The 72,089-nt window shown below is 45.7% G+C and overlaps 1 protein-coding gene across 1 annotated transcript; it reads right to left on the reverse strand.

The window, feature by feature from the left end:
- Positions 1 to 14,636: 14,636 nt before the first annotated feature.
- LOC146059101 (uncharacterized) lies at positions 14,637 to 59,221 on the reverse strand. Its single transcript, XM_083171223.1, has 4 exons — positions 59,167 to 59,221; positions 22,588 to 22,774; positions 15,907 to 16,120; positions 14,637 to 15,082 (listed from the first exon to the last, which is right to left on the reverse strand). Exons 1-4 carry the CDS (start codon positions 59,176 to 59,178, stop codon positions 15,013 to 15,015), a joined length of 483 nt encoding a protein of 160 aa, XP_083027349.1. The 5' UTR covers positions 59,179 to 59,221; the 3' UTR covers positions 14,637 to 15,012.
- Positions 59,222 to 72,089: the final 12,868 nt, after the last annotated feature.

Genomic DNA, 72,089 nt, shown 5'->3' on the forward strand with positions numbered 1-72,089 from the left:
ATGCCCACGCATATATGCCGCTGCCCTGTGTATAATGCCCATGCATATATGCCGCTGCCAGTGTGTATAGTGCCCGGGGGTAACCTATAGCAATTTAGGGGGCGCCAAAATGAGATTATATCTTGCCCCCCCCAACCTAAAAACGTTCCAGCGCCTCTGCCATCACCTTAACCTTATTTAAATGTGTCTCCCTCAAACATACCACTTGTGCTCCATATTTCTTAACTTGATTCATTACCGTAGTTCGCTTTATTTTATCATTAAGCCCGCGAACATTCCAGTATAAACATTTCACCATAATATATGCTCTATTCTTAATTTGTGACTTCCCCCATCTTGATTTAATTTTAACACATGTACCCCTATAACTACACCTAACTCCAAGCACACTTTTGTTACTGATGTTCAGAGAAGACAAGGTGATTCTCCACATTTCAGGTAGGTTCCTTTTGTTTTCCACATATAACTCCTTTTTTTATACTTGTGATTCTTAAGGCCCCCATACACTATGCGATTTTCGACTTCGGAATCCCGACTGCACAGCGCGTGGAGCGCAATGAAGCCCCTTGCGGGCACGGTGGCGAGCTGTGCTCGCCACCTATTTTATTCTCCCTCTATGGGGGTCGTGGACCCCCACAAGGGAGCAGTCGGGATTCCGACGTCGGAGTACTGACTGTCGGAATACCGACTGTCGGGGAGCCGTCCGGCACCCGGAGGAAGGCAGATACTGGGCAGGGAGGGTGTGGGAAAGATGATGGGCAGCGAGAGAGATGGTGAACAAGAGGGACAGGTGCTGGGCAGGGAGAGGGGGCAGATACAGGGCAGGATGAGGGGGAGAGGTGGTGGGCATGGAGATGGGGCAGATACAGGGCAGGTAGAGGGGGACTGATGATGGACAGGGAGAGGAAGGCAGATCCTGAGAATAGAGGGGGTGGGGCAGATGATGGACAGGGAGAGGAAGGCAGATCCTGAGAATAGAGGGGGTGGGACAGATGATGGACAGGGAGAGGAAGGCAGATCCTGAGAATAGAGGTGGTGGGACAGATGATGGACAGGGAGAGGAAGGCAGATCCTGATAATAGAGGGGGTGGGACAGATGATGGGCAGAGATAGAAAGAAAGGAAGAGGGAGAATCTGCAGGGAGAGGCAGGAGCTACAGAGAAGGCAGAGTGTATACTTACAGATGAAGCCAGTGGCAAACGCAGGATTTTCAGAAGGGGGTTTCCAGAGGGGCGGAGCAAAGCACGGAGATGGACACTTAGGTGACTCAGTATATGCCGGGTCAGTTAAAGTATTATAGATAGACCAAATGTATATAAATAATAATAAATATATATATATATATATATATATATATATATATACATACATACATACATACATACATACATACACATACATACACATACATACATACAGGGGCGTCAACAGCAGTGTAGACCCCTGGGCATAGCAATGTATTAGGGCCCCTACCGATCCTCCAGCAGTAGGGGTGGGGGAAGCTTTGATGTCCCGCGGGTGGTAGGGGGTATTATATCAACTGCTCAGCATGCCAGGATCAGTAATTTCCACTTATTACCAGTTTACTGCACAGATGGTGGGAGAAGGGGGCATTGGGCTGAATGAAGGGGCCCTGATACATAACTTCCAGGGTGGTAGAGGATGTTTAATACGCAGAGGAGGGGTGTACAGTATAGTGGAGTGGGCTTATTATTCATAATTTTCTGGTGAGAGGACAGCTTGCTTGACTGCAGATATCTCCAGTTCCCGGAAATAGATTTCTTAGATTTTAATGGAATTATAAACTAGAGAATCCCACCTACCAAATGGTATTGGGGACTAGGGGATCAGAGTTCAGGGGGCAGAGCAATCTGCCAACGAGTATATAATACTACATACAGTACCAGGTGTGTGGAGCTGGAGCAGTAACCAGCTGCTGGAAGACTGATATCTCTGGTTTTGGGAACAGTAGAGACAAGCTACTAGTGTCCATCAAAGGGGGAGAGTCCCAGCTTTTGGAATATATCCTCAGAAAAACTCTGGGTGAGATTCTATGCTTTGCGCAAAATGCACATGTTTTATTTGCGCACCACATCGCCGCAAATCGCCTATTTTAAATTCGCATTTTTCAGTCAAAATGCGCATATTTAATGTGATGCGCATTGGAGGCTGAAAAGTGCGAAGAGGGGCGATTTTCAGCGAAGTGGTGCGCTGTATTTAGTCCTGAAAATGTGCAATTTTCATGTCTGAAAATCGCACATTTGCAGGACAGCGCAAAGTTGTAAAAAAAAAAAAAACGAGCGCGGGGTCCCCCGCCCGAGTATAACCAGCCCCGGGCTCACTGAGCCGGTGCTGGTGACATAAAATCAGGGTCCCCGACAAATAGGGGTCCCCTTGATTTTATGAAACCAGCACCAGGCTCAAGGTCCGGCGCTGGTTCCCAAAATACGGGGGACAAAGTGACTAGGGGTCCCCCGTATTTTAAGAACCAGCACCGGACACAACCAGCCAGCAGGGTAATGCCACAGCCGGGGGACACTTATTATATAAGCTCCCGCGGCCAAAGCATTAACCCCCTGGCTGGTCAGCATGGGCAGGGGTCCTGGGGAAGTGGGGACCCCCCTAATGAAGGGGTCCCCCCCCCCTCCAGGACTTACCAGCCCATGCTGATAGTCCGGGGCTGTCCCCGATGCCCCTGGGCGGTGGGCATCGGGCTGATGATTTGTGTAAAAAAAAGAATTAAAACTATTGTTTTACACTGGCGAACTATGAGTCCCAGCAAGCCTACCCCGCATGCTGGGACTTGGGGAACCACAAGTCCCAGCATGCGGGGCATTAAAGGGCCCGCTGGCAGTTGTAGTTCTGCAGTGAAAAAAATAGTGCACAAAATCACACTGACACCCTGTAAAATAAAACTTTAATACACACAAAACACACACACACTGATACTTACCTACCTTGAGCCCGTAGGTTGGTCCCTGGATCCTGGGTCCGTCCTCCAGGGCAGAAGAGTCCGGTTCCGGGGCCTTGGTCCTGGTTCCGGGGCTGGTCCTGGGGTTCCGGGGCTCCTGGCCTGCAGAATCCGGGGTCCGGGATCCGAGGTAGTCCAGAGGGGTACCTAAGGAAGCAAATCCAACTTACCTGGTTCCCGGCGGCGACCTCTAGGGATGCCAATCCCGGGGCATTTTTTCAATCCCGGGATTCGGGATTGAAAAATGCTCAATCCCGGGATTCCCGGGATCCCGGGATTGGCTTCCCTAATAATAAAAAACACCCTGGCCGCCCAAGCGCTGGGCGGGTGGGTGGCAGGGACCGCTGGGTGGGAGGGCGGGTGGGTGGCAGGGACCGCTGGGTGGGAGGGCGGGTGTGTGGCAGGGACCGCTAGGTGGGCGGGTGGGTGGCAGGTACCTTTGGCAGGTACCGCTGGGTGGGTGGACAATTGGTGGATGGTTTGTGAATAAGATGGATAGCGCTCAAGATAACTATATTGAAGGTTAATCAGACCTCAGGTATATTACCAAAACCACATACACCTTGTATTATTGGATGGTCATATGGCTGGTACACACAGGTCCCTCTTTTCTCCCCTATTAAACAAGCAGGGGAGACACAATAGAACAGGACATAGTGCAGATCAGTAATGTAAAAAGAATTTAATACATCAGTTGCACTTACAATAAAACGAATGATAAAAGCATGAGACAAGCAATCCTTGTGGCAAAGCAGCATACAGATGTAAGGGGTAGAAGTCCTCTCAAGCTGGGCTCACCGGTCCGGAATCGGATAACCACAGTTCAAGGTCCAACTTCTATCAGGATGTGCCGCTTGCAGGGGGATGCCAGTCCACAGATGTAAACAATAGCACGCTTAACGCGTTTCGGAATTGGTATTCCTTCTTCAGAAGCATGCTAAACAGTCTTAGGGCTCAGGTATATATACCTGTAGATACGTTTACACAGCTGAACAATTAGCGCCGCTACTCGGCGTACAACTTCCGGGTTCCCCCTGAAAAACATGGCGGTGCGTTCCAAATAACGGAAGCGCGTCACCGCATCAATCTTGTATGAACGGAAGTGCGTTATCCGATACTTCCGTATTGGCTAGCGTCTCCTAACGTTGTCATGACGCCCGCTTGCGCTCCATTAGGAGTAGCGGTGCGTTCCAGGCTGGGACATTTTAAAGTTTATCTCAAAATCGCCGGCCAATTAAGGCTAAGGAAGATAAAGAGTATTTTTTCATTATGTCTCATGGGGAATGCGGAAGTAGTTTACAATAAAATTCAAATCATCCACGGTCTAAAAAATAGAAAACAGAGTTAGAAACTGCACATAATAAGATACAATAAAATTTGTTTTAAAAAAGAAAGCACCCATATTCAACCAGCACCCTTTTTTTTTTTTTTTTTTAAAACACCTTAGTGATATGGAGTGGACAAGATTAAAAGGAATAAGAATTTTTAAGAAAGAAAAGGTTTTAATTCGAACTCGCTATTCAGACCTCTTGGTACTAGTGTTCCCAAGCGATATATCCAGCGCATCTCCGTTTTTGAGAGTCGCTTGGCTAGATCGTTGGTCCGACTTTTTGGTATAACTTGTTCGATGGCACAGAAGTTTTTTAGATGACATTCATTTCCATTATGAGCCACACGGAAATGTTCAGAAACTGTATGGGTCTTTAATTGTTTCCTGACATTATAGATATGTTCTGCAGTGCGGGCCTTCAATTGTCTTGAAGTTTTTCCGACATAAGCAAGTCCGCAACTGCATTCTAAAACATATATTACATTACGCGAATGGCAGGTTAAAAACTGTTTGATAGAGTATATCTGTCCATTAACCATAAATTTATCAAATTTTCTTTCCTTTACTTTTACAGTTCTACATGCGAGACAGGAGCCACATCGGTGAAAGCCAATGGTTCTGATCGCCTGACGTGGCTCACTATCCGTAGAGCTGTGAACCAAGTGGTCCCTTAATGAAGGGGCCTTCCTATATATAAATTGAGGTCTCTCCGGGAGCTCTTTTCCAATTACAGGGTCATTTAAAAGGAGATGCCAATTATTTTTAAAAGTCCTCTCGATATCCTTATGAATTGAGCTATATTTACTAATAAAGGCCCATTTGTATTTATCTGGATTGTCAGAGTTTTTTGTTGTAGTTCTTTTCTCCAACAAAGCAGGGCGTTCAATATTGTTAGTTCTTTCTTTTGCCCTATTAAGAAGGTCCGCAGGGTATCCTTTGACACTTAGTCTCTCAGAAAGCTCTTCCAATTGTTCTTGGTATACAGACTCGTCGGTACAGTTACGCTTTATACGTGAAAACTGGCCGAACGGTATAGCGTCCAACCAGTTTTTATGATGTTGACTTGTGGTTTGTATGTAACTGTTCGAGTCCGTGTCCTTCCTGAATGTTTTTGTCTTGAGGATGTTATTTTCAATATATATTCTCAAATCAAGGAAGGAAACATGGTTTTGGCTACAGTCAAACGTCAATTTTATATTACGTTCGTTTGCATTTAGTTGGTGACAGAATATTTCCAAATCTGCTTTTTCCCCTGACCAAACAAACAAGATGTCGTCTATAAAACGACTCCAGGACACCAGGCCTACCCCTAGCACGCCACCCTGCCACACTACTTGATTTTACCAGTGGGCCATAAATAGGTTAGCGTAGCTAGGGGCAAACCTGGTGCCCATAGCCGTGCCAGTACACTGGAGGTAATATGCACCCTCATGCAAGAAATAATTATTCGTTAGAATAAATTTAATGCTGGACAGTAAAAATGTTTTCATACAATCTGACAAAGTGCTTTGGTCCAGAAAATAGGTGACTGCCTCCAGTCCTTTCTCAATATCAATGATGGTACCGCTGGGTGGGTGGGTGGGTGGCAGGTACCTTTGGCAGGTACCGCTGGGTGGGCGGGTGGGTGGCAGGGACCGCTGCCGCTGGGTCCCCGTGAGCGCTGGGTGGGTGAGCGGGCGGGTGGCCGGCCGTGAGTGCTGCCGTCCGTCAGCGCTGGGTGGGTGGGCGGGCAGGTGGCCGGGAGCGCTGGGCGGGCGGGCAGCCGTGGACGTGCGGCTGTGCCCTGCGCAGCGTGACCTCGCAGCGTGACCTCGTCACGCTGCGCACTGCGGGGATTGGGAGAAGCCGGGCAGCGTCTGAGTGCTCAGACGCTGCCCGGCATTAAACTGCGCATGCGCAGTTTAATCCCGAAATCCCGGGATTGGAAATTCCAATCCCGGGATTGAAATCCCGGCGTTTTGGGGGCCAAATCCCGGGATCCCGCCGATCCCGATCCCGGGATTGGCCACCCTAGCGACCTCGGACTCCCATCTGGTACCCGGCTTGCAGGACTTTGACCGGCGCTGAGATGTTTCCTCCTCAGCGTCTCTGGACAGAATGATTTCTGTCCAGAGACGGCCCTTTAATGCCCGCATGCTGGGACTTGTGGTTCCCCAAGTCCCAGCATGCGGGGTAGGCTTGCTGGGACTCATAGTTCGCCAGTGTAAAACAATAGTTTTAATTCTTTTTTTTACACAAATCATCAGCCCGATGCCCACCGCCCAGGGGCATCGGGGACAGCCCCGGACTATCAGCATGGGCTGGTAAGTCCTGGAGGGGGGGGGGACCCCTTCATTGGGGGGGTCCCCACTTCCCCAGGACCCCTGCCCATGCTGACCAGCCAGGGGGTTAATGCTTTGGCCGCGGGAGCTTATATAATAAGTGTCCCCCGGCTGTGGCATTACCCTGCTGGCTGGTTGTGTCCGGTGCTGGTTCTTAAAATACGGGGGACCCCTAGTCACTTTGTCCCCCGTATTTTGGGAACCAGCGCCGGACCTTGAGCCTGGCGCTGGTTTCATAAAATCAAGGGGACCCCTATTTGTCGGGGACCCTGATTTTATGTCACCAGCACCGGCTCAGTGAGCCCGGGGCTGGTTATACTCGGGCGGGGGACCCCGCGCTCGTTATTTTTTTTTTTAACCCTTTCTTTTATTTTTTTACAGCAGAACCCTGCACAGAACATTGCGATCTGTGCAGGGTTCTGGCTAATTCGCCTAACAGACCCTGGTCTGAAATAAGTGCGATAATTAGTCACCTAAATAATGCGATGTGCAAATGCGCATTGCATTAAATAAGCGACTTGTATAGTTTTCTATACGAAAACATCTGGATGCGATAAAAATGCGAATTAATCTCGCATTTTTATTCAGCATACCTTAACGCACATAATATGCGATTTCAGTCCCTGAGCGCATCACATTAAATTTGCAATTTCTATGAAAAATGCGATATCGCCATTTTGTGGTCTAATTACCGCAAAATAAGCAAAATCGCATCCCATAGAATGTCACCCTCTATGTCAGACAGAACCTGAAATATCTGACTGGGAATTAATTAACAGGCTTGGATGGGGACCACTGCTTTAAAGTCAGATATCTCCGGTTCCCAAGGGCCGATTTTTACAATTCTTATATGCATGGAAAGAGGGGACCCTCAGCTTTCAGATGAGGGTCCTTAGACTCCTGGGGGGGTTTCTGGGTACTCAGAAACCCCCCCTGCGTGCGCTATTGGAAGCCATGGCATGCTGTGAGATCCATTACTTGGTGTTTCAGGGATCAAAGGAGCATGTGATATGCTCCTCCAATCAGGGGCTCCTTTAATCAGCATGTGCCAAGCTCCTCCAATCAGAGCTCGGCACATGCTGTCCTGACTCCTGACCCATGATGCTGATGAGGGGTGGGTCTCTGCACCACAGTGAGGGAGGTGCAGGTTAGGGACTTCCCCTGCTGCTACTTTCTACATCAGCTGAGAATTCAATGTAAGTCCTGCAGCTGCACACAGTGGTAGAGTCGCAGAGCAGGCAGAGCACAGCGCCTACATAGTCTGGCGCCTCCCTGCTTTGCAGGCTCTGCAGAGTGGGCAGCGCCGGCCCTGCTCCATGACCTCTATCCTCTCACAGAATCTATTCACATTAAACATCCCGCCCTGCCCCCTATGGGCAGAGTCCTCCGCTAACTTGGTACTCAACCTGCACTATACATATCACCCACACATCCTTAGGGCCGGATGTATCAAGCTTCAAAAGTGATAAAATGGAGAGTGATAAACAATCAGCCAATCAGCTCCTACCTGTCATTTTTCAAACCCAGCCTGTGACATGGCAGGTAGGAGCTGATTGGCTGGTTGTTTATCACTCTCCATTTTATCACTTTTGAAGCTTGATACATCTGGCCCTTACTCACTCAACAGCCCTGACCCTGCCTCTCAGGCTGCTCAGGGAATTGGACCACTGTTTGCTATTGCTGTGATCGGTCTCTCAGGTGTATACTAGAGATATATACCATATTTTTAGTATTAGTTTTAGAGGATGAAAACAGGAAAAAAAATATTTTGAACCGAATAGTGTAATAAAATATTGAATACTGTATGACCGCTCCCCCCCTCCCCTTGTACTTGTATGCCCGCTCCCCCCCTCCCCTGGTACTTGTATGCCCGCTGCCCGTTCCCCCCCATCCCCTGGTACTTGAATGCCCACTGCTCGCTACCCCCCGGTACTTGTCAGCTCACAGAGGCCCAGGCAGCAGGGATCATGCAGTGTGCTGTGGGGTCCGTTCGGCGAATGGGAAATCTTCTGCGGGGTCCCTGCATCAGATGGGAACTAGTAGCGCTACTCGTTCCCATCTGCCGCAGGGACCCCGCCGATGATTTCCCATTCGCCGAGCAGACCCCACAGAACACTGCATGATCCCCGCTGCCTGGACCTTTGTGAGCTGACATGTACCAGGGGAAGGGGGGAGCGGGCAGCGGGTACACAAGTACCAGGGGAGGGGGGGGGAGCGGGTTCATCTGCGGCTCCTGAGATGCTGGTGCGGAAGCAGCATCCAGGACCTGGAGCTTTTTGCAGTATTCGCTCCATAAGACGCACATACTTTTCCCCCCACTTTTTTTGAGTAAAAAAGTGCGTCCCATGGTGCGAAAAATACGGTAACTGATTTTTTTTTTCCTTCCTGTGTACTGTCTGTTTGATATCATTGGACTATTTGTGTGATTATTGTGTGCTCCCTGGACGGCGCTACTGACAGATCTTTGCACCGCATATTAATAACCTTTCTGTATTTTGTAATTTTGGATTTCTGGAAATTGAAGACAATGACTCAGATATAGAAGAGGTTTCCTTCTCTGCCGCACCATCCAATGTGAACCGCAGGTAGGCCATAGACAATTGATTGATTGACTGTTTCTTGTATAGCACCAGCATATTACATTGTGCTTTACAACTGAAAAACAGTATTAAACCAACACTAGGTAATAACAGATAGACCAAGTAGGATTATTTACTATGAGTACTATACTGTACAAAGCTCAGATTTATATATTGTCCAACCTTTGGCCAAGAATAAATAAATGCTATAATAACGTATTGGGAACACTGGGAACACACAGTGCTTTATGCATGGAATGTCTATGACAATGCTTTCATGTGTGTGGGTTTCCTTTCCAGACCTATTAAACACCATGTCCGAGACCCGCCACATAGTCCTGGCTTCCTAGCGTGATGTGATGGTTACATAACATACTTTCCATTTCTCCATAAACCCCCTGGTGGTGCCTGTGTCTGTGTATGGGATCAGTATGAAATCCTGGCGGTCGAAATACCAATGCCGGAATCCCGACCGCCGCAATGCCGACAAAGGGGGGCCGTGGATCGCCCCCCCCCCCTTGTGGGCTCGCTGTGCTCGCCACACCCATAGAGGGACAAAGTGCCGGCATTGCGGCGGTCGGGTTTCCGGAGTCGGTATTTCCACCATTGGGATTCCGATTGCCGGGATTTTGACCACATCTCCTGTGTACTACCAGCCTCCCAACCACTATTATATACCGTCATATGAACAGGCTGTGTCCTAAGGCATCTCACGAGTTATTTACTAAGATGGAAGATCTGTTCCCATGGGATGTTGCCAACCAATTAGAATCTTATTCTTATTTATTTAGCACCCTCTAGAACAGGGAAGGGCAACAAGCGGCCCTACACATCCCAAAAATAAGGCAAGGCATGCTGGGATGTATAGTTCATCAACATCTGGAGGGCCGCTTGTTGCCCACCCCTACTCTAGAAGATAATAGATTAGAATGTGATTTGTTGCCCATAGCAACATCCCATCTGGAATAGAACTCTCATCTTAGTAAATAAACCCCCTCATGTCTGATAAATGGCCTGTTACAGATGTAGCCCGTGTCATTTTTGCAGGGGCTGCCAATTCTATTGCCAGCCCCCGCCAGCTCCCACCAGGAGAGACCCCGCCACTGCCGACAGTCCCCCTCGCTGCCCCGATCCCCCTCCCCAACCCTGCCCATCTCCCTGAAGCGGAGATGGGCAGGGTCCTGCTTCCCAGCCACCGAGAGACTGGGACGAGCTTGAGACGCACGCGCGTCCCAGTCTGATGTAGTCCCTCTCCGCCAGCTCTCGCCAGCGGGGACGGTCTGGAGAGAGCCAGACAATAATGAGAGGGGCTCCATCTGTATGTAGCTACTTTGGAAGATGTTCTAGAATAATGTCCACACAGGACGGCGTCTGTCTGCAGGGATCTGTGTGTTGTCTCTAGAGATGTGCCGATTCGATTTACTTGATTCTCAAATCTGAATCTTATTGGCTGTTACATATTTTGGCTAGCCAATAAATCCGAGTTAAACCGAACCCGCAAATTCTAGTTGTCTCATATGAAAATTGGGTACTCTTTACCTAGAAGGGCGCCCGCTATTGGAATCGTGGGCGTCGGGGGTAAAAAATCGCGGCCATCGCAGGTAAATCGCGGGTACATTAAAATCGGGTGCCCGCGATGACCGCGATTTTCCCATAGGGATCAATGTTAAAAACGGTGATTGACCGCGATTTTAATGTTAAATGCCTCAATGCCCGCGATTTGGCCATAGGAATCAATGTTAAATGGGCCACAGAGCCCTAATAGTCACCGTGAACTCTGAAATGGCCCCCACAATTGTTAACGCCACCCCAGGATCAACGTGAACCCGAAGCGTGGCGAGCGCAGCGAGCCCGCGAGGGGCGGCGGTACGCGTCCTCCGACCTTTTCATGCCCTACTATCCACGTCTGCGTGGAGTTGAGAATAGAATAGTGTGGCGAGCGCAGCGAGCCACCGAGCCCGAAGTGTGGCGAGCGCAGCGAGCCCCGCGAGGGGACGCGGATACCTTCACAGGTAAACGCGTCCCCTCGCGGGCTTCACAGGTGTCCGCTTTTCGCCACGGACACCTGTGAAGCCCGCGAGGGGACGCGTATAACTGTGAAGGTATCAGCGTCCCCTCGCGGGGCTCGCTGCGCTCGCCACGCTTCGGGCTCGGTGGCTCGCTGCGCTCGCCACACTATTCTATTCTCAACTCCACGCCGACGTGGATAGTAGGGCATGAAAAGGTCAGAGGACGCGTACCGCCGCCCCTCGCGGGCTCGCTGCGCTCGCCACGCTTCGGGTTGGCGTGGATCGTGGGGTGGCGTTAACAATTGTGGGGGCCATTTCAGAGTTCACGGTGACTATTAGGGCTCTGTGGCCCATTTAACATTGTTTCCTATGTAAAAATCGCGGGCATTGAGGCATTGAACACTAAAATCGGGTCCAATCTCATTTTTAACATTGGTCCCTATGGGAAATCGCGGGCATCGCGTCGCACCCGATTTTTAGTGCATTTGATGGTCGCGATGGTCGCGATGGGCGCCCTTCTAGGTAAAGAGTACCGAAAATTGCCCCGAAAGACAGCAATCCCTCTATAAGAGATTAGTCTCATTCCCCCACAACATTGTTCCATCCTGACAGGTTACCCACATTTTGACATCTCAGTACACTGTTCCTCCGATGACTATACAGTTGCTTCCAATTTCAATGCAATTATAATCCCACGAGGGAGATTGTGTGGAACATTGGAGACTATACACCTGAGGTATCCAATAGGTGCAGATCTATCCTCCTGAAATATAAAGTGCGGACCTTTATGCTTAAACACCAGAGTTCCAATTTTAATGTATATGTGTTTTTATAGAGATACACCTCTTTATTATTATTATTATTATTTTTAAATATAATTATGTATATGTAATTTTCTTCATTATATGTTGTGTCTAATATTTTTTAATGGTTAAATATGTTTTTTTAATAAATTGGCTTTAGATTTTGTAGCGCTCTCTTCTTAGTAAATATTTATATACCCCTGCAATGCTGACTGTCTTCCGCACCCACCCTTTCTGGCGGGTCTGTGGGGACCAAATTATGCATATTGTAATACTGGCATGGCCCAGCAGGGAACCAAGAAGACGTGTTTGCGCAGGCCACTCCCCCAGTGTGGGACATTACCATATGCCCCACCTCCATCACACCCCTTTTACATCCCACTGGTGCTCCACCCCCCCCCCCCCCCCCCTGTTTTCCAAAAAATAGTATGGTGTAGCTGCACAGATCCTTATAGCCCACAGTACTGCACCAACCTACCATATACTTTATCACAGCTATTTAATAATTTGAGTGCCAACATCTCTGAGAGAGATGTGCAAAATATCCTTTAAAAATACCAGTGTCACTCACATTTGTTATATAGATTAAAATAAAAATGTTGAGTAAAAAAAGATTGGGCGAAATGTAATAGGGTGCGATTTTTAGACTTTTGCGATTTTTGGTCATAATCGGCCAAAAACGCATTTTTTCTAAAAATCGCACATGTAATAGGGTGCGAGTCGCGGGAAAAATCAAATTTTTTCCCACGAATGCGCACATTTTAAAGATGCGATTTTCAGTCACACTGAAAATCGCATCCAGATGTTTTCCCATTGTAAACTATAGAACTTGCATATGTAATAGGATGCGAGTTCTAAAGTCGCATATGGGACCTTACCAAAACCCACAAAAAAAATAGACCAGCTTCTTGTTGGCGATTTTTACAGAACAATGCACAAATCTTTGTGATCTGTGCATGGTTCTGTCCAAAAAAAGGTTAAAAGTTAAAGTAAAAAAAAAAAAACGGCGTGCGGTCCCCCCTCCTAAGCATAACCAGCCCCGGGCTCAAAAAGCCGGTGCTGGTATCATAAAATCAGAGGGACAAACAAATAGGGGTTCCCTTGATTTAATGAAACCAGCACCAGGCTCAAGGTCCAGCGCTGGTTCCCAAAATACGGGGGACAAAATGACTAGGGGTCCCCCGTATTTTAAGAACCAGCATCAGACCCAACCAGCCAGCAGGGTAATGCCACAGCCGGGGGACAATTATTATATAAGGTCCCGCGGCCAAAGCATTATCCCCGTGGCTGGTCAGCATGGGCAGGGATCCTGGGGAAGTGGGGACCCCCCCCAATGAAGGGGTCACCCCCCTCCAGGACTTACCAGCCCATGCTGAAAGTCCGGGGCTGTCCCCGATGCCCCTGGGCGGTGGGCATCGGGCTGATGCAAAGTGTAAAAAAAAGAATAAAAACTATTGTTTTCTACTGTAGAAGCCTACCCCGCATGCTGGGACTTGGAGAGTCCCAGGGACCGACCTACGGGCTCAAGGTAGGTAAGTATCAGTATGTGTGTGTTATGTATGTATTAAACTTTTATTTTTCAGGGTGTCAGTGTGTTTTATTTAACTATTTTTTGTACTGTAGAACTACAAGTGCCAGCGGGCCCTTTAATGCCCCGCATGCTGGGACTTGTGGTTCTCCAAGTCCCAACATGCGGGGTAGGCTTGCTGGGACTCATAGTTCTACAGTAGAAAACAATAGTTTTTATTCTTTTTTTTACACTTTGCATCAGCCCGATGCCCACCGCCCAGGGGCATCGGGGACAGCCCCGGACTTTCAGCATGGGCTGGTAAGTCCTGGAGGCGGGGACCCCTTCATTGGGGGGGTCCCCACTTCCCCAGGACCCCTGCCCATGCTGACCAGCCACGGGGATAATGCTTTGGCCGCGGGACCTTATATAATAAGTGTCCCCCGGCTGTGGCTTTACCCTGCTGGCTGGTTGGGTCTGGTGCTGGTTCTTAAAATACGGGGGACCCCTAGTCATTTTGTCCCCCGTATTTTGGGAACCAGCGCTGGACCTTGAGCCTGGTGCTGGTTTCATTAAATCAAGGGAACCCCTATTTGTTTGTCCCTCTGATTTTATGATACCAGCATCGGCTTTTTGAGCCCGGGGCTGGTTATGCTTAGGAGGGGGACCGCACGCCAATTTTTTTCTTTTATTTTTTCAACACAGCGCACTGTACTGAAAATGTGCCGATTTTCATGACTGAAAATTGCACATTTTCAGTACTTAAAACTGCCCGAAATCGCACCATATCGCACTTTTTTGCCGCAAATTCGCATCTCATTACATATGCGAATTCGCGGCAAAAACCGCGATTTTTAAAGGTGCGATTTGGTGCGATTTTTTTCTTACGAATAAAATCGCACCCTATTACATTTCGCCCCTTGTTTCCTATACAAGGCAAACATTACAGGTCATTATGATGGAGAGAAATGTTTGTTTGGCAATTTTACACCTATTTTGACAAATTCACTTGGCACTCAAAGGGTTAACACATGAATATGGGTCAGACCAGTACAGTAGTACAATGGGAAACATTGACATTAGTGGGAAATAACACATCAGACACTGATTGGCTTGTCTTGCTTTTTATTGTTCACAACAGATTCATATAGAGGCCGCTCAGCGACCAAATTACTCCATAGAAAGTGAGAGCAAAATGATGTTTCAAACTTGCTGGATATGGAGAGAGGGAGTTGTGAAGACAGAGATTGGGGGTAGGGGTATTACCTGTCAACAGGACAGGCTTGGGTAGGGGGAATAGCCGTCAACGGGACTGGCTTGGGGGAATAGCCATCAACGGGACTGGCTTGGGGGAATAGCCATCAACGGGACTGGCTTGGGGGAATAGCCGTCAACGGGACTGGCTTTAACAGTTGCACAAACTCATAATGATCAAGTTTGATGCAATAAACTGACACAAGTCAAATCAATTAAACTTTTCAACCCTCGGCATTCATTCCTCCTCCTCCTGCCACTCCTGCCATAGGAAGCCAACATCAATACGTTTCTTGTAGATGACCGTCCTATAAAAACAAACTTTGATCAGTGACTGTTATTGTAAAGACACAAACGTTTGCCATGTACAAGTCCTCTCATTATTCCCTGGCCTGCTGCTATCTAGCACCTGCACATGTTAGTGGCCCTTACTGACTACATTTCTCTGTGTGATTCCTCTTTGTACCAATAAGAGCGCTGATACTGTGGGTGTGACATGACAAGGACGGCCCCATACAGTAAGCCCAGTGTACAGTGATGTGAGATCCCTCTAATGGGGCTACACACCCAGAGATTTTGGTCTATTTTCTAAGTGATCTGACTAGATTGCCTAGAAATGAAGCACACATCGCTGTATGTAGGACCCATAGTGATAGTGATGTGTGACCCCATGCGTCGCTCTCGCTGGGAGATATAGATACTACATGCAGTAATAATCTAGTCCTCACCTGTGTTCTCTCTTTTGAGAACGTGGACAGTGACAGATCGTTCAACGCAGAGCGCTGGTGCAGTCCTGAGCGCTGTGTGCTGAGCGCTGTGCGCTGAGCGATCTAGCATCATTCAGATCACTGATAATATCGCTACGTATATAATTTACATGACTTCATTTCTCCTGTAGCATTGCTCTTCTTATATTGTTACACTCATTAGTATCATGATATATACGTGTATGTCATACAAGTAGAATACCAGCCCATCAGCGCTTTGTGTGGTAGAACTTGTGTAGCAGCCCCAGCTGCAGCAGATATGGAGATAACGTTTCTACATCACAGCATGTGTGTAAGACAAGAGACCTGAAATCCACCCCAGAGACCAGAGCAGGGAGGACGCGAGTATTGTACTGGCAACCTACCTGCGCGAGGAGTCACTGGTGGTATCTGAGGTATCTGAGGAGGAATCAGAGGATTCAGAGCTGGTGCTGCTGGTGTCTGATGAGGATGATGACCGGTCCGTCAGGTTATAATAGCCACTGCTGCTGCTATTGGAGATGTCATAAGATGATACGGTGTCATCCGTCATCATGGACACTGGGGACTCCTCACACCTCTTCACCTCACTCTTGCAGGCTATAAAATGATAGACAGAAGTTTATATGGACAACATCAGCTGCTTATTATAGTAAATGTACCCCATGCTGTTTATTGGCTATATCTAACAGGCTGCGAGATCTGTTCGGAGGCGCAATCTCCTCTGTAGATATAAAGCAGAATAATGTATAAGGCAGAATCAGGCTGGTGAGATAACAAGCTCCTGTCCCCTCACAGATTTCCCAGCCTATTACATATATACTAGTTACCTGCCTGTCACAGATCTCCCAGCCTATTACATACATACTAGTTACCAGCCTGTCACATAACTCCTAGCCTATTACATATATACTAGTTACCTGCCTGTCACAGATCTCCCAGCCTATTACATACATACTAGTTACCTGCCTGTAACATAACTCCCTGCCAATTACATATATACTAGTTACCAGCCTGTCACATAACTCCCAGCCTATTACATATATACTAGTTACCAGCCTGTCACATAACTCCTCCCTGCCTATTACATCCAGATCTTCCTCCAGCGTTCATTTTGCACAATCCAGGACGGCCCACTGCAAATACCACCTTTATTGGGCACCTTCAAGGGATTCCAAACCTTCCAACTCCAGGGACACATACGGCAGCATTTCAGAGACATAAGTATCACCTCCTTGTCCAATTTTATTGTTATTGTTACATTATATTGTTATTTTTTATTATCTATGTCTTTCCAGCTGTTATTTTAACCTATATAATATTAAATTTGTACTATCCAATTGATCCAGTCCTAGCGCTCCACTACCTTTTTTTCTTTATTCTTATCCCTAGAGGGTTAACACCCCTCAAGCAGGAGCAGCTTAGCAACACACCCCACAGGGCGCCTATTCCTACTCCGAGTACCCCATCTCGAGTATACCCACTTTTTCTTTATACTAGTTACCTGCCTGTCACAGAACTCCCAGCCTATTACATATATACTAGTTATCAGCCTGTCACATAACTCCCTGCCTATTACATAAATACTAGTATACTAAGTGCCATTTTAAATAAGTGCAGAGTTATATCCAAGAAGGAGTTACATCCAGGAAGGGGTTAAACCAGGTTGCAAGAGGCTTCTGTCCCTTCTGTTTTTTTTTTTGTTTTTTTTTTTGTTTGTTTTTTTTCTCTTGCTTGAAGCCCAGGTGCCTGACCTGTTAAAGGGTCCACAAAGTGCAGATAGTGTGCTGCATGATCTGAGAGTGGGGCCACTGAGGAAAAAGTGCAAGTGGAAGAAATTACAGAGGAAGCAGACAGATACAGGTGTGAGGACACCAGGAGTGTGACACAGCTGCAGGAACAGATAAGTATCAACTTTCTTATATTTTGATAAAAATTAACTTGTAGTGTGTAATTGCATTGTAATTTAACTCTCTACTGTATACTAGGGGGTTAGTCGCAGGGAGGTAGATAAAATGGGTGGGGCCCTGATTGAGAATCTCACTCAGTGCATGTTGTGCAAGATGTATGCGCACCTGGAGCAAGAGTCCCAGTGCGAATACATCTGCACGAGATGTGAGCGAACGTCCGCCCTGGAAGCCCAGGTCACTGATCTAGAGCGGACCGTTCAGCGACTGAGGGATATTTCCAATCTTGAGCAAAGCCTTAATAGAACGGTGGAGGAGTTGCAGATGGGGTCACTGGTAGAGGAGGAGGATCAGGTAGCCAGCTGGGTCACGGTTAGAAGGGGAAACAAGAGGGACAGGAGGGACAGGAACGACATCTCGGATCTATCACACCCGAACAAATTTGCCCGGTTGGACGAAGTTTCGGGGGAGGATGGAGACGAAATGACGGAGCTGGAGGAGACGGCTCCCTCTAGCAACCAGAGGAGCGGTCCCTCTGGCTCAAACGGGATGACAGTTAGTGAGGTACCAAGGCAGATAGTGGTGGTAGGGGATTCCATCGTTAGGAGAACAGACAGGGCAATCTGCTATCGGGACCGCGATCGCCGCACGGTCTGTTGCCTCCCGGGTGCTCGGGTACGGCACATCGCGGACCGAGTCGACAGATTGTTGGGAGGGGCTGGGAGCAACCCGGCGGTCTTGGTGCACATCGGCACCAACGACAAAGTCAATGGTAGGTGGGATGTCCTCAAGAAAGAGTATAGGGAATTAGGTAAGAAATTAAAGGCGAGGACATCTAGGGTAATTTTCTCGGAAATATTACCAGTGCCACGCGCTAGCTCAGGGAGGCAGAGGGAGATCAGGGAGGTAAATGTGTGGCTTAAGGATTGGTGTAGGAAAGAGGGATTCGTGTTCATGGAACACTGGGCGGACTTCTCGGTCAGGCGCCATCTTTTTTGCCGTGATGGATTGCACCTGAACGAGGAGGGGGCTGCGGTGCTGGGGGGAAGGATGGTTAGAGGGTTGGAGGAGATTTTAAACTAGGCGACGGGGGGGTGGGGGCAGCAAGACATTATGGGACCATCAGGGAGAGAAGCCGGACTGGGATCAGGAATCATATGGGGGAAGGAGATGGGGGGGGGGACGGAGACATAGACAAAGCCCTGGGACATAACAAGGGTAAAATCGGGGGTAACTCTCAGGGTGCATCAGGAATGTCATGTAATAAAATGTTATGTTGTAACAGTCACGTTACCCCATTACAGTTCTTAGGTACAGATGATCTTAGTATACGGGAAGGAGGGAATGACAGAGGAAGAATTCCCGGAACTATGGAGAGGGCAGGCAGTGTGCATGGTGGGGAGGCCTGTAGAGAGTCTATTGAAGGGGAGAGGGGAAAGGGGAAGCTAGTAAAGAATTCAAATGGGTCCTGGGGTGAAACTAATCACAATATTAGAGCCATATCTAAAAATAAACATAAATTAAAATGCTTACTGGCTAATGCAAGAAGCTTAGTGAGTAAAATCGGGGAGCTTGAAACGGTGATCAGTAGGGATGACTACGACATCATTGGTATTACAGAAACATGGTGTAATGAGTCGCATGACTGGGCATTAAACATGGAGGGATATACACTCTACAGGAAAGACAGGGAAAATAGAAGGGGCGGGGGTGTGTGCCTATATGTAAATAATAACTTAACATCATGTGAGAAAAATATGAGCACAGACCTGGAAGACGACAACTCAGAGACAGTGTGGGCAGAGATAACCGACAATAATAAGAAACCAAAAAACAAATTTATAATAGGGGTATGCTATAGACCACCAAATATAAATGAAAGGGAAGAGTCTCTTCTTTTAAACCAAATCAAACAAGCATCAAATCAGGGTCAGGTATTAATTATGGGGGATTTTAATTTACCCGACATTGATTGGGAAAACGAAACAGGTAAATCAGCAAGAAGCAATGGGTTCTTAAGCTTACTTAAAGACCAGTTTATTACACAAACGGTAGAAACTCCAACTCGTGATGAGGCGCTCTTGGACTTAGTATTAACAAATAACACAGACTTAGTTTCAAACACAAAAGTAATTGAACAATTAGGGAATAGTGATCACAATATGGTTTCACTGGAAATCAACTTCAGTAAATTACATCAAAAAGGATCTGCAAAAATACTAAACTTCAGAAAAGCGAACTTTGAATTATTCAGGGAAGCCCTTACAGGAATTGGGTGGGAAACGGTTATGGAGGGAAAAAATGCAGAGGAAATGTGGGATACTCTAAAAATGGTGCTTGATTCACTAACTATTGAATACATTCCTAAAGTAATTAAAGGTAAATTCAACAAAAAAAAGCCACCATGGTTGGACAAAGAAGTAAGGTCAGCTATCAACAATAAAACCAGAGCCTTTAAATTCTATAAAAATAACTTAAATGAGGAGGCGTTCGCAAAATACAAAGAATCAAACAAAACTTGTAAAGGGGTAATCAAAGCAGCTAAAATATTATATGAAGAGTGCATAGCCACTGAAAGCAAAACCAACCCAAAGAAGTTTTTTAAATACATAAATAGTAAACGTTTAATTAAGGAAAACATAGGCCCACTAACTGATACTAGTGGAAAAAGTGTTACTGAGGACAAGGGAAAAGCAAAACTGTTAAATGAGTTCTTCTCATCAGTATTTACTAAGGGAGAGCAGACTGTGGAACGAACATTTACCACAAACGGGACAAATAAGCCAGATCTCATTGTAGATTTCACGCCGAAGGAAATAATACTGAGGCTAAGCAAACTCAAAACAAATAAGTCACCAGGGCCAGATGGGATTCATCCGAGGGTATTAATGGAATTAAGGGATGAACTAGCTACCCCCCTACATTATATCTTTAGCAAGTCACTATCGTCAGGTATAGTACCAAAAGATTGGAGAATAGCAGAGGTAGTGCCAATATTCAAAAAAGGAAAAAAGGAAGATCCCGCTAATTACAGACCCGTTAGTTTAACATCAATTGTGGGTAAACTATTTGAAGGATTTTTAAGGGATGGTATCCAGGAATATTTAGATCATCACCGTCTACTCAGTACTAACCAACATGGGTTCGTGAAAAATCGTTCATGCCAAACTAATCTACTAGGGTTCTATGAAGAGGTTAGCAAAAACCTCGATAATGGAAATGCTGTAGATGTGATTTTCCTAGATTTCGCTAAAGCATTTGATACTGTCCCACACAAGAGATTGATTAATAAAATGGAGAACCTAGGATTGGGTGAAAATATCTGCAGATGGGTAGGGAATTGGCTATGTAATAGAGAACAAAGAGTGGTTGTGAATGGTGCCGTATCAGATATGATACCGGTACTAAGTGGAGTGCCCCAGGGCTCGGTTTTGGGGCCCATTTTGTTTAACATTTTTATTAACGATATTGGGATAGGGTTACTCAGCAATGTATCCATCTTTGCGGACGATACAAAACTTAGCAAACTCATCAAATCACCAGAAGATGTCACCATGCTTCAAAATGATCTTGCAATTCTAGATGAGTGGGCTAAAAAATGGAAGATGAGGTTCAATGTAGATAAATGTAAGGTTATGCACCTTGGGAGACACAACCAGTGTGCAAGTTACAACCTTAGCGGAGAGGAACTGGGTAATTCCATACTTGAAAAGGATCTAGGAGTCCAAATAGACAGCAATCTAGGATGTAGTGCCCATTGTAATGTAGCTACAAAAAAGGCCAACAAAATTCTGGCATGTATTAAGAGGGGAATGGAAACTAGGGACTCAAGGGTAATTATGCCACTATATAAAGCATTGGTAAGACCTCACCTAGAGTATGGAGTACAGTTCTGGGCCCCACACTATAAAAAGGACATCATAGAATTAGAAAAAGTCCAAAGGCGAGCAACAAAGCTTATTAGGGGAATGGAGAATTTAAGCTACGGGGAGAGATTAAGCAATTTGGGACTATTTACATTAGAAAAGAGACGTTTAAGGGGGGACATGCTCAACATGTACAAGTATATCAAGGGCCAATATAAGGAACTGTCACAAACCCTATTTTCTACTAGAAAGGAATCTAGGACGCGAGGGCATGAGTATAGATTAGAAGAAAAAAGATTTCATTCAGCTATTAGAAAGAATTTCTTTACGGTCAGAACAGTCAAACTCTGGAACTCTCTTCCCAGAGAGGTGGTAATGGCTGGCTCATTAAATGCGTTCAAGGCAAAGTTGGACAAACATTTACTGGAGAAAAACATCCATGGGTACAAATAAGAAATATAATTTGTCTGTAAAATACCAGAACCTACCAAATCAGCAATGGATATCTATACCAGGTTGAACTAGATGGACGCAAGTCTTTTTTCAGCCTTACCTACTATGTAACTATGTAACTATGTAGTTACCAGCCTGTCACAGAACTCCCAGCTTATTACATATATACTAGTTACCAGCCTGTCACAGAACTCCCAGCTTATTACATATATATATATACTAGTTACCTGCCTGTCACAGATCTCGCAGCCTATTACATATATACTAGTTACCAGCCTGTCACAGAACTCCCAGCTTATTACATATATATATATATATACTAGTTACCTGCCTGTCACAGATCTCACAGCCTATTACATATATACTAGTTACCAGCCTGTCACAGAACTCCCAGCCTGTTACATATACTGTATACTAGTTACCTGCCTGTCACATAACTCCCAGCTTATCACATATATATACTAGTTACCTGCCTGTCACAGAACTCCCAGCTTATTACAAATATACTAGTTACCAGCCTGTCACAGATCTCCCAGCCTATTACACATATACTAGTTACCAGCCTGTCACAGAACTCCCAGCCTGTTACATATATACTAGTTACCTGCCTGTCACAGAACTCCCAGCCTATTACATATATACTAGTTACCAGCCTGTCACAGAACTCCCAGCTTATCACATATTGTCTGGCACAGAACTCTTAGCTTATCACTATATACTAGTTACCTGTCTGTCACAGAACTCCCAGCTTATCACATATATACTAGTTACCTGCCTGTCACAGAACTCCCAGCTTATCACATATATACTAGTTATGCCTCTGCACCTGGGGTAAGCTTACCTTCACTGATCAGGTACTCCATGATCTCAGCCACGACTGCTGCCGCGTCCTCTGTGACCAGAGTAGTATCCGGCTCAGTGGGGCATTCCACAGACACCTTAGACACGGGGGTCTGCTCGCTGGTGGGGGGCTGCACACTGGTGGGGTGCTTTGCCGCTCCCTTCTTAAGCCTCGCAGACTTGCTTGGCTGTAAGGAGCAGAGGAAGAGACATCATGAGCTGTGACTACATAACTCTCCGCAGTGCAAGCACTTTCTACCATGGAAGCAATAGAACAGATCAGGTCAATGGAGCCAGCTGTAACTGGCATATTTTTATAAATAGACACCATTGATATATGCACCCTCGATAAAGGGAAACCATCGGGTTTACCCCATCGATAAAGGGAAAACATCGGGTCTAACCCATTAAAAAATTCTACATCATCCATAAACCATCGATGACTATTAATCGATTGCCATCCCTGCTCTTATTTTATGATTGACAACACCTTTCTTAGCAAGTAACCAGTTCAACACAGGTGACAGCAATCCTAATATCAGAGGGAAGCCCAGGAAGGGGACATGTTGGTAGGTATGTATGCATGAATAATAATATCAGAGGGAAGCCCAGGAATGGGACATGTTGGTAGGTATGTATGCATGAATAATAATATCAGAGGGAAGCCCAGGAATGGGATATGTTGGTAGGTATGTATGCACGAATAATGCTATCAGAGGGAAGCCCAGGAATGGGACATGTTGGTAGGTATGTATGCACGAGTAATAATATCAGAGGGAAGCCCAGGAATAGGACATGTTGGTAGGTATGTATGCATGAGTAATAATATCAGAGGAAAGCCCAGGAAGGGGACATGTTGGTAGGTATGTATGCACGAATAATGCTATCAGAAAGAAGCCCAGACATGGAACATGTTGGTAGGTATGTATGCATGAGTAATAATATCAGAGGGAAGCCCAGGAATGGGACATGTTGATATGTATGTATGCACGAGTAATAATATCAGAGGGAATCCCAGGAATGGGACATGTTGGTAGGTATGTATGCACGAGTAATAATATCAGAGGGAAGCCCAGGAATGGGACATGTTGGTAGGTATGTATGCACGATTAATAATATAAGAGGGAAGCCCAGGAATGGGACACGTTGGTAGGTATGTACGCACGAGTAATAATATAAGAGAGAAGCCCAGGAATGGGACATGTTGGTAGGTATGTATGCATGAGTAATAATATCAGAGGGAAGCCCAGGAATAGGACATGTTGGAAGGTATGTATGTACGTAAGAGTAATAATATTAGAGGGAAGCCCAGGAATGTGACATGTTGGTAGGTATGTATGCATGAGTAGTAATATCAGAGGGAAGCCCAGGAATGGGACACATTTGTAAGTATGTACGCACGAGTAATAATATAAGAGGGAAGCCCAGGAATGGGACATGTTGGTAGGTATGTATGCATGAGTAATAATATCAGAGATAAGCCCAGGAATAGGACATGTTGGTAGGTATGTATGTACGAGTAATAATATTAGAGGGAAGCCCAGGTATAGGACATGTTGGTAGGTATGTATGCACAAGTAATAGTATCAGAGGGAAGCCCAGGAATGGGACATGTTGGTAGGTATGTATGCACGAGTAATAATATCAGAGGGAAGCCCAGGAATGGGACATGTTGGTAGGTATGTATGCACGAGTAATAATATCAGAGGGAAGCCCAGGAATGGGACACGTTGGTAATATGTATGCACGAGTAATAATATCAGAGGGAAGCACAGGAATGGGACATGTTGGTAGGTATGTACGCACGAGTAATAATATCAGAGGGAAGCCCAGGAATAGGACATGTTGGTAGGTATGTCTGCACGAGTAATAATATCAGAGATAAGCCCAGGAATGGGACATGTTGGTAGGTATGTATACACAAGTAATAATATCAGAGGGAAGCACAGGAATGGGACATGTTGGTAGGTATGTATGCACAAGTAATAATATCAGAGGGAAGCCCAGGAATGGGACATGTTGGTAGGTATGTATGCACGAGTAATAATATCAGAGGGAAGCCCAGGAATGGGATATGTTGGTAGGTATAAATGATAAAATCAGAGAAGCTATAAGTGATGATGTTATTACCAGTACTGTACTAGGGATGGCCATGGTTGCGATTGCCATTGATGGTTGCCATTGATGTCAATAGTGCAACTGTCCATCAATAGTGTTAAACTATGCAATGGATGTCCATCGATATTTTTACCTATCAATGGTCATCCATTGTGTTTCACTGGTTGGCCTGTGCCCCAATCAAAACACAGGGGCAGTGTTTTGCAGATGTCAGGGGCAGAGCTATGCTCCATGTCCTGGGATCTTTGGAAAAAATAAACAAAAGCAAAACATCGGTTTTCCTGTGCCATCGATGGAGAGAAACCATCTGGTTCTCCCTCATCTATAGTAAAAGTATTCAACATCGGACATAAACCATCGATGATTCGGAATCATCGATAGTCGATAGCCATCCCTGTAATGTTCTACACATATTTTATGCAGAGCACCAGAGCCGGCCTTAGGCATAGGCAAACTAGGCAATTGCCTAGGGCATTTGGAATGCCTGGGGGCATCAGGAGCTTCTGCTGATTAAAATGATATGCAGCATGCCTATATTCTGTGTGTGAGTGAGGTTGTATCTGCATATGAAATAGTGTATTCATGGAAATCACTGTAACATAGCATTTCGTATGCAGGTACAGCCACAGTCGCACACAGAATATAGGCATGCCACATATCATTTTAATCATTGGAAGCTCCTTGTGTGTGTTGGTCATAACAATGCAAATAAGACAAATTTTCAGCAAAAAAGGCACCCAACCTTAGCAGAACTGGCCAGGAGCTGCATGGCCTATTGAGGCAAGATGTACATCTGTATCCAAGCAGAGACAGAGGTCATAGTGTTAGCGGCTGTGCAAGTGCTGTTTGCGGGTGGGTTGGTTGTGCAATAGTGTTTGGCATATGTGTAAGGGGCATTATGTGTGTCATGTATAAATGCATTAATAATGTGCGACATATGTGTAACAGGCATTATGTGTGTCATGTGTATAAGGACATTAATAATGTGCAACATATGTATAATGGGCATTATGTGTGTCATGTGCATAAGGGCATTAATAATGTGCAACATATGTGTAAGGGGCATTATGTGTGTCTTTATGTGTATGCAGGGCATTAATAAAGGTTGGCATAATGTGTAAGGGACATTATGGTTATAAGGACATTAATAATGTGTGTTATGTGTAAGGGGCATTACTGTGTGGTATTATCAGGGGTGCCGAAAGAAAGGGGTAGGGGGTACAAATTACCCAGGCCAAAGTCTGATAGAAGGGCCCAGTGGCCCTCCCCTTAAGTGACAGCAGCAGCTGCAGCTCCTCTGCCCAGCACACACTGCTTTGTGCTGGGTTGCAGTGTGGCCATGGAGGTGCTTAAAATACAATATTTTCTCAAGATTTTTTCTAAGGGTATAATATGAATAATGTGAGGAGTAATGTACATAAGGTAAAGTGGTACTACTATGTGATGTAACGTGAATAAGGGACACCATCGCATGATATAATGTAAATAAAGTTGCACTACTGTATGGCATAATTTGAATTGGGGATACTATTGGGTGGCCATGCCCTTTCCCAGCAAGAACACACCCCTGTTTGGGCTGCGCACCGAATGTGTGCACTGTTTCTATTTAAAATATTAAGAGCACCAAAATGATGACTGCTATGATGAGGGTTGATGGTGCTGGGAAAGGGGAGAAGGGTCAGAGGCGGAACTAGTGGCGGTTCTAGGGGCACCAGCCAAAATCTTGCCTAGGGCATCATTTAGGCTAGGGCCGGCTCTGCAGAGCACAGGCCGGGCTGCTGTCACAGCAGCTGCTGCAATCTGAGCTCTCAGGTGATTGGCAGATAATTGGCAGCATGCCAAAATGAAAATAGTTACATTTGCAGAACTGCAGGAAGGGAGCAGTAACTCTTGTACAGTGGAGAATTCACATTACATGCAATGCAGACCTATCTGAGCTCACAGAACACATGGGATAGACATGAGATAATAAGGCAAAGAGGCAAAAATCATACTCGTCTACTCTTCCAGATAGGCCATGAGGCTCCCATAAATTGGCCCCAGGTCACCCGCAATGCCTTGCCCCTCCTGCCAGCACTTCCAACTTAGTCCGCTGAGCCCTCCTTACCCCTGCAAAGTGGGTGGGGCAATGACACGATTCCCATTAAACCACCTAATCATAACCCCGCCCACACTTTGCAATGTTGGTAATAGCAGGGGGCAGGGCTATAATGATGCATCGCATTTTCACGCCCCCAGGCCGCCTTCTCCACGCCACCTCCCAGGGGTGATTTAACAGAGCAGACTGTCGGTGGATCCCCCTTCTCTTCACGGTGAGGTAGGCTCTGCTAGGAGGGTCACCACTAAGGCGCATGGGCAGTTAGTGGCAGTTACAGTCAGGCAGGAGGCGCATGGGCAGAAGGCAGCTACTGGCAGAGTAACCTACGTTTATGTCAGCAGCAGAAGTGCTGTCGAACTACAAAGCCCAGCGAGAAGGGGAGATGACACTTCAGTGCTGATAATGTGAGAGCCTGTGAGGCTAATGGTAAAACGTGAGTGTTACTACACAACATGTCCACATTATAAGACACTGCTGCCTGGGAATTGTGCAGGGGAAGGTACAGGAGAGGTACATCATATCACCCACCCATGTACCCCTAATGTTACATACAGGGAACATCACCTACCCATGTACCCCTAATGCTACATACAGGGAGCGTCACCCACCCATGTACCTCTAATGCTTCATACAAGGTGAAACATTCATATTTTACAAGTTACTAGTTATAGTTACCGGTCAATCAAAATGATACCTACCCCCCATATTTAGGCCTACAAAACTGGACAAATCACCTCCCAATCTGCACAGAAACACCCAATATCGGGCGAGCTCCCCCCTATTGCAGCCTGTGATAATCCTCTTTAAGTGTAATGTACAACCCATAAATATAACAGCGCACTTACCTTCCTGCTGGGTGCAGGGACGCACAGTTTGCTGCACAGACAGCCCATAATATCTCCAGAGGTACAGGAAAATTAAAATATAAGCGATATAGCAAGAGAGCATAAAATATGCTTCTTCTCCTGACAAATGCAGAGACTCAGGTGATGGAATCCCTGTAGCACAGAGCCTCTGTGATGTCATAATGGTGACATAGTTACAAAATGGCCGCTATGCTTTTTTTTTTTTCAATCATCTTTATTGAAATATTATTAATACAAACAAGTGGGATGCGGTCATTTGGTCGAATGCATTATGGTCGAATGTCATTACATCGAATCCATTAGGTCGAATTGCTAAAAGGTCGACATGATTCTAGGTCGACATGGGAAAAGGTCGAAATGATTCTAGGTCGAAAGGTCATTAGTTCGACAGGTCATTAGGTCGACAAGGTCATTAGTTCGACATTGTCTAGGTCGACATTCACAAAGTCGACATGGGGTTTTTCACTGTTTTTTGAGCGGACATGTGCTGACAGGCGGTATTTCATGCCCTACCATCCACTAGGGCGTGGTGGGAGAATAAAATAGTGTGCGAGCGACGCATAGCGAGCGCAGCGAGCGATGCGAGGGGATGCAGTGCACTTTAAACTGTGTCCATGTCGACTGTGTTGACATTCAGGTAAAAAAACAGTGAAAAACCCCATGTCGACTTTGTGAATGTCGACCTAGACAATGTCGAACTAATGACCTTGTCGACCTAATGACCTGTCGAACTAATGACCTTTCGACCTAGAATCATTTCGACCTTTTCCCATGTCGACCTAGAGTCATGTCGACCTTTAAGCAATTCGACCTAATGGATTCGATGTAATGACATTCGACCATAATGCATTCGACCAAACGATCCCAACCCAAACAAGTATAGAAAGAGCCTGTTAGGTACATGTGATCAATATTACACATCACAAGTAGAGACAACAGGCTTCTACTATCACGTGATATACTGGATATAAAATTTGGTTAATCAGGTGATAGTACACATATGCATATATATTTAGCAAAGAACAAATTTCTAAATAGAACTGAAGGCAACATAAATATAGACAAAATATAGAAATTACAAAGACAGACAGGGTAAGAAATCGTGGGGGGGAAGCAATTATCATATAGATAGGTTCTGAAATTTCTTAGCAAGTTACATTAAACCAGCAAATTTTTAAAAGTGGTAATTATATGTGTTTTAATATCAACATCGAGAGTATTAATGAACAACGTCCATTTCTGGTAGAATTTACGGTACCCGTCCCGGAAGTCTAGTCTCGCACACTTTCTCTCGAGGTAAAGGATCTGTAGCAGTTTTTGTTTAACATTCAGCAGTTGTGGAGCGGATTTTTTCATCCCAAAAAATCAGGATACATTTTCTTGCGACTGTTATAATTAATAGTAGAGGAATTGCGGTTCTATGGATCTTATCCATTGGCCATTTTTAAATGTTGAGTCCCATCAATGCCGAGGGATGAAAATATAAGTTCATAGAGAACATATCGTTAATATAAATAATGATTTTGCTCCAAATTCTCCTTAATTTGTAACAGTCCCACATACAGTGTGAGAGATCTGCCCTGGGAGTTCCACATTTGTTGCAATATCCCATTATTTCCAATACTATGTGTCTCCATTGATAGGGTGTAATGTAAGCTCTATGCGTGGTTGTCAGGTACATCTATTGGATATAAACAGAATTTAACGACTTCAATAGATGGTATATCCGCTTTCCATTTATTTAGTAGCACTGTCCATTATGGATGACCATCGCAACAATTTTCTAGGATCATCTGATATAGGTGTTTCAGCTTATATGGCTTATCCAAACTAAACATAAAAAGTGAGTCTATGGATTTTATGTGCACTAAGGGGGTTATTCTGGTTCACTTGCAAAGGCACAATCACTCTCTAATGGACTAAACCATATGCACTGCAGGTGGGACAGATGTACCATTTGCAGAGAGAATTAGATTTGTGGAGGGGGGGGGGGGGTGTACTTCAAACTGATATCTATATTGCAGTGTAAAAATAAAGCAGACAGTATTTACCCTGCACAGAAACAATAAAACACCAAAATCTAACTCTCTCTGCACATCAGCCCCACCTGCAGTGCACATGGTTTTGTCCATTAGAGAGTGATTGTGCCTTTGCAAGTGAACTAGAATAACCCCCTAAGTTAGGTTTAATGGTGTTTATAAAGGACCTTGCTTGAAGCTACTGTACATGAACATATGGGAATGGGGTAGTTCATATTACCCTGGGTCAAAAACCTTACTGGCCAAATCTAGGCCTTTGTCTCTCCATGTCCTGTTTTTCGCAGGACCGCTCCAGTATTTTGGGGAGGTCCTGCCCCCTGCCCAGGGCCGCCATTGTCCCGCTGCAGGAGGGGGGGGGGGGGGCAGTTGGAAGTCCCCCCAGCCTGAAGGGTATAGACGCTGTGTGCATCTGTACAGCATCTATTCATTATCGCAGAAGGGCGGGCCTGAGGACACATCATCCCATGAGGCCATGCCCTATCATAGGCCATGCCCCTTTTCGGGTGATCGCATGGCTCCGCCGCGCTAGTGTCCCCTTTTCACCTTCACATATGTTGGGAGGTATGGTTAATCAATGACGGAGGAAAGGAGAGATTACCCCATAAAGGAATATATTGAGAGATTAAGGGGTTCCTATTACACATATTGTTCATTTGCAGCCATGCTTGTATTGGAGGTTTATGGGGTGTAGGTGCTCACTGTTTTCAAAAGCTCATAGGCAGCACTCAGCTGGCCAGATAGGAGGAGCAACACCCACTCCTTTGGAGATTCTCTGAACCTTCAGCAGAGATGGCGCAAAGAACCAGTGGATGGTATGTTTTTATTCTGGATTTCTTTATTTCTTTTTAAAATGTTTAAAAAGAAGAACAACATTCATAAAGTTACATATACATGTTATCACATTATTATCGTACCTTCCTTTAATAATATCATATATTCTCCTATTCATTTTTATCTCTACACATATTTGTTGTTTGTTTCTGGAGATGTCCTAAAAAAAAGATTGTATCACATCATTCATCGTGCATACACATCCCCCCCTCCCCCCGTGTCCTAGTTACATTCATTGTTTCCTCTACAGATGTTCCTGGTCTTACTTCTACCCAGACATTTATTTAGATTCATCCTCCCTTACTTCTCCTTATACCATTACCCAGTTCTAATATATACTGTGTGTATATATATATATATTTATATATATATATAAGCCTACTCAGTGGTCGAAGTGGGGCGGTATACGGGGGTATGCCATACCGCCACTTTAATCTGATCACTCAGCAGCGCATATTGTGCTTTTGTAATACCCCTGTACAACGGGGCAGTCTGGCAGGGGACGTTGATGGACAGGGGGGTGTCCGAAGGTGCGCACTATATTCACTCTTTACTTTTCCATACCCCCACTTCAAAATTTCCATTCCCCCACTTCAAAATTTCCACTTCGACCACTGAGCCTACTAATAGAAACACTGCGCTACAGTATAGCAGCCGACACCCAGTGTCGACAAAGAAGGGGTTGCCTTTTTCTAAATTTTTGAGAGTTTGACGTATATGCGAAGACAGAGCAGAAACCATTAAAGAAATTGATGTGATGATTGTTAACTATGTTGCTAGAGGTTACAACAAAAGAGATCTAGAGGTAGCCAAACATTAGAGCCCAAAACAAAAAGAGAGGAGGATATGAAAGCAAAAATCCCATTTTAATCCCTGTAGCCAAGAGATTGTTAAAGAGGCGAGAAGCCTGTGGCCCATGATTCAAGCCGACTCAAAATCTCAAAACTTTTGCCCATGCCACCATCTTACCCAGTTTCCGCAGAAAACAAAATCTCAAAGATTTACTAGTTAAGAACGATATTTCAAACTTCGGTAAAAAAATACTGAGTACTTTTCTGACCAAAAAGCCAGGTTGCTATAGGTGCATACATTGCACAACTTGTGGTTACTTGGAAACAGGTAACTTCTTCTCTCACCCACATCCCGGAATTAAAATCCCCATAAAACAAGTGTTAACTTGCTCAAGCTCCTATGTGATTTATTTCATAAGGCGAAACGCGTTGGCCATTGATACCAGATCCTGGACAAACATCTTGGAGGTTCACCTGCTCAATCATCTGACCACCATTTTCTTCCCAGCGACTTTGGAAGTCCACGGCGCAATCCAACCATCTACCTGGACACTTGGCCACGAGGTTGAAGGTAGGCTTACACAACATCAGCCACTCCCTCGGTGAGCCCACAGGAATACAAATCGCCGTTTATTCTGGACTCCAATATAATATTTGGGACTACTTCATAGAGTGGACAGTGCGGGTCCTTTATCCTCCACCCCGGATGGGGTTATTCAAATACACGTGAGATCTGGTCATCTTATATTGATTTTATATGCAAATTTCATGTGCATTCACACCTTTTGCACAAACGCAAGATCAATTTGCACAATGATAATGCTGCTATACATGAAATTTTAATTATTGTTGTATTTTAATAAATTGTTTAATAATTTTTTGAAATCTGATTCACTCATCCTTCATTGTCAGCGCTGCTTTTTGTGTTATTTTTTGTTTCCTATTGCATGGGGACTGACCCTCCCCATTCAAGCAGCTGCTCCCTAATTGAGGCAACAACTTTAACCAAGCGCTCCCACGAGTACATACAGTAGTGTCTACTCAATTCTTTTGGTACATATTTCATAGGGTGTCCCTGCGGATTACTGTACGTGGGAAAGACCACCCGGACACAGGACACACACACACACAGAAGTGCAGGACGCACTGTCACACCTATCTGTGGCCTCACACACGTGGGGTGAATGAGGTTGATGTTACTGTGCTGCACTTGGAGTGAGGAACACATGGGAGAAGAAGAAGCTCTTAATATCCCATATACATTTGGATCACGGTGTGAGTCACCAGGGAGAAGAAAACCAGAGGAAAGCGGTTTTTGATGTTAGAAAATACCCTGTGAAAAAACTGGGAATTCGCTCATAAGAAGTGGTGAAAGGCCACTGATTACGGTACACCTTTTAACATTGGGGTGCCTGTACGTCTTTACCTGTGGTGAAGGGAAACTGAGAATCATAATACTACACTAGGAGGCGCCCTTCTCACTCTTTTTTCTATATCTATATATATATATAGTATAGCTGTGGCGGCACTCTGACGGGCAATGCGGTCCCAAATAGGGATATTCAGTGAGACGCAGTGTAACAGCTGCGGTGCCTTCCTGCTTGAGCTCACAGCCGTGGGTCAAGGAAACATACGGATGTAGGGACGGCGGCACTCGCAGAAAGAAAAACACAAGGCAAGCTTGGTCTTTACCAACGTTTCGTGGCTGGCGTTGCCACTTTATCAAGGTGCCAAAGAACAAGTGTACAAGTGAGAAAACTTACTTAAATAGCCCTGGACTCGTTCGCGGCGCCCGGCGTCCGTCTCTGCAGCGTCTGATGATGACGTCATGCGTCCACGGCAACGCCGTGAGTCGCGAAGGAGACCATGTCACGTGATCTGTGAAATACATTAGAAATACAAAGTTACCATATAACATATTAGAACAATGTAACAACAAACATTTAAAACAAGACAGATTAAAATACAAAACCACAAGACAATAGCAGCAATGAGAAAAGCTACACAATAGTAGCGGTATAAATGCATGTAATTAAGGATGAGATGTGCGGCAAATATTAAACTGATACAAGTTTATAAAAAACAGCTCAAACCTAAATTTTCGTTCAAGCCGCGAGGTGCCAGTGTATCTAATATATAGATCCACCGGCTCTCTGCCCGCAGCAGCATAAGTGATCTGTCACCTCCTCTAGGTAGGGGAGGTATATGATCGATAATTCTGTATCTCAAAGAGGTCAGAGAATGTCTGGCCTCAACAAAATGTTTGCTGACGGGGTGTTCCCCATGTCCAGCAGCCAGGGCAAGCTTGATATTAGATCTGTGCGTGGTGGCTCTTTCTTTGAACGCCCTGTCGGTTTTACCGACATAGTGTCGGCCGCAGGGACAGCTCAAAAGGTACACCACATATTTGGTGTGACAGCTAACCCTATGTCTGATGTTGAATTTGCGCCCCGAATATGGATGATTAAATTTATCTCCCACCACCATGTAGCTACATGTGGTGCAGCCACAACATCGAAAGCAGCCAGGTTTCGGGGTTCCTAAGAAGGTAGAAGCTTTAGCAGGGGGGAAGCTGATGTTATTTCTGACAAGGTGGTCCTTTAGATTTTTGCCACGCTTGTAAGCACACATTACACTTTTGTTATGAAGACTGGGAAGGGCTGGATCACTCTCCACTATAGGCCAGTATTTTTTTGTAATCTTTTGTATAGATTGGCTCTTATTGTGGAAGGAGTTGACCCAAATTACTTTGTGGTCAGTTTTTTTATTCTTCAAGGAAGAAGCCAGAGCTTGATCACGAGTGAGTTTGAGTACCTTGGTTTTAGCCTTTAATAACTCTGTTAGGGCATACCCACGATGTCCAAATTTTTTAACCATTTCATTGAGAGCCACTTCCAGATCTGCAGGGTCGCTTGTAATACGGCGTACCCTGAGCATCTGTGAGAAAGGAAGACCCTTCTTTAAAGGGACAGGGTGGTGACTGGTCGCAAGTAAAGTGTTATTCCTGTCTGTGCTTTTAACATACAGGGATGTGCCAATCTGATTGTCAATAATTTTAATGGTGACATCCAAGTAATGGATTTCATTCGGATTCATGTCATAGGTGAATTTCACGGGCGACACAGTCAAATTGTGTCGATCCAAGATGGTGCGAAGTGCCTCTGCTCCACCCGCCCATAGGACCAACAGGTCATCTATGTAGCGGGTGTAAAGCAGTAAGCTACCAGCTGTTGAAGGATTGTTAATAAACAATTGTAAATCAATAGTATACATGAACGCGTTGGCCAGCGATGGAGCCACTGAGGACCCCATCGCGCAGCCCTGTTGCTGCAAAAAGAATTTGCCATTAAAGCAAAAATAATTGCGTTTAAGCGTCAATTTGAGCAAAGACAGAAAGAAAGGAATACTTGGACCCTTGTACAAAGGATTGTCCGTGATGAGACTGCACACGGCATCCAAACCAGCCTGGTGAGGAATGCACGTGTACAGGCTCACCACGTCAATAGTGCACAAAAGGCACTCATCAGGTAATGTACCAATGGCAGACAATTTGGACAATAACGTGTTGGTGTCCTTAAGGTACGATTCCATACCCTGGACACATGGTTGGAGAAAAGCGTCCAGGTACACAGACACACGCTGGTACAGGGACCCCCGGGCAGAGATGATAGGTCTCCCCGGGGGTTTGTCCAGGCTTTTGTGTATTTTGGGCAACAAATAAAGTAAAGGAATCACAGGGTGATCAGTGGTTAAAGCTTCTTTAGTATTAGATGAAATAATATCATTAGTGACCGCATCAGTCAGGATCAAGTCCAGCTCGGCCTTATATTGGACCGTTGGGTCCTTGGATAATGGGCAGTAAGTAGTAGTGTCCTGCAATTGGCGATTGGCTTCAGCCACATAATCCGACATGTTAAGGATGACCGTAGCCCCTCCTTTGTCCGCCGGTCGGATCGAGATGGAAGTGTCCGAACTTAAGGATTTCAACGCTTGCCATTCGGCTGCGGAAAAGTTGGAATGACTGGGAGAGGAGGTAGCAATGATGCTGGAGGTCTCTTTGTTAGTCATTCTTGCAAACGTCCTGATCGAAGGATTAATTGAGACGGGCTCAAAACTTGATTTCTTCTTCAGGCTGGGAGGGTAATGATCAGCTTGATTAGAACAGATCGTGGAAGGTGTCTTATTCTGAAAGAATTCACGTAGTTTCAGTTGTCTTATCAATTTGTATTGTTCCACTTTGATTGTAAAAGGGTCTGGCTTTGAAGTAGGCACGAAACTCAGACCCTTAGAGAGCACTTTGTGCTCAAGTGGAGTTAGAGAACGGTCTGACAAATTGAAAATTAACTCTTGGGGAACCTCTTGGGTTGAAACCTGGTTTTGTGGCCCCGACCTTTTCCACTGCCCCCCCCGGCGGGTAAACTTTCTGGGGCGTGTGGTGCCCGTTCCTTTGGACGTGCTCCTAAAGGGTTAGAACCGGAGCCTTGGGAAGATCTTTCAAAGTCGCTCGCAGAGGAATGTTCATCGCGTGATGAATCTGCATCTCTGCCTGGGCGTTGGTAACGGGTAAAGGGTCGCTTTTTGAAGGGGCGATTGGTGTGATCTCCCCCCGTAAGCCAAGGGTACACCTGATGTCGTGAATAGTCATTATCAACCTTGCTCTTTTTATTTTTCTTGTATTGAACAAGTTCCTTCTTATATTTGTCCAACTGTGTCGACAGTTTCTCGCACCAGTAAGTGGTGCTGTCAGCTGTCAGTATATTCTTGTTGGTAATTTCAAAGGCGTTGATTTTCTCCCGGATCACTGCCAGTTCACGTGAAACCTCCTCAATCACGGCAACCATTAAATCAAAAGAACATTTATTTAAAATAGAAGTCCATGTTTTGCAGAACTGGATGTTGTAGCGTCCCAAAGTGGGGACGTTCTTGACTCTAAAACCCCGTGGGATCTTTTTTTCTCTAACATAATCGGAGAGGGTGACTCCATGATAGTGAAAGTCAACCTCCCTCCTTTTTAAATTGAGCCAGTCATGGTAAAGTTGAATATTGTCCGGCGTTCCGCTTGCAGAAAACAGGTCATCTTTAAATAGTAAACGGTCATAATCCGTGTCGGAATAGCTGAACATAGCGCCATGGGACAGTTCTACCCGAGTTTGTGACGTCGACTCAGCGCTGCTGTGAGGGATAATGCCATCCATCCTGGTTAGACAATTCAGTCAAATAACCACAGTGTTCTGGATCTTGGGTTTTGAACAGGACAAACAGCCCAGTGGATAGTGATTAGTGAGTGGTGATCGCACCTGGTATAGGTGCGGGGTGCACGTGCAAACACAGTGTCCCAGAGTCCCAGGGGTTCAGCAGAAATGGAGAGCAGTAGGTGCCAGCCAGGTCCGGACAGGTCCAGATCACAATGTAGTATAGCTGTGGCGGCACTCTGACGGGCAATGCGGTCCCAAATAGGGATATTCAGTGAGACGCAGTGTAACAGCTGCGGTGCCTTCCTGCTTGAGCTCACAGCCGTGGGTCAAGGAAACATACGGATGTAGGGACGGCGGCACTCGCAGAAAGAAAAACACAAGGCAAGCTTGGTCTTTACCAACGTTTCGTGGCTGGCGTTGCCACTTTATCAAGGTGCCAAAGAACAAGTGTACAAGTGAGAAAACTTACTTAAATAGCCCTGGACTCGTTCGCGGCGCCCGGCGTCCGTCTCTGCAGCGTCTGATGATGACGTCATGCGTCCACGGCAACGCCGTGAGTCGCGAAGGAGACCATGTCACGTGATCTGTGAAATACATTAGAAATACAAAGTTACCATATAACATATTAGAACAATGTAACAACAAACATTTAAAACAAGACAGATTAAAATACAAAACCACAAGACAATAGCAGCAATGAGAAAAGCTACACAATAGTAGCGGTATAAATGCATGTAATTAAGGATGAGATGTGCGGCAAATATTAAACTGATACAAGTTTATAAAAAACAGCTCAAACCTAAATTTTCGTTCAAGCCGCGAGGTGCCAGTGTATCTAATATATAGATCCACCGGCTCTCTGCCCGCAGCAGCATAAGTGATCTGTCACCTCCTCTAGGTAGGGGAGGTATATGATCGATAATTCTGTATCTCAAAGAGGTCAGAGAATGTCTGGCCTCAACAAAATGTTTGCTGACGGGGTGTTCCCCATGTCCAGCAGCCAGGGCAAGCTTGATATTAGATCTGTGCGTGGTGGCTCTTTCTTTGAACGCCCTGTCGGTTTTACCGACATAGTGTCGGCCGCAGGGACAGCTCAAAAGGTACACCACATATTTGGTGTGACAGCTAACCCTATGTCTGATGTTGAATTTGCGCCCCGAATATGGATGATTAAATTTATCTCCCACCACCATGTAGCTACATGTGGTGCAGCCACAACATCGAAAGCAGCCAGGTTTCGGGGTTCCTAAGAAGGTAGAAGCTTTAGCAGGGGGGAAGCTGATGTTATTTCTGACAAGGTGGTCCTTTAGATTTTTGCCACGCTTGTAAGCACACATTACACTTTTGTTATGAAGACTGGGAAGGGCTGGATCACTCTCCACTATAGGCCAGTATTTTTTTGTAATCTTTTGTATAGATTGGCTCTTATTGTGGAAGGAGTTGACCCAAATTACTTTGTGGTCAGTTTTTTTATTCTTCAAGGAAGAAGCCAGAGCTTGATCACGAGTGAGTTTGAGTACCTTGGTTTTAGCCTTTAATAACTCTGTTAGGGCATACCCACGATGTCCAAATTTTTTAACCATTTCATTGAGAGCCACTTCCAGATCTGCAGGGTCGCTTGTAATACGGCGTACCCTGAGCATCTGTGAGAAAGGAAGACCCTTCTTTAAAGGGACAGGGTGGTGACTGGTCGCAAGTAAAGTGTTATTCCTGTCTGTGCTTTTAACATACAGGGATGTGCCAATCTGATTGTCAATAATTTTAATGGTGACATCCAAGTAATGGATTTCATTCGGATTCATGTCATAGGTGAATTTCACGGGCGACACAGTCAAATTGTGTCGATCCAAGATGGTGCGAAGTGCCTCTGCTCCACCCGCCCATAGGACCAACAGGTCATCTATGTAGCGGGTGTAAAGCAGTAAGCTACCAGCTGTTGAAGGATTGTTAATAAACAATTGTAAATCAATAGTATACATGAACGCGTTGGCCAGCGATGGAGCCACTGAGGACCCCATCGCGCAGCCCTGTTGCTGCAAAAAGAATTTGCCATTAAAGCAAAAATAATTGCGTTTAAGCGTCAATTTGAGCAAAGACAGAAAGAAAGGAATACTTGGACCCTTGTACAAAGGATTGTCCGTGATGAGACTGCACACGGCATCCAAACCAGCCTGGTGAGGAATGCACGTGTACAGGCTCACCACGTCAATAGTGCACAAAAGGCACTCATCAGGTAATGTACCAATGGCAGACAATTTGGACAATAACGTGTTGGTGTCCTTAAGGTACGATTCCATACCCTGGACACATGGTTGGAGAAAAGCGTCCAGGTACACAGACACACGCTGGTACAGGGACCCCCGGGCAGAGATGATAGGTCTCCCCGGGGGTTTGTCCAGGCTTTTGTGTATTTTGGGCAACAAATAAAGTAAAGGAATCACAGGGTGATCAGTGGTTAAAGCTTCTTTAGTATTAGATGAAATAATATCATTAGTGACCGCATCAGTCAGGATCAAGTCCAGCTCGGCCTTATATTGGACCGTTGGGTCCTTGGATAATGGGCAGTAAGTAGTAGTGTCCTGCAATTGGCGATTGGCTTCAGCCACATAATCCGACATGTTAAGGATGACCGTAGCCCCTCCTTTGTCCGCCGGTCGGATCGAGATGGAAGTGTCCGAACTTAAGGATTTCAACGCTTGCCATTCGGCTGCGGAAAAGTTGGAATGACTGGGAGAGGAGGTAGCAATGATGCTGGAGGTCTCTTTGTTAGTCATTCTTGCAAACGTCCTGATCGAAGGATTAATTGAGACGGGCTCAAAACTTGATTTCTTCTTCAGGCTGGGAGGGTAATGATCAGCTTGATTAGAACAGATCGTGGAAGGTGTCTTATTCTGAAAGAATTCACGTAGTTTCAGTTGTCTTATCAATTTGTATTGTTCCACTTTGATTGTAAAAGGGTCTGGCTTTGAAGTAGGCACGAAACTCAGACCCTTAGAGAGCACTTTGTGCTCAAGTGGAGTTAGAGAACGGTCTAGAGAACGGTGTGTCCGTCCCTTCAGACCGGAAATGCTCTAAAAACATCGTGAATAAGCATAACAATATAATTTCTTATATAGCGCTACTTTCCTAAAGCTATTACAGCTCACAAGCGGGTGGGGAATGTGCTTACAAGGTCCTAACAGTCGGTATAAGTGCTAGTCCGCCTTGCGTTCCACGCTCGTGGAACGCATGTACTTCCGCCCTCGTCTCGCCGGGATTGAACTGTTTCCGGCGTCTGAGACGTGCTGAGTGTGGTGACGCGTGCGCTCCATCTAAATGGAACGCAAACGTCGCTACCACACTTCCTGATTGTAATTAAAACTGGGATTCTTGCGTTCCATCTTAATGGAACGCAATGCGCTACCTCTGTGCTTCCTTATTATGTTGCAGGCAGCAAATGTGATCCCATATATATACACAATATAGAATACATAATACAAATACATTAAATACGAGTGCATCAAATATAAAAATATAAAAATATGGTTAACAATCAAAATACTGCATATCATAAAAATCATAAAAACCATTTCATCTCGAAGTCGAGATTTAATCCACCAGGATGTAAAGTGCCAAAATTGAATATGGTGCGCATTTCTGTTTGTGCTAAAACCTCTTCTACATTATTCTTACGCCATGTACCATTAACAAGCTGTATACCACAAAATAGGACAAGATGTTTTGGGTCACTATTGTGGCAGTCTTTAAAATGTGCAGATACATTATGTGTAATTAAACCTTTTTTAATATTCCGCACATGTTCTGCCATTCTATCCTTTAAACGTCTAGAGGTCCGCCCTATATACTGCTTATTGCAAGAACACTGCAGTAAATAGACGATATTCTTACTATGACAAGTAATAAACTGTTTGATGGAGAACTCTTTTCCAGTTTTTACCGCAGTGACTTTAGTAATTTTTGTTTGGTCACTTTTACAGTTTTTACACATAGTGCACGTACCACACCTGTGGAACCCCTCCGTTTTAATGGTACCCTTTTTCTCAGGTTGGTTTAGCGCACTACTAACAAGTTTGTTTTTGATGTTCTTGGCCCTGCGATATACAAATTTGGGTCTTATATCAAGAAATTCACTCAGGGTGGGATCATGAAGTAAAATATCCCAATGTTTCTTAATTACAAACTCCAATTTCTTATATTGACTGTTGTATTTGGTAATAAATGGAATATTTTTCGATGAAAAGTTTTTTGTTTGAGTGTCCATTGTCGACAGTGGGTCCTCTTGACTATCTGTTTGTTTCTTTAACATACGTTTTCTGTCATAGGTTTTGTATTTTTTAAAGGGGATTTCTACTTCTTCCAATGGATACCCTTTGTCGATAAATTGTTGTTTCAGAGTATCTCCTTGGGTTGTTTGGATCTCTCTATTTTTATAGAAGAGAATAAGATCAATACCCGTACGTATGTAAAACCTACCGATTGTAATTCTTTTATCCCCCATAATAGTAACCATCATAGAAATTGGCTGTCGTCAGTACCCAATAGCCAATTCTATAGAATCCGAAAAAACTGTTCTAAACATGAGGATTATATGACCCAAGGAGATACTCTGAAACAACAATTTATCGACAAAGGGTATCCATTGGAAGAAGTAGAAATCCCCTTTAAAAAATACAAAACCTATGACAGAAAACGTATGTTAAAGAAACAAACAGATAGTCAAGAGGACCCACTGTCGACAATGGACACTCAAACAAAAAACTTTTCATCGAAAAATATTCCATTTATTACCAAATACAACAGTCAATATAAGAAATTGGAGTTTGTAATTAAGAAACATTGGGATATTTTACTTCATGATCCCACCCTGAGTGAATTTCTTGATATAAGACCCAAATTTGTATATCGCAGGGCCAAGAACATCAAAAACAAACTTGTTAGTAGTGCGCTAAACCAACCTGAGAAAAAGGGTACCATTAAAACGGAGGGGTTCCACAGGTGTGGTACGTGCACTATGTGTAAAAACTGTAAAAGTGACCAAACAAAAATTACTAAAGTCACTGCGGTAAAAACTGGAAAAGAGTTCTCCATCAAACAGTTTATTACTTGTCATAGTAAGAATATCGTCTATTTACTGCAGTGTTCTTGCAATAAGCAGTATATAGGGCGGACCTCTAGACGTTTAAAGGATAGAATGGCAGAACATGTGCGGAATATTAAAAAAGGTTTAATTACACATAATGTATCTGCACATTTTAAAGACTGCCACAATAGTGACCCAAAACATCTTGTCCTATTTTGTGGTATACAGCTTGTTAATGGTACATGGCGTAAGAATAATGTAGAAGAGGTTTTAGCACAAACAGAAATGCGCACCATATTCAATTTTGGCACTTTACATCCTGGTGGATTAAATCTCGACTTCGAGATGAAATGGTTTTTATGATTTTTATGATATGCAGTATTTTGATTGTTAACCATATTTTTATATTTTTATATTTGATGCACTCGTATTTAATGTATTTGTATTATGTATTCTATATTGTGTATATATATGGGATCACATTTGCTGCCTGCAACATAATAAGGAAGCACAGAGGTAGCGCATTGCGTTCCATTAAGATGGAACGCAAGAATCCCAGTTTTAATTACAATCAGGAAGTGTGGTAGCGACGTTTGCGTTCCATTTAGATGGAGCGCACGCGTCACCACACTCAGCACGTCTCAGACGCCGGAAACAGTTCAATCCCGGCGAGACGAGGGCGGAAGTACATGCGTTCCACGAGCGTGGAACGCAAGGCGGACTAGCACTTATACCGACTGTTAGGACCTTGTAAGCACATTCCCCACCCGCTTGTGAGCTGTAATAGCTTTAGGAAAGTAGCGCTATATAAGAAATTATATTGTTATGCTTATTCACGATGTTTTTAGAGCATTTCCGGTCTGAAGGGACGGACACACCCCGGATGGGATGTCCTTCCACCCTTCAGGTATAAAAGGAGCGAGAGGAGTCATGCTAAGCACACCTTGATAAAGACAATAGTCGAAACGCGTTGGTGGCTTTTATTGGGGTAACTACATTGGTCAGGATCTGTTTTGGGTGAGTGTGTTCCGGTCACCTTATCCTCTGTATGGTCCTGTGTTTCAACTCCAATGTTTTTTGCCTTTTTAAATATTCCATTTTAAATAAATTGAGTTTGCCATTATTTGGAAGCATTTCTCCTTTTTTGGACCAAAGAATCACCAAAGATACCTTGATATGAGGAGTAACAGCAATCACAAGTAAGCAAAAACGTGAGCACCTGCTTGAAAATTTAAGGAAAAAGATACCTTTATGTATATGGCGATATTTTGTTATATGTAAGCACAGTGTAAGCAATTATTGCCTTTAGAACACAAGGGTGATCCCTATTCTAAAAATTATTTTACACACCCCATAGGAATACTGGGTATGTAATTTAACCATTGGGTAAAATCCATTTAGAATCTTTTCTCATTTGACACCCACTGATACCATTCCTCCGTGTTTATTTTTCATAAACTCGGTTGAGAGGAAGGAATAGGAGGAGAAGGTGGAAATGAGAAATTGGTGAAAGAAACCTTTATGTGTATGGCGACGTTTTATTTTATGTAAGCAAGTGTAAGCCGGAATTAATATCTTCCAAACACCACGGTGATCCCTTAAAGGAAATTTCGTCACACCCCAGAGCGGAATATTTCGGGACCCCGTTTGAAACAATCAGATTGTTTAGACTTGCTACATCATTATTCTTTTCATTTCTTTTCCATGACCTTGATGCGGGAAGAAAAATTGAAAAGAACGGAAATCTGAAAACTTTCTATATCATTCCTCTTGAAGAACATTGTAGAGGTAGTAAGAGCGCTGTTTTGAGAAAAGATATCATATTGTTTCTTCTGTACTTGTTTTAGAGGGTTTGGCGACCCACTACCCCTGATATCTCCACTTGATAGCTGCTCTAAGCGCAGTCCCAATTGTCATATATCCAACCAATGTCGGATTATGTGGCTGAAGCCAATCGCCAATTGCAGGACACTACTACTTACTGCCCATTATCCAAGGACCCAACGGTCCAATATAAGGCCGAGCTGGACTTGATCCTGACTGATGCGGTCACTAATGATATTATTTCATCTAATACTAAAGAAGCTTTAACCACTGATCACCCTGTGATTCCTTTACTTTATTTGTTGCCCAAAATACACAAAAGCCTGGACAAACCCCCGGGGAGACCTATCATCTCTGCCCGGGGGTCCCTGTACCAGCGTGTGTCTGTGTACCTGGACGCTTTTCTCCAACCATGTGTCCAGGGTATGGAATCGTACCTTAAGGACACCAACACGTTATTGTCCAAATTGTCTGCCATTGGTACATTACCTGATGAGTGCCTTTTGTGCACTATTGACGTGGTGAGCCTGTACACGTGCATTCCTCACCAGGCTGGTTTGGATGCCGTGTGCAGTCTCATCACGGACAATCCTTTGTACAAGGGTCCAAGTATTCCTTTCTTTCTGTCTTTGCTCAAATTGACGCTTAAACGCAATTATTTTTGCTTTAATGGCAAATTCTTTTTGCAGCAACAGGGCTGCGCGATGGGGTCCTCAGTGGCTCCATCGCTGGCCAACGCGTTCATGTATACTATTGATTTACAATTGTTTATTAACAATCCTTCAACAGCTGGTAGCTTACTGCTTTACACCCGCTACATAGATGACCTGTTGGTCCTATGGGCGGGTGGAGCAGAGGCACTTCGCACCATCTTGGATCGACACAATTTGACTGTGTCGCCCGTGAAATTCACCTATGACATGAATCCGAATGAAATCCATTACTTGGATGTCACCATTAAAATTATTGACAATCAGATTGGCACATCCCTGTATGTTAAAAGCACAGACAGGAATAACACTTTACTTGCGACCAGTCACCACCCTGTCCCTTTAAAGAAGGGTCTTCCTTTCTCACAGATGCTCAGGGTACGCCGTATTACAAGCGACCCTGCAGATCTGGAAGTGGCTCTCAATGAAATGGTTAAAAAATTTGGACATCGTGGGTATGCCCTAACAGAGTTATTAAAGGCTAAAACCAAGGTACTCAAACTCACTCGTGATCAAGCTCTGGCTTCTTCCTTGAAGAATAAAAAAACTGACCACAAAGTAATTTGGGTCAACTCCTTCCACAATAAGAGCCAATCTATACAAAAGATTACAAAAAAATACTGGCCTATAGTGGAGAGTGATCCAGCCCTTCCCAGTCTTCATAACAAAAGTGTAATGTGTGCTTACAAGCGTGGCAAAAATCTAAAGGACCACCTTGTCAGAAATAACATCAGCTTCCCCCCTGCTAAAGCTTCTACCTTCTTAGGAACCCCGAAACCTGGCTGCTTTCGATGTTGTGGCTGCACCACATGTAGCTACATGGTGGTGGGAGATAAATTTAATCATCCATATTCGGGGCGCAAATTCAACATCAGACATAGGGTTAGCTGTCACACCAAATATGTGGTGTACCTTTTGAGCTGTCCCTGCGGCCGACACTATGTCGGTAAAACCGACAGGGCGTTCAAAGAAAGAGCCACCACGCACAGATCTAATATCAAGCTTGCCCTGGCTGCTGGACATGGGGAACACCCCGTCAGCAAACATTTTGTTGAGGCCAGACATTCTCTGACCTCTTTGAGATACAGAATTATCGATCATATACCTCCCCTACCTAGAGGAGGTGACAGATCACTTATGCTGCTGCGGGCAGAGAGCCGGTGGATCTATATATTAGATACACTGGCACCTCGCGGCTTGAACGAAAATTTAGGTTTGAGCTGTTTTTTATAAACTTGTATCAGTTTAATATTTGCCGCACATCTCATCCTTAATTACATGCATTTATACCGCTACTATTGTGTAGCTTTTCTCATTGCTGCTATTGTCTTGTGGTTTTGTATTTTAATCTGTCTTGTTTTAAATGTTTGTTGTTACATTGTTCTAATATGTTATATGGTAACTTTGTATTTCTAATGTATTTCACAGATCACGTGACATGGTCTCCTTCGCGACTCACGGCGTTGCCGTGGACGCATGACGTCATCATCAGACGCTGCAGAGACGGACGCCGGGCGCCGCGAACGAGTCCAGGGCTATTTAAGTAAGTTTTCTCACTTGTACACTTGTTCTTTGGCACCTTGATAAAGTGGCAACGCCAGCCACGAAACGTTGGTAAAGACCAAGCTTGCCTTGTGTTTTTCTTTCTGCGAGTGCCGCCGTCCCTACATCCGTATATATATATATATATATATATATATACACAGAAATACTATCACTGCGCAAAACCTCAAAGGGAATATATATGTCTCCCATGTCGTGTGCAGCTTAACTCCAAGGGCAGTATTCAATGAGGCTGATTCGCCATGTTCTACGGCGACTTTGTGCTATTTTCGTGCTGTAAGGCGATTTTTTTACTAAAACGGTGAATCGCCCTATTCAATGACCAGATGGCGAATACATTTCAAGGTTATTATCGTCATGCTTCACCGAGTAGCAATCACTATCTTTTTATGGTGAAGTGGAATGTGAACTTTTAAAATAAAGTGTTTTGTTTTTACATTTGGTGAATATATGAATATATATTTAATTAAAAAAATATATATATATATATTTTTTTTTACACAGAGCAGCCAGCAGGGGGCCGGGAGCCGAGACGCTCATTAGATATTCATATATTCACTGCACCCGATCATTACATATGCACGATCAGGTGCAGTGAATACCTGCTCCCCTGCTGGCTATCCCAGGGGGCAGCCTGTGCTGCCTGGCTCCCGGGGAGCCCACTTCCCCCCCACAAACGTTCTGGGGCAGGCAGGGAGACTGCCATCTCCATGCCTGCCGCCGTCCTCAGGCTCCCTGCGGCGTCCGCCGCAGGAGTTAAAAATCGCCGGTCAGGGGCAGCGAGCCCCTGACTCGTTGAATACTGGGGCCAGCGAGGCTCCGGAACGCGGCGGGCAGTGGCGACTGTGCAGCGAATCCTAAACAGGATTTGCTGCACGTCGTCAATATTTTTATTGAATACTGTCCCAAGACTCTACCAGGGTCCAATGTAGTACTTGTATGCAAAAGAAGGAGAAGCGCACCATGAGCAAAGTAAAATACAGTTCCTTTACTAAAAATATATGCTCACATACATATGGGTTATGGTATAACAGCTTGCCAAGCTTGGAGTGAAACTGGAACGGCCGGGTTCACAAGACACGGTTTGGAGAGATCCTCTGTCTCAACAGCCTCTCATGCTGTATATTCGCCAGTCTCCACTTTCCGTCTCCGATCACTCACTCAGGGTGACGTCGCTGCGTCCACTGTATAGGCCACGCCCAACGTGTTTCGTACAGGGACTTCGTCAGGGGGTGTGTCCAGTCCCATATCTAGCAGTCTTATAAAGCCAGCTATTGAATCAGCTGTGACTTGTAATTAGCCGGCTTTATAAGACTGCTAGATATGGGACTGGACACACCCCCTGACGAAGTCCCTGTACGAAACACGTTGGGCGTGGTCTATACGGTGGACGCAGTGACGTCACCCTGAGTGAGTGATCGGAGACCGAAAGTGTAGACCGGCGAATATACAGCGTGAGAGGCTGTTGAGACGGAGGATCTCTCCAAACCGTGTCTTGTGAACCCGGCCATTCCAGTTTCACTCCAAGCTTGGCAAGCTGTTATACCATAACATAATATGTATGTGAGCATATATTTTCAGTAAAGGAACTGTATTTTACTTTGCTCATGGTGCGCTTCTCCTTCTTTTGCATATATATATATATATATATATATATATATATATACACACATACAGAGTACCACAACACTCGCTATCCCTGCGAATGGGGTGCAAGCAGCACTCGCCAATCCCAGGTTGGGGTGAAGTGGCCTGTGACCACATGCTCTAATAAATACAAATACAGGGACTCAACACTCTCCATAATGAACTAACTCACCTTAGTATACAATTAATCAAATAAATAATGGGGTTTTAGTTCATAAATTGATCAATGCATTTAAGCTTGCAGCCCATCGCCAAGGGACCCAATTTCACTGCAAGTCCTACACTAACAATAATCTCTCAAGAGCCTGCCAACTGCTGACACATCATAGCTAAAGTGGACATGTTTTTTTTCCTGGTTTAAAGCTCACCTGCCAAGTGCATTATGGCTATTAAAGATGAGGCAGTCACCTAACACAACACCTGACTTAGAATTAAAGAATTCACTAAGGAAAAAACACATGTCCACTTTAGCTATGATGTGTCAGCAGTTGGCAGGCTCTTGAGAGATTATTGTTAGTGCAGGACTTGCAGTGAAATGGGGTCCCTTGGCGATGGGCTGCAAGCTTAAATGCATTGATCAATTCATGAACTAAAACCCCATTATTTATTTGATTAATTGTATACTAAGGTGAGTTAGTTCATTATGGAGAGTGTTGAGTCCCTGTATTTGTATATATATATTTTTTTTTCCTTTTTAAATCATGTGGTTTTACTATTTTATTTGCCATTCCTATAATACTCTGACTGTACCCACCGTGTCCATATTTTATCAAATTTGCAAGTGTTATTTCTTTTGTAATGTATATATATATTTTTCGTGTTCTATCGTGCAGTTAACTAATTTGACCCACCGTTCCTCTTCTGGTCCGTCATGTGCCATCCATTTCCTGCCAATCACCACTTTAGCCAGTGTTATTAATTTTTCAAACAGTTGATTGTTTAAATCCCCTTCCCTAACATCATATTTGATACCTAATAAACATGATTTTTCATTAAAATTCCACTCTACTATCCCAATTCTCTTTAGTATGTTGCCTATCTTAACCCAAAACCTCTAAACTCTATCACATTGCCAGATTAGGTGGAAGAATGTTCCCTGATTTCTCCGACATTTAGGACATAAATCACCTTTATCTTGGTCAAATTTACATATTTTAACAGGGGTAACATATACTCTATGTAAGATATATAGATGGATCTGTTTGAACCTGATAGATTCCGTAGCCCTCGTTGAAGATGCCAACGCGGCTTTCCACTCTTGGTCATTTAGCTCCCCCAGGTCCAGCTCCCACTCTTGTTTAAGTTTTTCTATTTGTGGATTCTTAATTTCACTTACTAATATTTTATATCTTTCTGCCACTTTTATATTTTTCCCTTTATCTAACAGTTTCTTGACTGGGGAATCTGCAATTTCCACTTTCCACCATATCTTTTATTCAGCCTGTTTCTTAATTGCAGATACCGAAAGAAAAACCCTCTTGGCAACTTATATTCTTCTTCTAGTTGTTTCTATGTTTTCAATATCCCTGATTGATATACTTGACCAATGCTTTCCAGTCCTAACTTTTCTTCCCTCCTTTACCACCATCCCACCATATAGGTATTTCAGGGTCTAAACAATTATTTTCCATTAATTTATTCACACTTACCCATATCATTTTTGCTTGTTTAATTAAAGGGTTGTCTGTTCTTTTTGGGTTACCTACTATAATAGCTTGTCTGGGAGTCATATTACCATACTCTTATGTCACTAGTTTGTTCACCTGGACCTCGCTTCTCCCCACTATCCATTTTTGGATGTGGGTTAACTGTGCAGCCATATAATATAGACGAAAGTTTGGTAGTCCCAGACGTCCTTATTTTTTTGATCTTATTAATGTATCCCTTTTTATCCTTGCCCTTTTTCCTTCCCATACCAGCGATGTTGTAATACTATCTAATCTCTTAAATATACTTGGTGTTATATGTAATGGTGCATTCTGGAGGACATACAGGAATTTTGGTAGTATCACCATTTTTATCAGATGTATTCTTCCTGTTACCATAAGTGGTAACCTAGACCAAGTACGGACCTTATCTTGATAGAATTTTATGAGTGTTCCATATTTAGTTTTACAAATTCCTCCACTTTATTGGTTACTCTGTTCCCAGGTATCTTGTATCATCCACCCATCTCAGCGGGGCCCTGTTATTTCCCTGTTCCATGCTATTTCCCCTTAAGGGAATTACATTAGACTTCTCCCAGTTTATTCTTAATCCGGAATAATTTCCAAAGATTTTAACTATTTTTAATACCACTGGCAGTTCGACTACATGGTCATCCAAATATATCAGCATATCGTCTGCGTACATTGGGTCGTTCTCCAGACACAAGTTAAGGGTTCAATAGCCAAGTTGAACAAGGCAGGGGACAATGCACAGTCCTGTCTTGTCCCTCTTGTCAATTCAAAAGATTCTGTAACATACCCATTTATTTGGACTCTTGCCCTAGGTGCCCTGTACAACAATTTGATCCAGCTGATATACTTAGGACCAAATCTGAACCTTTCCAGGGCCACCCACAAGTATGTCCACTCTATACAACAATATGCTTTTGTGACAGTGCCCCTGTAACAGTGTGGTGCAAGATGGCGTACCTGATTCTGGACTTGACGGCTTCGGCAGCTTCGGACCTCTTCTCTGGAAGAATTTGTGGCAGGGAATGGCACAACCCAAGGAGACCCACAAAAGCAATACCACTAACAGTTAGCAGCGACAGTAATTTATTTTACTAAAAACACACTCATTGGTCGCTGTAAAGTTTCAATAGCAAATAACAATAAGAAATACTCAGCATAATAACATTCACCATAAAGCATCAAATAAAACAACAATCACTCAGTATGCTAACCTCAAATAGTCTATGACGGTTCTAACTGACATCCGCCAGGTGATGCTTCTTATTTCTATCTATCTTCACTCTCTAATCGGCAATCCATTTCAACACTTCACAGAACTTAATGCAAATTATTAGCAATAAACAATATACTCTGTCACGGATAACCAGTCACTGCTCAAAACAATGGTCCCTCGTCGACAGGTCCTCACATGTATACAGTCCCTATAATAGTGTGCACACTAATGTAAGACAGTCCTCTGAACACATGGGCAGGCAGATTACCTTGGGGCAACCTCCTGTTGGTAGCTGCAAAACAGGCTGCAGACATAGCCTCAGTACATGGCTGGCTTTTACAGTGAGAGTCTCACAGGTGCTGTCCCCGCTCTGGCTCTAGGGGTTCCCCTATTCTTGACAAGCAGCTAATGCTGTGGCTTGAAGCAACAACCCCTCTCTGTATGTGGGTTGTAAACAGGTGATATGGGATGACCCTCCTGGGTATTACAAGGGTGCACTGCAGATGCTGCCACAGGGAGACTGAATCAGTACCTTGGGTGTTGCTGGTTCCTCTGCTGGCTGGGTGCTCCAGTGTGCTCTCTCTCTCTCTCTCTCTGTCTTCCTGTTTCTTCTCACACTTGGGACAGCAGCCTTCTTCACCTTGCTCTTACACTCCTTTACTCTCTGACACTTGGTTCTGCAGCTCCACACTGATGCTGTATTTCACAGGGCTTTCTCTTCTCTCCTCTCTGCACACTTGTCTCTCTCACACTGCTGCTGGGATCACCTCTGACCTCCCAGCTTCCTGTCACACGTAGAGGGGAGCTGGGACACTAGCTGAGTCTGTTTACCCCTCATAGCCCTGCAGCTTCCACAAGCAAAGGAGGTTTTCTTCTGAACAGCTTTGACAATTAAAATCTCTTTGGGGGCACAAGAGTACACCAGTGGTGGACTGCCACACACCTCCCTGCTGGAAATTTGCCTGTCCGCAGGCAACTTAACCAGAGGCAATAAGTCCCGGACAAAGTCCTGTCAATAAACATGTCAATGGCAAACAAAACAATTGCAAACTGTTCTTCCTTACCTTTCACACAAATACACATGACAAATTACTCCCTATCATCTGATATCTAATGTGGGCTCCCCGGGTCAACCATCCCTCCGCCACAGGTCTCCCATCCCTCTGCGGTCCAGGTGCTTCATCGACGTCCATGGATGGCGCCCACTCTCACGGCATACGACCGGCACTTAAGCACGTCTCGCCTCTCGATCTTGCCTCTTGGATCGCAGAATCGCCTGCTGTATCTGGAAGGCAAATTCTTCCCCGGAGATGGTCGTGTACTCGCCGTCCTTTACAGGCTTCCCATTGATGAAACAGGTCTCGGCCTTCTCATCTCTCTCTGCTGTTTCTATCTTGGCCTTGGGTTCAGGCAACGGTATAGCTGGTTCCACTTCTGATGGCTCCACGGTCTCTGTCACGGCCATATGGACCACAATTTCGGGGTTTCTCTCCGGTTCAGCCATTCTGACATTTCTTGGCCCTAGGTTCGCCGCTCGGTAACCGGCATCATCCATCCTGGGCACATACTCCCGTGTCTGTTCTGGAAGTTGAGGCCTGGTTGCTTCTTGCCAGTTCTGATGGACTGCCTCACTCCGCACGACCGGTTTCTTGCTTGACCTCGTGATGTCAGGTTCTGGTGGGCGGGGCATCTGTCCTGGTCGAGGAGGGTTGGCATTAAATCGGTCACTCTTGCCATTTACTTCCCTCAGTTCAGCTCTACTTCCGCTGTGGCTGTACTCTTGCTGGTAGTACGGTTGGGGCTCTCTATGACTTGGATAGTGTGCTGGGGTGCGTCTGTTACGTAGCACCGGTGTTCCATTCGGTCCAGTCATGTTGGCGGCCTTGGTGCCTTTCTTCCCGCTTGTCAATTCGAATTCTACGGCCTCACCGTTGCTCAGGCTCCGGAAGCTATTTTGGGGATCGGCATGCTGGATGGCGGTATAGTGCACATACACGCTACGGCCGGTATCTGCGCGTTTAATGAAGCCATACCCTCGTGGTACATCAAACCACAGGACACGACCTGCAATTCTTCTTGGGCTGGCTCGTGGTCCACCCCTCGACCATATCACACCGGATGCTCTTGCCGTGTTCTGAAACACTGCCGGTGGACCGCCTCTCCCGTGTCTTCTCGTGGTCTGTGGGCACACAGTGACCTGGTCGGTGGGTCGTCGCTCCGACCTCCATCGGGGATTCAGCTGGTGTCTGTACCTTCTTTCAAGTTCACGTCGCCATCTTCTATATTCATCTTCCTCCCGTTCTCAACGCATTTCACGGATTATCTTAGTCGCCTCTTTGAGTTGTTCTATGATGGTTTCGATAGCGTCCGCACCTACTTGGGGTGGTGGATTGGCGGTTCTCCGCATCTTTTCAGGTGCTGCATATTGCGATCGCCACATCTCGTTGTTCACAGGGGTCTTTTGCAATCCTGTTCGTAGACGCCAAGTGTGACAGTGCCCCTGTAACAGTGTGGTGCAAGATGGCGTACCTGATTCTGGACTTGACGGCTTCGGCAGCTTCGGACCTCTTCTCTGGAAGAATTTGTGGCAGGGAATGGCACAACCCAAGGAGACCCACAAAAGCAATACCACTAACAGTTAGCAGCTACAGTAATTTATTTTACTAAGTAAGTAAGTAAGTTTTATTTATATAGCGCACTTTCTCCAACAGGACTCAAGGCGCTTTACAGACAATAAAAATAACAATGCACATACTGCAATACAAAGGGTTATCAGTACAAGGAACAGGCAACAATGGCAGTACAAATGTACATCACACATACAGATATGCACAAGACGCATTCTAATAAGGGACACGGACATGGGGAACATATTTACCGAGCTGTGCAGTACCCAGGCAGCCATTCAGCGGCGCCACATGGTGATTGCACAGCCAGTAACAGTACTGATATATATAAACTAGATGTACTCTAATGAGGAGCACAGACATGGGGACCATATAATTACTGAGCTGTGCAGCACCCAGTCAGCCAATCAGCGGCGCCACATGGTGATTGCACAGCCAGCTAGGTAGCCAGTAACAGTACTGATATATATACTAGATGTACTCTAATGAGGGTCACAGACATGGGGAACATATCATTACTGAGCTGTGCAGCACCCAGGCAGCCAATCAGCGGCGCCACATGGTGATTGCACCAGCCAGTACTGTACATATAGAACACAAAAGAACAGTACAGGGTACACAGAACTAGTCATAACACAATTAAAGCACAATTCTTAGTACACAATACAGCTGAGATATAAGGAAGTGAATGAGAATAGATGCAGGTATAGATTGTAGATGAGTAAGAGAGCTGTAGTTGAAATACAAGAAGAGTGCAGTGAGAACAGGAGGGAGGAGGGCCCTGCTCTAAGGAGCTTACAATCTGGAGGGAGGGGGAGACATACAGGTGACATGAGGTGCAGGTAAGGAAACCTGAGGCAAGAAGTGAGCATGGCAGGACACGAGGTAGCAGGTAAAGAGAATGGACAAAGTAGTCCTCTCTCTCCTCCTATCCTCCTCTTCCCCCTCCACCTGCACCCTTGACCCCTAATAGCTTTGCACCGTGGGCCATGCCACAGCACACCCTGCCAGGGGCAGAAAGCATGCAGAGTGAATAGGGAATGCACAGGATTGAGGAACCATGGCTCTGGTACATAGAATTGTTCAGTATGAAGTTCATTGTCCTGGCTGTGCAGACTGTAGGTGATACTAAAAACACACTCATTGGTCGCTGTAAAGTTTCAATAGCAAATAACAATAAGAAATACTCAGCATAATAACATTCACCATAAAGCATCAAATAAAACAACAATCACTCAGTATGCTAACCTCAAATAGTCTATGGCGGTTCTAACTGACATCCGCCAGGTTCTTCTTATTTCTATCTATCTTCACTCTCTAATCGGCAATCCATTTCAACACTTCACAGAACTTAATGCAAATTATTAGCAATAAACAATATACTCTGTCACGGATAACCAGTCACTGCTCAAAACAATGGTCCCTCGTCGACAGGTCCTCACATGTATACAGTCCCTATAATAGTGTGCACACTAATGTAAGACAGTCCTCTGAACACATGGGCAGGCAGATTACCTTGGGGCAACCTCCTGTTGGTAGCTGCAAAACAGGCTGCAGACATAGCCTCAGTACATGGCTGGCTTTTACAGTGAGAGTCTCACAGGTGCTGTCCCCGCTCTGGCTCTAGGGGTTCCCCTATTCTTGACAAGCAGCTAATGCTGTGGCTTGAAGCAACAACCCCTCTCTGTATGTGGGTTGTAAACAGGTGATATGGGATGACCCTCCTGGGTATTACAAGGGTGCACTGCAGATGCTGCCACAGGGAGACTGAATCAGTACCTTGGGTGTTGCTGGTTCCTCTGCTGGCTGGGTGATCCAGTGTGCTCTCTCTCTCTCTCTCTCTCTCTCTCTCTCTCTCTGTCTTCCTGTTTCTTCTCACACTTGGGACAGCAGCCTTCTTCACCTTCCTCTTACACTCCTTTACTCTCTGACACTGGGTTCTGCAGCTCCACACTGATGCTGTATTTCACAGGGCTTTCTCTTCTCTCCTCTCTGCACACTTGTCTCTCTCACACTGCTGCTGGGATCACCTCTGACCTCCCAGCTTCCTGTCACACGTAGAGGGGAGCTGGGACACTAGCTGAGTCTGTTAACCCCTCATAGCCCTGCAGCTTCCACAAGCAAAGGAGGTTTTCTTCTGAACAGCTTTGACAATTAAAATCTCTTTGGGGGCACAAGAGTACACCAGTGGTGGACTGCCACACTTTTGCTGCATCTAATGATGCTACTGCCTTTACATTGTCTTGTTCATATTTTATTTGCATATTTGTATACAGTCTTCTAATATTTTCCCCCGTGCTCTTACCCTTGTGGAACCCCGTTTGGTCCGGGTGGATGATACTATTAATTGCCTTCTCGGTTCTCTGGGCCAATACTTTTGCCAATATTTTGGAATCTACATTAATTAGTGAAATCGGTCTATATGATTCTGGTTTGCCTGGATCTTTATCCTCTTTAGGTATTACGACTATTAGTGCTTCATCCATAGACTCAGGTAATCTACCCTTTATCAAGCTGTTATTAAACAGCTCAGTTAATCAAGGTGCTATTTTTTCCTTATACTTTTTAAATAATTCTGCCGGTATACCGACACATCCTGGTGCTTTATTCGCTGGTAGTTGATTGATCAGGCTTATTACTTCTTCCTCAGATATAGATTTTTCCATTATTTCATACTGCTCCTTATTTATCATTGGCAGCTGTATCCTGTCTAGGTATTGTTTGATTTCCTCTGTCCCATATTCTAGTTTGGATGTATATAATTTTTTATAATACTTAGCAAATATCTGTGTAATTACTGGAGTAGTATCATCCCTCACCCCCTGTACTGACTCCATCTGTACAATGTGATTCTTGGGTAACAAGTTTTTTACCAACTGGGCCATATAACTCCCAGGTCTATCATCATTTAAATATTTGCAGTGTGCTAAGAACCCCTGTTGTCTCACTGCTTCTTCCCTTAACATATTTGTCCATACTTTATTTGCTTGTACCCAGGCCTCTTTAGCTTGTTCTGTTCTTTCTAGCCAAAATTTATTCTCCAGTATCTTATTCTTCTGCTTCCTCTTTTCTTTCCCTAGTACTTTTTTATTTGCGCTATCCTTTAAATCAATGAACCCCTTATGACTGCTTTCCCAGCATCCCACACTATGATCTGAGGTGCTGATTCCATATTTTTATTAAAGTATTCCTCCCATTGCTGTACTAATTCAATTCCTGCACCCATTTGTTCTAGCCATGCTGGATGACACTTCAACATTCTACAGCCCTTCCCATCCAGTTGTTTTATTTGTACCAGTATAGGGGCGTGATCTGATATACCATGAGGTAAGTATTCAATTTTTTCTATTTTGGGAAACATTCTATCATCCACAAATACCATATCTATACGTGACAGCGCCTCCAGGGACCTTGCATAACACGAGTATGCCTGCCTCAAGGTGTTTCTCCCGCCACACTTCTCTCCATCCGATATCTCGAATAAACTTATCGAATCCCTTATTACACGCTCTTACTACACCCCCTACTCGACTCCACTGATCCATGCAGGGGTCCATCACGTTATTGACGTCTCCTAGACACACTGGGGGAAATTTACTAAAGGAAATTTGTAAAAAATAGGTGTATTTGTATCCAGAAATATACTTATTTTTGACATTTACTATCCCGAAAATACGGCATTCCTTTAGTAAATTTCCCCCACTACTTCTGCCCCATTAGATCTTGCTATAAATTCAGTTGCTGGTTCTAATACCTCATATTGGAATGGAGGAGATATGTACACACCCAAGAGCCACACATCCATCTTATACAGTGGTGCAAGTAGGAAAACTGACTTAGTGGTACTGTGCGCGAAAAATGGGCGTGGTCAGGGGCGTGGTCATATGACACTAGGGGGAGTGGCTAGAATATTGCACGCCGAAGGCACATGGCCAAAATTCACACAGTAATGCCTGTTACGCGTCACACACCCAATACATATGACCCATGCCATAATGCCCATTACACATTATGCCCCACACCATAATGCTCATTACACCGCACAACTGATTACTAATATGCCCCCACAGTGCCAGATATCATATGCGCCACACTTATGCCCCCACAGTGCCAGATATCATATGCCCCCAGTGCCAGATATCATATGCCCCCAGTGCCAGATATCATATTCCCCCAGTGCCAGATATCATGTGCCCCACAGTTCAACACATATGCCCCACAGTGCCAGATATCATATGCCCCCACAGTGCCAGATGTCATATGCCCCCACAGTGCAACACATATGCCCCCAGTGCCAGATGTCATATGCCCCACAGTGCCAGATGTCATATGCCCCCAGTGCCAGATGTCATATGCCCCACAGTGCCAGATGTCATATGCCCCACAGTGCCAGATGTCATATGCCCCACAGTGCCAGATGTCATATGCCCCACAGTGCCAGATGTCATATGCCCCCACAGTGCAACACATATGCCCCCAGTGCCAGATGTCATATGCCCCACAGTGCCAGATGTCATATGCCCCACAGTGCCAGATGTCATGTGCACCACAGTGCCAGATGTCATGTGCCCCACAGTGCCAGATGTCATATGCCCCACAGTGCCAGATGCCATATGCCCCACAGTGCCAGATGCCATATGCCCCACAGTGCCAGATGCCATATGCCCCACAGTGCAACACATATGCCCCAGTGCCAGATATCATTACTTACATAGCCAAGCCTGGGAAATGTAAAATACATGTATATTTCTGGGCATGCTTACTGCTGGCAAAGTAACAGTCTGTTACTTTGCCAGCAGTAAGCAAGCCCAGAAATATACATGTAACTAACAGTGCCATCTAGAAACATGATGGAAACATAAGCTAGCAGCAGCGCAGCCATACTTACAATATAGTAATACACACTCCGGAGGCCGCTCCACTACATCTCAGGCGGCCTCCCGTTTGCTGCGTCACAGACACACACAGAGACTACAGAGGAGTCCCGCCGGCACCAAGTGGTCTGGCCGCGGCGACGTCCTCTGAAGATTTTAAGCGCTGCTGCGGCACGCAGGACGCGCCGGCACAATTACGTCATTGTGTAGTTTATTTATGGCGGTACGGGGTACCGGCGGTTTATGATATAGCGGTACGCCGTACCACCCCGTACCGCCTCAATTGCACCCCTGATCTTATATATCTGACACTCTAAAATACATATCTTCCATTCTTATCTATTTCTTTTCTCTTACATTGGAATGGTATGTTCTTAGGTATTAAAATTTAAATCCCCCTTGAGGCATTTGTAAAACTAGAGTGGAACATTGATCCAACCCATGCCTTTTTTAATGCCATCACCTTAACCTTATTTAAATGTGTCTCCCTCAAACATACCACTTGTGCTCCATATTTCTTAACTTGATTCATTACCGTAGTTCGCTTTATTTTATCATTAAGCCTGCGAACATTCCAGTATAAACATTTCACCATAATATATGCTCTATTCTTAATTTGTGACTTCCCCATCTTGATTTAATTTTAACACATGTACCCCTATAACTACACCTAACTCCAAGCACACTTTTGTTACTGATGTTCAGAGAAGACAAGGTGATTCTCCACATTTCAGGTAGGTTCCTTTTGTTTTCCACATATAACTCCTTTTTTTATACTTGTGATTCTTAAGGCCCCCATACACTATGCGATTTTCGCCGTCGGAATCCCGACTGCACAGCGTGGGGAGCGCAATGAAGCCCATTGCGGGCACGGTGGCGAGCTGTGCTCGCCACCTATTTTATTCTCCCTCTATGGGGGTCGTGGACCCCCACAAGGGAGCAGTCGGGATTCCGACGTCGGAGTACTGACTGTCGGAATCCCGACTGTCGGGGAGCCGTCCGGCACCCGGAGGAAGGCAGATACTGGGCAGGGAGGGTGTGGGAAAGATGATGGGCAGCGAGAGAGATGGTGAACAAGAGGGACAGGTGCTGGGCAGGGAGAGGGGGCAGATACAGGGCAGGATGAGGGGGAGAGGTGGTGGGCATGGAGATGGGGCAGATACAGGGCAGGTAGAGGGGGACAGATGATGGACAGGGAGAGGAAGGCAGATCCTGAGAATAGAGGGGGTGGGACAGATGATGGACAGGGAGAGGAAGGCAGATCCTGAGAATAGAGGGGGTGGGACAGATGATGGACAGGGAGAGGAAGGCAGATCCTGATAATACAGGGGGTGGGACAGATGATGGGCAGAGATAGAAAGAAAGGAAGATGGAGAATCTGCAGGGAGAGGCAGGAGCTACAGAGAAGGCAGAGTGTATACTTACAGATGAAGCCATGGCATGCTGTGAGATCCATTCCTTGGTGTTTCAGGGATCAAAGGAGCATGTGATATGCTCCTCCAATCAGGGGCTCCTTTAATCAGCATGTGCCAAGCTCCTCCAATCAGAGCTCGGCACATGCTGTCCTGACTCCTGACCCATGATGCTAATGAGGGGTGGGTCTCTGCACCACAGTGAGGGAGGTGCAGGTCAGGGACTTCCCCTGCTGCTACTTTCTACATCAGCTGAGAATTCGATGTAAGTCCTGCAGCTGCACACAGTGGTAGAGTCGCAGAGCAGGCAGAGCACAGCGCCTACATAGTCTGGCGCCTCCCTGCTTTGCAGGCTCTGCAGAGTGGGCAGCGCCGGCCCTGCTCCATGACCTCTGTCCTCCCACCGAATCTATTCACATTAAACATCCCGCCCTGCCCCTATGGGCAGAGTCCTCCGCTAACTTGGTACTCAACCTGCACTATACATATCACCCACACATCCTTAGGGCCGGATGTATCAAGCTTCAAAAGTGATAAAATGGAGAGTGATAAACAATCAGCCAATCAGCTCCTACCTGTCATTTTTCAAACCCAGCCTGTGACATGGCAGGTAGGAGCTGATTGGCTGGTTGTTTATCACTCTCCATTTTATCACTTTTGAAGCTCGATACATCTGGCCCTTACTCACTCAACAGCCCTGACCCTGTCTCTCAGGCTGCTCAGGGAATTGGACCACTGTTTGCTATTGCTGTGATCGGTCTCTCAGGTGTATACTAGAGATATATACCATATTTTTAGTATTAGTTTTAGAGGATGAAAACAGGAAAAAAAATATTTTGAACCGAATAGTGTAATAAAATATTTAATACTGTATGACCGCTCCCCCCTCCCCTTGTACTTGTATGCCCGCTCCCCCCCTCCCCTGGTACTTGTATGCCCGCTGCCCGTTCCCCCCCATCCCCTGGTACTTGAATGCCCACTGCTCGCTACCCCCCGGTACTTGTCAGCTCACAGAGGCCCAGGCAGCGGGGATCATGCAGTGTGCTGTGGGGTCCGTTCGGCGAATGGGAAATCTTCTGCGGGGTCCCTGCATCAGATGGGAACTAGTAGCGATACTCTTTCCCATCTGCCGCAGGGACCCCGCCGATGATTTCCCATTCGCCGAGCAGACCCCACAGAACACTGCATGATCCCCGCTGCCTGGACCTTTGTGAGCTGACATGTACCAGGGGAGGGGGGGAGCGGGCAGCGGGTACACAAGTACCAGGGGAGGGGGGGGGGAGCGGGTTCTGCTGCGGCTCCTGAGATGCTGGTGCGGAAGCAGCATCCAGGACCTGGAGCTTTTTGCAGTATTCGCTCCATAAGACGCACATACTTTTCCCCCCACTTTTTTTGAGTAAAAAAGTGCGTCCTATGGTGCGAAAAATACGGTGACTAATTTTTCTTTCCTTCCTGTGTACTGTCTGTTTGATCTCATTGGATTATTTGTGTGATTATTGTGTGCTCCCTGGACGGCGCTACTGACAGGTCTTTGCACCGCATAATAATAACCTTTCTGTATTTTGTAATTTTGGATTTCAGGAAATTGAAGACAATGACTCAGATATACTGTAGAAGAGGTTTCCTTCTCTGCCGCACCATCCAATGTGAACCGCAGGTAGGCCATAGACAATTGATTGATTGACTGTTTCTTGTATAGCACCAGCGTATTACACTGTGCTTTACAACTGAAAAACAGTATTAAACCAACACTAGGTAATAACAGATAGACCAAGTAGGATTATTTACTATGAGTACTATACTGTACATAGCTCAGATTTATATATTGTCCAACCTTTGGCCAAAAATAAATAAATGCTATAATAACGTATTGGGAACACTGGGATTACACGGTGCTTTATGCATGGAATGTCTATGACAATGCTTTCATGTGTGTGGGTTTCCTTTCCAGACCTATTAAACACCATGTCCGAGACCCGCCACATAGTCCTGGCTTCCTAGCGTGATGTGATGGTTACATAACATACTTTCCATTTCCCCATAAACCCCCTGGTGGTGCCTGTGTCTGTGTATGGGATCAGTATGAAATCCTGGCGGTCGAAATACCAATGCCGGAATCCCGACCTCCGCAATGCCGACAAAGGGGGGCCGTGGATCGCCCCCCCCCCTTGTGGGCTCGCTATGCTCGCCACACAGCGGGCCCGGTGCCTTGCTACGCTCGGCACACCATTTTTCTCTCCCTCTATGGGTGTCGACACCCATAGAGGGACAAAGTGCCGGCATTGCGGCGGTCGGGTTACTGGCGTCTGTATTTCCACCATCGGGATTCCGATTGCCGGGATTTTGACCACATCTCCTGTGTACTACCAGCCTCCCAACCACTATTATATACCGTCATATGAACAGGCTATGTCCTAAGGCATCTCACGGGTTATTTACTAAGATGGAAGATCTGTTCCCATGGGATGTTGCCAACCAATTAGAATCTTATTCTTATTTATTTAGCACCCTCTAGAACAGGGAAGGGCAACAAGCGGCCCTCCAGATGTTAATGAACTACACATCCCAAAAATAAGGCAAGGCATGCTGGGATGTATAGTTCATCAACATCTGGAGGGCCGCTTGTTGCCCACCCCTACTCTAGAAGATAATAGATTAGAATGTGATTTGTTGCCCATAGCAACATCCCATCTGGAATAGAACTCTCATCTTAGTAAATAAACCCCCTCATGTCTGATAAATGGTCTGTTACAGATGTAGCCGGTGTCATTTTTGCAGGGGCTGCCAATTCTATTGCCAGCCCCCGCCAGCTCCCACCAGGAGAGACCCCGCCACTGCCGACAGTCCCCCTCGCTGCCCTGATCCCCCTCCCCAACCCTGCCCATCTCCCTGAAGCGGAGATGGGCAGGGTCCTGCTTCCCAGCCACCGAGAGACTGGGACGAGCTTGAGACGCACGCGCGTCCCAGTCTGATGTAGTCCCTCTCCGCCAGCTCTCGCCAGCGGGGACGGTCTGGAGAGAGCCAGACAATAATGAGAGGGGCTCCATCTGTATGTAGCTACTTTGGAAGATGTTCTAGAATAATGTCCACACAGGACGGCGTCTGTCTGCAGGGATCTGTGTGTTGTCTCTAGAGATGTGCCAATTCGATTTTACTTGATTCTCAAATCTGGGTCTTATTGGCTGTTACATATTTTGGCTAGCCAATAAATCCGAGTTAAACCGAACCCACAAATCTCTAATTGTCTCATATGAAAATTGCCCCGAAAGACAGCAATCCCTCTATAAGAGATTAGTCTTATTCCCCCACAACATTGTTCCATCCTGACAGGTTACCCACATTTTGAAAACATCTCAGTACACTGTTCCTCCGATGACTATACAGTTGCTTCCAATTTCAATGCAATTATAATCCCACAAGGGAGATTGTGTGGAACATTGGAGACTACACACCTGAGGTATCCAATAGGTGCAGATCTATCCTCCTGAAATATAAAGTGCGGACCTTTATGCTTAAACACCAGAGTTCCAATTTTGATGTATATGTGTTTTTAAAGAGATATGTAGTACCCCACTCCAGGGTACCTCTGGTGTGCCCCTGTGCCCCAAAGGACCTAAACATTGGCAGCCAACGCTGCCTAAGAAGACCCCTGTCCACTGTCCAGGACAGGAAGGGTTAAACAGCCAAAGCAGGAGCTAGGACCCTGCTGTATCTGTCCCTACCTGCATTCCTGAGGGGGGAGCACTCTAGTGAGGAGCATCAGCAGAGTGTGACAGGAAGAGAGAGGTCAGAGGTGATCCCAGCAGCTTGGCAGGAAGAGAAAGGTCTGGCACGTGCAGGAGCTGAGAGACTGAGTGCAGACTAAAAGACCCATGCAGCAGAGAGACGGGACCCGCTGACAGTGACCTCTGGCACCTGGGCAGGAGAGAGTAATACAGCAGCCGGGAGAGACCAGAGAGGAGCCGCTCACAGCCGCAGCACATGGCAGTGATTGACAGCTGCACAGAGAGAGGAGACAGGGATCAAAGGAGCTGCCGCCCAGAGCAGGGAGAGACAGCTACCGCTGGGGAGTGATGTCCAGCCAGTGCTGGCCACACAGAGAATGCAAGAGGGAGGCCCTGCAGGGTGCCAGCTGTGAAGCCAGGGAGAATGCTGCCAGAGGAGGTTGCCAGCGCCGAAGGAGGAGCCAGGCCAGGAGCCGCACAGCGGGAGTCGCTTCCGGCCGGAGTCGGCACCTGCAGCTGCTTTTAAGGTACCGGGGTGCCCTATGCCCCAACGATTGGTCTGCACCACGCCAGAGACTATCCCTATTAAGTCAATCCCACAGATTGCTCCTTAGTACAGAGCATCATTAGCCTCAGTCTGACCCACGCTATACTGTCACAGCAATCCCCAGTTACCCCCCGTTACCAGTGAGGAGAGCCACTGGAGAGGCCCCTCCATACCCAGGCCACCTATCTAATAACACGGGTACTATCCTCTGCTCCAGGGACTGAGCTGTTTGCTATTGAGCAGGACAGTGATAAATGTGGTTGTACCAGAACATCCTGTGGCTACTGACCCCTACAACCTGTTCGCTGTATTCCCTACAGGGAGCCACCCCAGGGAACGGGGGCTCGCCTGTCCCTCTGGAGAGAGAGGACTGTTCACCTTTGTCCGTTTTTTTAATAAGTTAGTGTGCACACTAAGGCCCTTATTCTGATCTGTGCGGATATTCCCGCATTCTTACGGAGCGGTCCGCACGCCACGGTGTTTTGCCGCATGCGGCCATCGTCCGTAGAAACGCCCACGTGTCCTCCGCATTCGGACGGACTCACTCTTTAAGAACAGGGCGTGTTTACGGACGACATACAAACCATGCGTGTGCGGGAGAAACACTCCGATTCGGCACGGTATTACAGAGTATTACAGAGTATGCTCGGGAATACCGCATCCGAACGGGAGCCAAGCGGTGCTACCGCACGTAAGCGGAGGATTTACGCCAAACAACCCACTATGAAGTATCTTCTGCAAGACATCACATGACCCACTTATTCAATTACCTATCCTCATAAAAAACTGCTTATTTGGAATTGGAATCAATTAGATTCCAATATATCCTTACAAGCATGCCTAACACATGCATAGCACACATTAACCCTTACAGCAATGTAAGTGCAATGCTTTGTATTACACCCTGTGTAAAAGATTATAAACAATCTACACATATACTATTTAAAGTGCAAATAAAACCAACAACTGTGAACTTGCATAAACAATTTTATTAATGCCACAATTAACATAATTTAAAAAATATAAAAATCAAAATTAAAGAAGCTGGTCCTTGAGGTCCTGCAGGTCGGCTTGCGCCAGCCGCAGATGGTGCTCAAGTCGCCGGAGGGCCCCATGCACACCCTCATCTGCCGGTGTGGTGTCATCTGTGGGCATGTCAAAGGGGCAACAATTAGTCATGTTATTCTTGCATACATTTCACATACTGCGACATAAATTGCACAAATGCTAGGTGACATGTGTGTATATATATATATATATATCTATGTAGAGCATGGGTCCTCAAACTGCGGCCCTCCAGATGTTGGGAAACTACAAAGCCCAGCATGCCTTGCCACAGTTTTGCTATAAGGAAGTGTTAAAACTGTGGCAAGGCATGGCGGGATTTGTAGTTTCACAACATCTGGAGGGCCGCACTTTGAGGACCCATGATGTAGAGAGATAGAGACACACATAGATAAATAGATATGACACATATATACATACATGCTAAGTTATTTACTACATACTGTATTTTGTGGCCTATACACTTTACTCTGCAGAAGACATAACAGTCATATTGTTTCTTCTCAGTCACAACCCACCCATGACTAACCAATGACAAGCAGGTCATGGGCTCCGTCAATAAGAACTTGTCACAATCTGCTCAGTCTATAAGTTCAGTGATGGTTCGTGGCATGGGAGTTATGCAAATGTAAGGAATGCACAGTACACATCCTCAAAATCATAATTCTGTCTAAACCAACCTACAATTCTGTGACGGGCAAAAAAAAAACTGAAGTACAGGGGGTGTTTAGGTAGAGGAGGCTCCTGGGACACTGGCAACTTCTGACTCCATTCCAAGGTAGGCCGGGCCATACTCCATTTATAGCATACATCCTAGAGTTTATAAATAACATTCACCAACAATATAGATTCCACTATTTGATGGGTCATAATCCACGCTTGCAGCAGGTGAATTTAAGCCACAAATGATCCACTCATCCCTTTACTCCAGGATCCTGTTTAACTACAACGGTTATGTGGCAGTCAAAATGGACCTCCAACCCATCCCACAAACCTGTGTAATTCAGAGGTGTCCTGGATGAAAGGGATGCCTTGGACACCCCATCTAACCCGTACCTGTATCTGTAGCTACCCACTTTGGGGTCTATATGATTAGTATGGGCCCAAAATTTGTAATCAACAGTGCTAAAAAACAAATACCAGTACAACTACTTCATGAATTATGCATTATGTCAACATACCGATCTGCGCCGACTCCGGTGCCTGGCACGCCTCCTCCCCCTCTGAATTGGAGGTGTCCGGGGCAACTGTGGCATCCTCAGCCCCCTCCTCCGCCATCTCCTCGGGCACAACATCCTCCTCCTGCAACTCCTCCTCCACCTCCTCCTCCACCTCCTCCTCCACCTCCTCCTCCACCTCCTCCTCCAACTCCTCCTCCAACTCCTCCTCCAACTCCTCCTCCACCACCACCACCACCACCTCCTCCTCCTCCTCCTCCTCCTCCGCCACCAACACCTCCTCCTCCGCCACAAACTCCTCCTCCACCTCCTCCTCCACCATTTGCTCCTGCCCAACTTCCTCCTCCTCCACCCTTGCCGGCACCTCCTCCTCGGGGTGTTGGCCCTCGTCCTGGGCCAGGCCTGCCTCCGCCTGTTCACGGGCCTGTCGGGCTCGGGCTCGTGCTGTGTGGTAGAAAAAAACATCATGGTCAATGTTGGCTCATTGGGGCACATTTATTAATCCAAAACAAGACATACATGGAAGGGTGATAATGATGGCAAACGATGCAGGAAAGTAGCTCCTTACTGTTAATGGACTCCAAAGTGTGTCATTCAAATTATTATGTGATGGTTAGTAATTTGTTCCCACATTACAACCCAGGCATTTATCAATGTGTAACACATATTAGATCGGGCACATTGTATGCATCAGAATCCTCAATGCTATGGCATTACATATAAAAGCCTCATGACTGCATGTTAACCAGGAAGAAGCACACATAACAGTCTATGGACTTTTAAACCCATGGACACCCACTTATCATGAGACACATTTTATTGCTTATATATGCTATGTTGTAAGTGCGAAATTTCATAGCTAAAATACTCACATTCCGCAATTTCGCCCCTTAGTTGTGTGAGCAGCTGGGGCTGGCGCCTGCGGAGGTCGGACCACCGCCTCTCCAGCTGCCCGAGGGACCTACGCACCCGAGTGCGGGCGTAAATCCGGCGCCCTGCCGCAGCGTAGGCCCTCCGCTTATGGCGGTTGGTTATGAAGGGCCCCGCACGGCCCAGCCTTGTCTCCATGACGGAGACAAGAACTCGCAGCTCCTCATGCGTGAAGGGTTCTGCCCTCCGTGTCTCCGCCATGTTGACAATGGCATCTATCAACCAATCAGGTGGTGGCATTGGTTGATCACAGTTATTTGTGTTAATAACTTTATTGTTCATTTTTACATTAACAGCGTCTCTGCGCCAACACAAATGGTGACAAATTCGCATGCCTTCAAAACCGTAGTGTTGATGTATGGCAATGAACAAATCTGATATATATAAAACACAGTGTGTATGCACTTAGCAAATCCAATGAGCCCGCGCTCCGCCAAGCAACGCGTGCTATAGCTTAGCAACGCATAGCTGTAGTTAGCATTACTTACTCTATGCATATATGTGTATGCGTACATTTATGTGTAAAAGACACATACACACACTTGCAGGTATCCGGAAACCAGCATTATACAGCAGCCCTGCCTGCCTGCCTGCCTGCCTGCCTGCCTGCCTGCCTGCCTGGCTGCATGCTCCTTGAAATGTTGAAACATGTGCATAAATTCCAACATCATATATATATATATATATATATATATATGCAAACAAATCATACATCAACACAGGAAATAATCCCCTACACATTATAGAATAAATCAATGTACTCACCAGTCATCAGGGATAGTATCAACTACAATAATGAAGATATAACAAACACATTAGATGCCTTGTCCAAGGTATAATAATTCCCACCTATATTGAACTTCCCCCAAAACCAAACACATATGCTAAATATCTCCTATTTCTTTGGCATTAGGAGGGCAGGCTGGCTAATGGTCGGTTTGTAACACTGACAACTAACACACTGGACTTATTTGAAGGGGTGATTGTGACTAAAATGGGTGTGTTATGTCAACTCAATAACATGTACCTGAAATATCTTTGCGCCACAGAGTCCCGCAGCTGGTATCCCCTCCGGCATTCAGGGGCGCGGGATGGGCGCATGGGCGGATCTTGCGGCTCAGATGGTACCTCCCACTCCTCAAAGGGTATCTCACGCCGCACAGCAATGTTATGCAAAAATACACACAGGCCCACGATCCTCGACACCATTTCAGGCGCATATTGCAAGTCACCACCAGTGCGGTGGAGCACTCTAAATCGACCTTTTAAAAGGCCAATTGAGCGCTCCACCACTTGCCTGGTGGCAACATGCGCCACATTGAATGCCTCCTGTGGGCCCGGTGCTGGGTAGCTGTACGGCGTAAGTAGCCAGGGCGTACATGGGTAACCGGAGTCACCCAGAACCCACGCATCACGGCCTTCCAGCTCTTGTAGTCTTTGCCATATCCCGGTTTGTCGGATGACATGCGAGTCATGGGCACTTCCGGGAAACTTCGAGTTGAAGGCGAGAATTTCCATGGATGGGCCACATACCACCATCACGTTCAGTGAGTGGAACAATTTGCGGTTCCTATATATCTTCTCACTTCGAGATGGAGGCACAAATGGTACATGGGTGCCATCCACAGCCCCTATCACATTAGGGAAGCCAGCAATTTGTTGGAAGGCGTGCTGGCTTCTGCGCAGGGTCTCGGGGGAAAATGTCATGGCCATGAAGTGCCCCTTGCGCCTGAACATGGCCGACGTCACACGCCTCAGGATTCGGCAGAAGGCCGGCTGAGATATTCCAGCAAGTACTGCCACTACTTGTTGGAACGATCCTGAGGCGCAGAAATGCAACACCGCCAGCAGCTGTGTGTGAGGCGGAATTGCTGTCGTGATCCCGTGTAGAGGTTCCAAATCGCTCTGAATTAGGTTGAGCAGATCCAGAATTACATTTGGGGGTAACCGGTACCTAGTAAGTACCTCATCATCGGGCATAGCAAACAGAGTCACCCGTGTGCGATAGATTCTAGCACGTCCTGGCCTCCTTGGGCGACGAGTGGGGAGAGCCGCAAGTGCCCTTAGCCTCCTCTCCATGTAGCGCAGAATAGCTTCTGCAACCTATAAAGAAATGAACATAAATACTGATGCACCTATGCACATAATGGCCATATCCCACTACAAACTGATTTGTAGCCTTCTATACGTACAATTGATGGCCGCCCCGTGTAATCACGCAGATCCATTTGACTCTATAATGATGACACAATAATATGAACTCAATACCCACCGTCCAAAACACACAGATAAAGGTGTCAGCATTTTTTGCCAACTTCATGTACTATGAGACATTTCATCTATTGCTGGGACATGTTGTCCTGCAATAGATGAACCCACACAGGTTTAAGACCTGTGAGTGAAATAGTGAACATGTGACATGTTGCAATAATGATACACACACTTTGCTGGCCCAACAATCTGTAGGCAGTGAGGCAATGGTGCATACCTTCATACACTTACATAGTGAATGGATATCATATCTACAAGGAGCATGGAAGAGCTTACCTTAGACCCTGACAAGTCGTGATCTGGAGACAACTGATTCTACCAGCAACTCACTATTTATAGGGCTCTCACATGTGTTGTCTATAACAGTAGAGATGAGTATTGCCTGACTTGTGGCGTGGATTCTCTAAGGGAATGGGCTACTTTTAGCTTGCAATCAAACGCCATCATACGCCAGTAGTCATGAATCAAATGTCATGTAATGCTAGCAAATAGCATGTGTATTGTGCAATAGTCCCAGGTGTATCCGAAGATTCTATGCAATGTTATAATTGGTGACCAGTATTTCATTTAGAACTTTCGCCAGGTTTTCCACAATGGAATTTCCGCCACCGTATGCGGCGCGAAAGAACAGCGACGTACGCTCACGCACGGAACGCAGCTGCCGCTGATGTCCGCCAAACAGGATACTCAAACAGTATAAAAAGGTGTATTACAGGGTGACAATGTTGTTGCTAACATGTCTGGCTCCCAACCAGAGTTAGACCCAGAGCTCCAGCAACTTTTTGCCCAGCTGGACTCCAGCACCACCTATGTGCCACTGCACATGCAGGCAGTGGGTAATGAGGAGGCTGCTGGCCCTTCTACAGCAGGCCAAGCTGCACATGACCATTCGACAGCAGAGCAACCAACACCTGGCCCTTCTGCAGCAGCCCAACCTGCAGCTGGCTCATCTGCACCATCAGCAGATTTGTTTGGAACACAACAGGGGACTTCACAAGGTAGTACCATGGCCAGCACTTCAAGTGCAGCGACTGGTGCCAGGGGGCGTGGCCAGGGACGTAGCAAGGGGCGAGCCAGTGCAACAGCCGAACCACCAAAAAAAAACAAGGCATATGAAGCACAGGAGCTGGCCATCCTGGTTCCCCGAGCACGTGATTGGATAGAGTGCCCATCCGAGAAGCTGACACACACACGCCGATGGAAGATTTGGGAACAGATAACGGCAGAGATTAATGCAGTTGCGCCACAAGTTCGTGAGACGGACCATGTGAAGAAGAGGCAAGTTGTTTTGTCATACATGTGCCCAGTAATAGCCAAGTAATGATTTAATTGATGCTTATATGCATTTTGCAAATGGCACATGAGGTTGTTACGATACACATACATTATTGCCATGTTATTTCCTTGAGAGTCAGAGTAGGGTGATTGTGAATGTGTATTGTAACGGTTGATATCATAGTTGCATGTAATATTATATATGGGACATTAATCACATGTTGTAATATGTAGCACATAGCAATGGCTGCAACAGCTAACATTGGGAGTGACATGTATTAATATGTCAACTTACATTGCAGGTGGCAGGACTTCAAAACCAACCTGAAGAGGAAGATGACCAAGCGGTGGGACCACAGCCAGACATCTGGGGCCGGCCCCATGCCATCAGGGCTAGAGCTCACCCCCCTGGAGGAGATGGCGGAGAGCTGTATCTCAGTTGAGGAGATCAGGGGGGTGAGCACGATGGATAGCGAGGCCCCAGCTGAAGTGTTTGCGTCTTTTCTGGAAGGTAAATATTGGTCATGCCATAAACTTGTGCAAGTAATTATCGTAGAATGTCTCCTAATTGTGTTTATCTTTTCCCACAGACACCCCACCGCTTGGTGAGGACTCTGCTCAGGAGGTGGAGGAGTCCGTGCCACCTGGCCCCAGAGGTAGGCCTGTGCAGCAGCAGGCATCGGGCCAAGCCGATTTGGCCGCCTTGGCCCAGGTGCTTGTGGACATCAACCAGCAGGGAGATTTCGCATCAGAACGGATGCGTAGGACCGAGGAGATCCTGGCGAGCTTGGTCAGCACCCAGCAGTCCATCGCTGGGAGCATGCAGGCCATGGCTGAGTCACATCAGGCCATGGCTGCAAGTGCTCAGGTGCTGGCCGAGCAAGCCACCCGCCAAAATGATCTCCTCCTCCACCATAATGAGCTTATGGTGGAGCTGGTTACCAGCAACAGGGTCCTAATGTCATCCGTTTCTGGTGCATTACCAGCGGAAACACTCCCTGCTGGCAGGAGGGGTAGACCAGCCAACCCCTCCACATCATCTGCTCCACCTGCCCCAGCATCTGGGCGTCCCCGAAGAGCTGCTGCACAGGCCAAGGAGCCTACCAAGGCCAAACGTGGTCGGAAATGAACTTGTGGCCGCATTAATCTCTACCGTTATGTGTTCCCAAATCTTCCATTGTGCTGTGTGTGTCAGCTTCTTGTGTCCAATCACGTGCTGAGGGGAACCAGAACCCTTGCTTCATATGTCCTTTGTGGTTCCCCTGTTGCCCTCTTGTGCCTGGCATTACTGTCAGCTGTACTTGAAGTGATGGCCATGGTACTATCTGGTGAAGTCCCCGGTTGTGTTCCAAATGAGTCTGCTGATGGTGCATATGAGCCAGCTACAGGTTGGCCTGCTGCAGAAGGGCCAGGTGTAGGGTGCCCTGCTGGAGAATGGTCAGGTGCAGCTTGCCCTGCTGTAGAAGGGCCAGCAGCCTCCTCATTTCCCACTGGCTACATGTGCAGTGGCACATAGGAGGTGCTGGAGTCCATCTGTGTGCTATTATATTTGTGTTTTATTATTATTTATTTTGCTGCATTCCTGGCATGTTGTTTATAGTTTTGATGTTTAATTTTATGGTCATTGCATGACAGTGGCATTGAGTGTGACATGAATATAAATAAATGTGTTTACTTTACCCAAAATGTGTGGTTTCATGAGTACATGTCGAATACACATGTGTATTGCTAGTATTAATATTCTGTCATGTCAATTGTTAGCAGTTTTTAAGTGTGGGACAAGTACAGCATATGTGGGGGATTACTAAGGTTTCCTTGAAGCAGCAATGGTTTCAATTAAAGCACTGACAAGCGTCCTATTAGTGAGTAATGAGTAAAGGAGTAGATTGTATTGGGTTCAGGTGTTAATGGTTGTAGTCATTAGGCGTACGTTCGCCTACCGCAT

The sequence above is a fragment of the Crinia signifera genome, chromosome 2 (genome assembly GCF_055691185.1).
Source record: "Crinia signifera chromosome 2, ASM5569118v1, whole genome shotgun sequence".
Taxonomy (NCBI): domain Eukaryota; kingdom Metazoa; phylum Chordata; class Amphibia; order Anura; family Myobatrachidae; genus Crinia; species Crinia signifera.

Excerpts from the sequence above, each read along its gene's own strand:
- LOC146059101 (XM_083171223.1), bottom strand. Across the intron at positions 16,121-22,587 it reads GGAGTACCTGATCAGTGAAG|CCTGCAAGAGTGAGGTGAAG; the intron begins GTAAGCTTACCC and ends ATCATTTTATAG. Across the intron at positions 15,083-15,906 it reads ACCAGTGACTCCTCGCGCAG|GACGGTCATCTACAAGAAAC; the intron begins GTAGGTTGCCAG and ends TTGTTTTTATAG.